The following is a 70645-nucleotide window of genomic DNA, read 5'->3' as shown; positions in this document are numbered from 1 at the left end:
CATGCAAGTTAGGATGTACTTAGTGGACTTGTGCGGATGTGCCGATTCAATATTGCATATCTGTGTACATATGAGTTTAAAATAAACCTATGTTTAACCACTTGCTTGCCGTAAATTGTGCCACTAATGTCGTTACTAGGACCAATTTGAAGTCACGGGTTTGTACAGAAAACTCAAAAAAACTCAAAAGCCATTTTCTAGCATTGTCTTGGTATTGGAAAAATCTCACATTTTGGTAGAAAAGTTCCAAATTTTGCCATATAAAATTCCAGATTGTAATATTGCTTGATATGAGAGAAATATCGGAATAATTTTATTTTTCAAAATGAAGTTGCTAATGACATTTTTGCAACTATATGACTGTCACGTACCCGGACATTGTTTTGGTAACTACGTGACGTAATTTGTAGGCAAGTGGTTAATGCTGACTTTGGTCAAGCACTGTAATAAAATAGGTAGGATAAGTATTTACAAGTTTATTTATAGTCTTGTGTTGCGCGATGACGGTGAGATTGTCAAGATTTTAGTGAGAGGATGGATGCGTTGTTTAACGATCCCTTTCTAATTTGTAGGCGATACATACATAAACTACAACACAGTGGAATATTGCAATTTTGACAATTCGTGGGAGAAGTCCGAAATATATAGAGGTTTTACAGGATGTGGAAACTTTACTTAAATTGGGCTCAGGCATTATTTCTGACGAGATCTTTTCAATTGTGGCAACTCGTGTTGACAAAGGGGGGATTAGAAGGTGGGTATGAGGCAGTGAGATAATTATTTGTCATGATTTTCTTATCATACAATTATGATAGGTTATCACTATACTCTCCTTCCTACTCAGTATTCGCCCTAGCAAAAATGCGCTTTTTTTGAAAAGCATGCTTTTTTGCTTATCAGAATCTGATGCTTTTTTGCTGTTTTGCTATATTGAAACTTATAACATGGGTAGTTGTGTAGTATGCCGCTAGATGGCGACTGCTAAAACAACTAAACAGCTAAAAAGCATGAGCAAAAAAGCAAAACAGCAAAAAAACTATGTAAAAAGCAATTATGTATTACAGCCTTCCATGCTTTTTGGCTTTTTGGCGAACACTGTTCATACTCTTACTTCTGTCGGACGAGAAGCCAAAATGCAGATTCATGATGGATGGACAGTGAAAAACGAGCATCCATGCATGCTGTTGTAAACTACGCTTTAATACGCAACTTGAAATTTCATCCTAGACATCTGAAATTTGGCATGCATATTCCCTTTCTATGCTGCATCAGAAAATACCCCCCTTTCCCGTTCCACCCACTGGAAATTTGGCACGAAAAATTAAAAACCAAATCATTTTCTCCTTTATTTCAGTAAAAAGTGTACTTTTGAAAAAATCACTACGCAGTACTGAGACACATTTTTAAAATTCCGTTTCCCTACATAATTTCTACATCAGTTGGGGGAGTTTTTAAAACTTATGACCCCCACCACCCCTCTAATACAACTTGAAGGTTGTGTGGTCAAATACATTGGAAAATATTTTGCTATATTTTCACATATTTAGTACCCTATTATATTTATTAGGTGGGCGTAACTATTCGACAATATAAATGGCCCCGTTCCGGTGGGTTGGGTTAGAAATTTTGGGGCACATTGAGATTCATGCGGAATTCATAACATGGCCAACTGCAAATCTTTTCGTCATGCATATTGACTCAATTTTATATGTACATACGTAGAAGAATATTTTTGCGAATGTGGAGTTCTCGCAAATATTATTTATTTATTTTTAATGAATGCATTGAGTGGAAATCTATAAATTATGTCATAAAATTGCATTGGAATTACTTCGCAGGATATATACTCTCTTCCTAATGTGCTGCTGGAAAATCTAAATTTTATTATTAAAATTAAAACTATATACAAGTAAATGATACTAATTTATTATGGTATCAATTAATATGTGGAGTCAAAGAAATTAATTTGCTAATTCAATGTGATCATTGGAACTTGAGTCACCTCCTACTGAACTCGAACCACCCCCTGCTGAACTCGAAACTTCTCCTGTTTTAAAGTAGCATTGAATATTGAAAATTTGACATAACTCATAAATTCCTAAACCAACAAAACATAAAGTTAACTCAAATTCAGCATGTGTTACAACTCTCGAGATGTTGAAAGGCGTATATACAGCGGATAATATTTATTGCTTGTTGCGGTAAAGTAAATAATTTATATTTTATAAATTTAACAAAATAATTCAGCTAGTGTGACACACGTCATTTAAGCTCAAAGTAATTCATGTTTGTGAATCTTAAAAAAACTCGGCGGTTCGGCTTCGTAATTTTTCAACTTGTCCAATTTTGCAGCCGCAAACTCCTTAACACTTTCATCTTTATTTACCCCGTGGTCCTGATTCAATGTAAAATACACTTTCCAAGCCTCCTTAAAGTGTCCAAGTCTCTCCAGTAGCGCGCCCACTTCGGTTAGCAGCTTATTCGAAATTGCATAAATTGATGGCCAAATCATACTATTCCGATTATACCTACTATCTCCTGTCTTTTGCCTAGCAACTGAATCTGCAAGTAAGTTGCACTGCTCAAGAATTAATCCTTCTGAATGTAATGAAAATTCCTTCAACTGCCGTTCCCTCATTTCTAACAAGGCTTGCTCATTCTCATTATACTTGCAATATGACCTTGCCAATTCTGAAGAAAGTGCTAACGTTCCAGAATGCAATTCCCCAAACTTGTCTCTAAACAGCCCGTATGCAGCTTCCTGCTCATCTAAGTCATGCAGATTTGTAGAAAACAAAGCAAGTTCGTTCGGGTAGTCAGAAATTAATGCACTCGCAAAAGGCCACATATTCTTTACCCACTTTCTTTTAAGCTTCGAAGTTAAATTGTCCAACTTTTTGTTTATGGGATGAACAAATCGTTTAAAGCTGAATAAAAGCTTGCGGAAAACACCAAAATTTAGTGGATCTACTTTCTCTATCTGTAGCAAAGAGTGGAGTAAATAACGGATTACTGGATGGGTTAGCGCTTGCATGAATAAAGGACCACATAACGAGCCACAAGATTCTCTTATACCCTCACCTTGTTCCATTTGATGACTAGTATTAATTAGAACACCTGTCTTTTGAAAGCAATTAAAAATGTCCTCCATCCAGGACAAATTCCTATCTAAAAGGTCAGCTCGAGTATCAAGAAAAGCGGCCCACAAGTCGAAAAACTCTGATTTCAAGAACGAGTCAACCGGACTTGGTTCCGTAGCGTATGCCATAAGAATCATGAAACTTAGGGATAATCGTAATTTATCGGAGAGTTTGTACTCAACCATGACGGCTCTGGATAACAGATTGAAAGATTCACAAACCATTTGGACTCTGGTAATTTCCTCGGAGGAAACGACGTCTCCGTGAGATACCCCGATCACCCTTAGTATTAGACGGGGCAGTAATTCGACGTGTTCGGCAGCAATTAGCTCCCACAGCCAAGCATTATAGTCTAGCGTGAATTTTCTACTGGATACCTTTTCCACGCTAATGGATCCTATCAAGTCTTCATCCAAATGTAAATATGACGTCGACACAATAACTGCGCGTGGGAGGAAGGGTTGATCTAAATTTTGGATGGCATTTAAAATTATTTTGAAGCAGCCAAGTCCCTTCTTCTCTAATCCGTCAAAAACTATTATCCATGGATGTCGAAAAGGTTCTTCAATCCCGTTACAAAAAGCAGCATAATCCCCCACCAAGAAGTCACAGTCTAACCAGATTCTGCTAAAGCGTTGCAAATTGTGGACGATATTTTTCAGCAGTGTCGTTTTTCCTGTGACCGGTGATCCTTCCACTAGTATTAAGCTTAGCTTGTTTTCCTCCTGTTTTCGTAACCTTTCAACAATTTGGTGCTCTTCCGTCCTCGCAATAAAATTATGTTGGGTGTGGTCGGGTAGACGAAATGTTTGGCAGTTATCCCTCGCACGACCCGGCCACCAAATTTTAAGTCGCGAAGTTAGCTCGTTCAAATTTTTCGGGTCGTTGAACTCCGATATGGCCTTTGGTAAAGTAATCCTTTCGCTTGGAGTCCGTGCCACCATTTCAAACGTGGTGGACAGCTCGACCGAAAATTCTGGAGGAACGTCCTTCCCCGCTTCAACTAACGCTTTTCCAACTTCTGCGGTATTGCCGTCCCTTAAATCCGTAAATATCCCAACCCGATAGAATCGTTCCTTTTGCATGCTCTTATTTAAGATGAGAAGAAATATAAGCCCAAGACTGTAAACATCCGTCTCGAATCCATAGTGTTTTGAACCAGTATACATTTCCGGGCTTTGGTACAGAGGTGTTCCTCTCTGGGCAGATTTGCTGGATTCAACTTCTGTCCTTGACAATCCAAAATCACCAATCTTCCAAATATCTCCACGAACAAATATGTTTCCCGGTTGCAGGTCCCGATGAATTATTTGAGCATCGTGGATCGCGGATAGTCCGCAGCATAGCTGGGCGAAGATATGGGAGGGCTGTTCCATCATCTGGGTGATTGCGGTCGTGACCAATGTAGCTTCTTTGCAGATGTCGGGGTTTATTCTGGCAGCAATGTATTTATCCAAGCTCATGTCACAAAGTTCCATCCGAATGTGGAGGAAATTTAGTTTTGGAATTTCAGCGGACGAACTGATTTCAGGAGGTTCGTAGTTCCCGGCAAGAATTTCTCTTGAGTTCGGGCCAATTATGTTTGAACCAAAAGTGGCAATCACATTTTGGTGAGTGACAAGAATTGAGTGTTCGACTTCCTGAATAAATTAGCAAGGCTACTTTATTAGTTAAGCATGTGATCGCATATGGGCGTACCTGTAAGATTTTGGGGATATCCATCCATTGATGGTTAATGAGGACTTCTTCAAAACAAATTTCTTTCAGCGCACACATGTCACCGGATTTTGAATCTTTGTATTTGTATACCACACCGAACGCTCCTTTGCCTAATGTAAGAATTTGATGGTTATTTAATTAATTACATGAATGTAATTCATAACTCTCTACTGGATCTTACCAATCTGCTCCATTAACAATGGCACCAAAGATGAATCAAGTAGGGTTGTCATTCCCTTATTATTAAGTAATATTTAATATTGTGTTAAATAATTTCCAATCTGCGTTTGGCTCAAAATTGATCTCAGGTAGAAAAGTTTCAGCATTTGATATTTAATTTGAAGCAGATGATTATTTTTTGTAATTTATCTGGATCATTGTGAATTCCTCAATTTTCAACTTACAATCAACTGGGTGTGGCAGTGTTGATGTGAAGTGGTGTAAAAATGGTGGGCGCTCGTGGTGACGGAACCGACAAGTGGAATGACAAGTCTACTCTTTTCCTTATGGACTTGTTTGCTTATCATGCACACCTAGGAACATTAGTGTGATAAGGTATTGCGTCGTGGATAAATTTTATAACAGAAATAGAGACCACAAGTTTTTAAAATGGTCGAGCCGTGTGCAAAGTTGATGATAAGCATGTATATTTTTCATGCATTTGCGCCCCAAACCCTCACCCGACCGCATTCTCACCACTTTTACCTTGCCAAATTCATTTCTCGCACCTGAGTAGCATCCACCCAGGACTGGGGGATGACGTGAAAGTGTGGCAATTCCGTGGAAATGAAATTTTTCACCTAAATCAGTAATTTATAGTCAACCACTGATTGTATTTTTTGGTCACGCCTGACCTGGACAGTGTCTGAATCACGATACCCTACCTGGCAACAGTGTTGTCAGCATTTTTATCAGAGTTTAGTTTGCTTAATTAACAGATATACCGGCTTTATTTTATTATCAGATATTTTGGCCATTTGTTTCGTCTTCTGTTCTCATTTACTTGGAGAGAGTATATAAAAATCCAGTTAAAAAGAGTAATTCATTGCTCTAAGAAAATTGGAAATAGTAAATAATTACATTTTTGCCTTGTCCTAGCCATCCTTGTAATACGGGACCTTGTAATATGTGACATACTACTCTGTGACATGCTGCAGGTCACAAACTGATGTAGGAATGAATGATGCAACTGTGTGCTGGATGATAAGTTATGTGGCTTGTGGGATAAATGGCGATTTTTTTAGAGAGAACGAGTGGAATTGCGACAACTTGGCGAGATGTATTTTACAATGCCCAATTGTTTTAGTGTCGATTAAAATGCTTGTCATACAAAATATGACAAAACTGGCGAAAATTAAAATGGGCTTAAGCACTTGTTTGCCTTAACTTGTGCCACTAAAGTCGTTATTAGGACACATTTGAAGTCTCGAGTTTGGACAGAAAACTCAAAAAAAGTCAAAAGCCAATTTCTAACATTGTCCTGGAAAAATCTCACATTTTGCTAGAAAAATTCCAAATTTGGCCATATAAAATTCCAGATTGTAATATTGGTTGATATGGGAGAAACTTCAAAATACTTGAATTTTTCGAAATAAAGTTGCTAATGACATTTTTTCAACAACATGACTGTCACGTAGCATGTCGTTGTACCATGTTTTGGTGATTGCGTGAAGCGTGAATGTCACGTAGCTGGTAGGCAAGTGATGTGAGGACAAATTTGAAACGCTTAACCAGGCGAGAAGGTTTGACAGTACTTAAATAAACTCTGTAAGGTCACTTTTAGTCATGTATAAGATAATGAAGGAGGCGACCAACTTGGCTTAAGAATTGAATAGGCGACATATTGAGTATTTGAGAAACACCAGAGATACCATAAGACTGAATAACTACACATTTGTCCTTGATAAAAACAGAGTCGGGTGGACATTCCATGCGAATAAGGTTGCATGAATTTGGACAAGGTCTTGGTTATGAAACTTTGAATATTTATAGAAACCGAACCGTTCAATCTATCTTGTTAGTTATAAAGTTATGTTCACAAATATTTTGATGACCAGTTGTTTGTTATATCATTAAAGTACTCTTTAGAATATTTAAGTAGAAACCTGTCACATAAAAATATATTTGAATTAGACAAATTCTGTCATATTTATAACTGAAAGTTACCTATCTTCACGGACACCGTTCTGCACACTCCAATTTGAATAGTTGACACTTACAATGTCAAGGCATTACGTGTATTGTTTCTATGTAATGACTGCTCAATCGAATGGGAAGAAATCGTTCTGTTTCAAGGTCAGCTTAATTTTGTTTTGGAATTAAAAAATAGGCCACTGTGACAACTTGTGAAGTTGAAAGAATAATGATTATAACAATGCGAAGGCTTTACGTGTAACACTCGGATTCGAATGCGACCGCACTTGTTTGATAGAACATTTTGTCCTGAAAAACGTTTATTGAGCGATTTTCATGAATGGCGCCTATTTCGCCCGTACCGCGAATTTTAAGTATTTTTCCGGCAAAAAACCCTGTTTCTTAAATGGCCACAACTTTTTCAATTTTTGAGGGATTTCAAAACACTAAATACAATATTTGTTCATCAGAAGTAGCTTTATTTGCTAAAAATAAAAACGTGCTCATTTTGATTGCGCGGGAATATATTCTAAAGATCTAAAATTACCTTTCGCAAAATTTTGAATTATTCATTCCCGCGCGATGAATAGGTACACGTTTTTATTTTAAGAAAATTAAGCTACTTCTGATGAACAAAATTTAAAAAGTTGTAGCCATTTAAAAAACAGGGTTTTTTGCCGGAAAAATACTTAAAATTCCCGGCACTGGCGAAATAGGCGCCATTCATGAAAATCGCTCACTAAACGTTTTTCAGGGTAAAATGTTCTATCAAATGAGGGCAGTCGCATTCAAATCCGAGCGTTACACGTAAAGCCTTCGCATTGTTAGAATCATTATTCTTTCAACTTCACAAGTTGTCACTGTGGCTTAGTTTTTAGTTCCAAAACAAAATTAAGCTGACCTTGAAACAGAACGATTTCTTCCCATTCGATTGAGCAGTCATTACATAGAAACAATATGTTGCTTACATTTACACCGGTAATAATTTTTGTGACCGTTTTAAACCCTATTTTTGCATTTCCATTTCTAAAACAATGCTTAATACATTTAATTCACTCCGAAGCCTATAAAAACACAGCGTTGCCATGGAAACTTCTAAGCAATTCCAGACACACGATCGCCATCCAGCAAATCACATTCTACCCACAACACAATAGATCGCATGCTGACCAAATAAACGACATTTTATTGAAAATAGCCAACTCTGTCAGAAAACATACCACCCAATGTTACGCCCAGTTTCACGACCTGGTCAGTTACTTTGATGCCAATAATATCACACATGCCGAAAACAAAGTGTCCCAGCTTCAAAACACAATTCTTCCCATTGAACAGTCTTACAACTTGGAACTGTATCAGAGCCCGAGTCATATTTTCTTCTTCACAAAACCTGGCGATCAATATGTGCAGTTTTCTCAAAAAGTTTACAACAGTCTGAAGCACACTTTATTCCTGGGAACGCAATACTTTGAAATAAGTGGGGACACAATTTCAAACATTTGCCTTTTCTGCAACCTTATTTCACAGCATACACTAAATCACATTCAGTCCGAGGAAGATATCCAGCCTCACAATAACTTCCACTTGCTCCCCTGTGCGACTGGATTTCTCCCAAATTCCCTCTTCCCGGGGAGGACGAGTTGCGAATTTCCATCTAGTGATCAAAACGTTGCAATTGTTAAACATGATGTCTGTATTTCGCTATTTATATCGAGAAAGTACAACTTCACGTTCGCCCGTGAAGACGACTACCCTCGCAAGGTGGCACTCAAAAGCAAATTGGTTGCTAGTTTCAACACCATGTTTAACAGGGATCACAGCTTTATTAAAAAATTGGATAGGGATATGGCCCAGCCGAATTCGTACTGCAAGCAATGGTTGGGATACTCGTTGAGGTTATACATCCACAAAAATGTGACTGGCATTAATCTCCAGTTTGCTTTGACGTCAGCCTACAATGTAGCATCGTGGGGTGCTATAATTGGCTTGGGGGTGGGGTTTGCTCTACTAAGGTCAACATGGTGGTCATCTAGGCGGGGAAATGTTGTGATTCAAATTGTCACCGAAACCGTTCATATTGTCGGATTGTTTTTGAACCAGCCGCTACCCGTGGTTGTAAGTAGATACAAAAGGCATCACAATGCTTTCGCAATATTTGCATTTTCCGCCATTTTGACCCTCTATCTTTTCTCCGTGTTGTACTCGGCTGTTTTCATCTCGTACTTTTCCGCTAGACCGATGGTCACTTTGCCCCAGAATATTGACGACGTCGTGGTACAAGAAGACCAAAAAATGCTGCTGATAACTACATCGGATAGAATTACGGGAACTGATGAGGATCCGAGGGGCTACTTGAAAAACCAAATTCTTGGCCAATACTTGTTACTATGGCTTAAGAAGGAGGACGATGTTCAATGGGAGAAACGAATTACATCCTTATTCAATAGCATCCTCGAACCACGGTACTTTTCCCCTATGAGGAAAATTGTGGAATTGTTGTTCAATCTGACGTATAAAATTCCCGTCACCCTGATTCGCAGAAACGGCACAACAGCTTCCACTGATGTTGGAACGTATGAAAGTTCTGTAGTAAGGAACGGGGTTTTTGGGATGGTGGACACGGAAATTAATACAAAATTTGCAGAAATGATTACAAAAAGGTCTGGAAAGTACGTTGACATTATTGAGCCGAGAAGTTATTACGATCCCGAGCTAGAATTTGATAGTGGAAGCATCCACTTCAAGTACCAGAAGAAGTTCATGGGTAGCATGTTCCACAAGAGGTTGGCCTCCTTCGATAATATGGGACTGTGCAAGATGTGGATTGAGAAGAGAAGGGTGAGTCCCACTGAATACGAAGGGGTGTGGGATGAGACGTTGAATAAAGCGGGGATAGATGAAGCTGAAAGCCGGCCGGACGAAGAGACTGGTCTGGATTGGGATAAAGTAGTTGTGATTTTAAATCTAACTTTTGTCCTCTTCGGCCTCGCAGTTTTGGTCTTTATGTTGGAGTATTCATTTATGTTCATACTTAGGAGTGTGCGGTGAATAATGAAATTTGACGTGACTGATTTTGACCACTTAGCTGGTCGTTTAATCGTTCAACACCGAATTGGCTGGGTTATTAGATAATTGGGAGCATTCGAAATAAGGTAGTCTAGTCTAGTCGAGTGTAGTCTAAGCGAATATTTTGGGGGATACAGTTGGACACGAACCAAGCCACATTATGGCTACACTTAAGGGCATTGTTTATGTGGCCATTAGTCCTGCCTTGAGCATAGGCCACACTCAAAAATAATAAAAGAAAAACCATTAGTAAAATCTGTTACTACACATCGATAATTAAACCTCGATAAGGTCCACATCCGTCATCATTACTTTAGCAAATACGAGCAATCCAACTTAAATAGAGGAGACTTTATCGAAATGTAGGTCGGTGTGAACTACTAGCTATTTGGATTATGGAGTACACATATTATTTAGTTGCTAATTTCCAACAGATTTAAAATGTTATCTAAATAAAACATGGTTATAATAATATTTGCGAATCTGCAACGAATAAATTACTCTGATTTCGTCTTTCTTTTGATTTCCTGCATCATCGGATCACTGGTGACAATACAGCTAAATTATTCAAAGAAAACCATTTCCTTTCTGGGAAGTTATTTGCATCTTCCTTTTTCATGCTTCCGTTTGAAATGACCTTCGTTTTATTTTGCTTGGGTGAATCAAAGTACAATTAGTACATACTTACCAAAAAATGCACATCGTTATTGCGAAGCTAAGTATGCGTTTAGCCCCACCCCCGGAAACTTCCAATCGATCTAGCTCCAAAACGGCTCATCGTAGAGAAATAATGTTGAAATACAACTGGTAGATAATTTTGAGAGCTAGTGAGTTTTTTGATACCGGATCAAAAATTATCATTCCTTCGAGTACTAAATAAATAAATAAACTTTGAAGTGCATGTTTAACAGGTTGAAATGGATGTTTCATGCTTCTCATATTGAAATTGTGATGCACATCTTTAATACGCGCATTTTGATGCTAATTTGAACAAAATCCGTTAAGAATTGAATGAGTATTATGAATTTTCTTAATGCTTAAAGGAGAAATTTAAGTAATATGGACTACTTATTCTCATGAAACTATGGAATTATCTTTCATCTTAATAGCTCTATTCGAATACTAACAAACTGGAAAAAGATTTTGTACACATATACACAATTGTTACACAATTTCAAAATGAAGTCGACTGACGTAAGTTGGCGTGCCAAGATTGGTAATTTAGGTTCCAGTTCATCAAGTTCATGTTCACCAATTTACACTATTCATCAATTACTCGACACGCTCTACCTCTTTTCGGGAGTAATTATTGCCATATAGCTGTATAAATATATTTTAAAATTTAGAATAAAAATGTATTCCAATATATTACACGCACAAGTATTTTAGTATGTAATTATTTTCCAATTCTCAATTATGTACGCAACGTTGAATAAATCTAATCAGTTTTTGGTAATAACGTTACGCCCCTTCTTCCGGGGAGGATTGATGAAAACAATACCCCTAAATATTTACATAGGTATGTAGTAGCAGCCCAAATAGCCAAGTCATTCCAGTCTTGTATGGTATCTGTTAATACAGTCTGTACAAATATATCGCAGATTTGGCCATATTTTTTGCAGTATCTGTACACATATTCTGCAGATCTGTACCAGTCTATACAAAATCTGTATCTGAACAGATCTAATCTGCATTGAATCTACTTGGGCTAGCAACAGCCAAAAGGACAACATTGTTTAAATAACTACATATTTCCCACTTCTTCAAAATTATTGACTCAAAATGAATTTCCCGCTTTATCAATTCCGCCCTCCTACTTCGCACCACGCTGGCTAACCGTGCCATAAATTTGCATCCTTGGAGCCGCCTCAACCTCAAAAACTGGGGTGACTGTACCCTCAAAATTAAACGTTTCAGTGATCGCGATTTCTACAAAGATTTAATTCATCATTTAATTCACATGAACAAAAACTAACAACTTGGACCCTATTTGACGCGACGAATGACTCTGCCGCTGTGGTAAAAACGGCGAAAAACGATTTCCACTCTTTTGAACAATGCACAATCAATTTAATATTAAAATTTGGATTGCATGACAATCACCGAAGTCGAACTTTTTATCGCTGGAGAGAATATTACCGCTTGACTGTCAAGTTTAACACCGTCATAATACTGTCTAAACCACCACATAACCTCTTTTACAACATATACGACTTCCGCCTACCCGTCAGGCTTTTCCTTGTCGAAATTATATCGTTTCAAGAAAGGAATATAATAAATTTCGCGCTGCATGCAAATTGGTTATTTGTATGTCCCTACTGCCTCGACCCGACTGTGCACATCTCTCCCAGGATAACGAGCATGACGATGCATAACGATATGCACCGAACTCGTATCGATTTTACCCACAATACCTAACTTTCGTCGCCGAAATGGCACACACCTTTGCCGTTTCATGTCGGCACTTTTCAGGCGACGAAACCAAGTACCTGTTCGGTACTTGTGGTCGGGTAGTGAAATTTATCCCCCACAAGAGGGTTTGAGAATGGATGTGACTAACGACAAGACTGCGATTTTGACTGGTTAACGTTAACTTCATTTTATTTGTAATGCAGTCATTACTTTTAACAACTATGGGGGTTTACAAACGTCGACTTACAAGTGTTCGTCACTTATAAGTAATTTTTTATAATGACAATTAAAAGCGAGTTTTTGACCTTTTTTGACCTCTATTTACGTGGTCTAAAAATCTTCAGGATTGACTTATTTTTCCACCACTTATACTTTGCCGGGTTGGTCAGGCTACTCATCAGAAGAGATGGCGGCGGTAGCTCACTCAAGGCCAATTGCCATCTTTACACCACTTATACACAAGTCAAAAACAGGTATAAACTTAAATGACTTAAAACTGACGAACACGTATAAGTCGACCGATTTGTAAACCTCAAATATGATTGTATCAACACAAAACGTTTTTTTAATTTTGCAACAGATTATTGTCAATTTTTACTAACATGCAAGACATACCGGTATCTTAATTCTACCACTGAATCTAACACGTCTTAGTTTGACTTTCGTTCGAAAAATGCACTTAAAAGTTTATAAGTAGTTGACAGTTTTTCAGGAGCCGATCGGCTCTCTCATACTTTTATTTTCTACACATATCTGACCTCCATACTTAGCGAATTATAATTGAGAATAACATCTCGTATCTAATGTATGTAACCATGGTTACCTGCCTCACCGAATGAATACCTGGAGATAAATATGATTTTTTTAAATAGAGTTGCTACGTGGGTTTGAAATCTTCTGGATCTTGTAAAGAGTGCCACTGGGCTATTGGGCGTCGTGGCGTGTTGACCATATCCATCCAATGTTGGAGCCCTTTCCCTTCTTGGTTAGGGCCCACGGCGACCTGTACATAATTTTTTGAATAAATTTGAGATTTTGTGATTTTTTATATTATCCCAAGCAGCCAGCACGTCGTACTACGTCCTAAAGACGTCCTCATGATTTCCCAAAATCAGTGTTCCGATTCTGCCGGAAAAAATTCATTTTGACCACTACCCGGCTAAAAGTGGTTTTAACCAGTGGCCGGCTAAAAGGGGCCAAAAGTACGCCACCTAGAGGAACGCCATAAGAACCAAGTGTGTTTCATATTGAGCGCCAATAGGTAGCGTATTTTTGACCGGCCAAAATGGTCAGCCTATTCTTTCAGCCGGCCAAAATGGCAGGTTAAAACCGGTTTTAACCATAAGATTTAAATCCACCTGGAACACTGCTCAAAATACGTCTTCACGACATCTGCTATCTTATATAACATTGGAACATCATAATGACGTATTTTGGGCGGACATTAGGCAACCATGAGGATGTCTTTAGGACATGTTGGCTGCTTGGGATTTAGTTCACTTGTTACTTTTCCGATAGGGTCGCACGTCCCGATACGATCGTAATCTAAACAGGTGAGGACAATGTGAGCTTTTGGGACCTGTTCTGCAGTTAGTTCGAAGGTGAACGATTCATTGAAATAGGGATTCAGTGTGTTCTTCTTCACGGATGTCTTCTTCTTCTTAAACTTTTTCCCATTCAGGTATAAATTAATTTTAACAAAGGGATCCTGCAAGAGAAGAGGGAAGCTTTTAAAATTATGTGTTAGCAGTGTTTCTTTTTGGACGTCCAAAATCTTTTTCGGCCGGTTAAAACCACTGGTCAGGGCCCAAAAGTGATCAAAATGGTCAAATGTGGTAAAAATAGTCAAAATGGTCAAAATGGTAAAAAGTGATAAAAATGGTTAAAAGTGGTCAAAAATGGTCAATGTCCAAAAGTGGTTAATTGCACACTGATATTACCTACTGACCACTTTTTGCCATTTTGACCATTAAATGTTGATGTCCAAACCGTGGTTGAAACCACCTTTTGGACGCCGGCCCTTCCAATGTGGTTTTAACCACACGAAACACAACTTGTTACACAAAATTGGATGCATATTTTACCGACAATCCGCCAAAGTCCATCTTCTTTAAGTTCTATTGGATCGGAATTTAAGAAATGAAGAAATATCTCGTCTTTTAATGCACACAATTAAAATAAGTACCTTGCACTCCAAAATGCAAACAGTAAGTTTTCCTAAAATGAAATAAAATTTGTTATTTTTTTATTTCTTTTTGATTGAAAACTTATGAAACCTCTAACTTACCGGATGTTGGAACATATCGTAACGATACGCAAATGTCACCCAATGCATCCTGGATTTAGATACGAGAATCCATTACTATTTTAGTGATCTACATATTTAGATTTACCAAGAATTTCAATTACCGAGTCTTCGTCAAGCGGTGGGTCCAGGTCTTTCCATCCTTCCTGGAATGGAATGTGAATTTTGAGTTTAAACACGAAAAAGAAAATCTACATATCTATTAGGCAGGTTGGGCAGCTATCTTTTTAAAATTTCCGTAGCGCTCCGTATCTCGTAACAGTGGTCAAAAATTTCAAAATTGGAAATGTCAAGACTACAATTTACAAAATTGTTCCGGAAATTTTGACCACTCTTACGAGACACATGACCTTTACGGAAATTCTAAAAACCTATCTTCTCAACCTGCCTATTAAATGTTTACGTACGAAAGGAGCTGTCAAGTCAATTTGACACATTGCCAGCCTTATCTCCCCAATTTGATCGTGTTTGGAAAACCTGGGATAAAGTTGGATAGTTAGAATGAGAAGGTTATTATTTCCCTGCTCTGTGTTGCCTCTGACCTGTCGAAATCGAAGCATTGAATCATCAGCGTCTTGGCCATGATGTCCGCAAAGGGGAGGGTTTTATAGACGAAAGTTTCGTTGAAAACGGGGTTCAGGGTTTTTCGATGTACTTTAGTTTCGAATTTTTTTTTCTTATCTCCAGCGAAAAACACTTTGACATATGGGTCCGAAGTTCCGCCAGAGTCCATTGCGATAAGATCGGCGGCTTGCATAATGCTGACGGTGAGCTGGGGAGAATTATTACATTTTTAAGACAGGAATGGGAAAACTTTCTTCGAAAGCAGTGTTTTTGGACGTCCAACACCTTTTCTGGCCGGTTAAAACCACTTGTCAATAAATGGTCAATGTCCAAACGTGGTCAAAATGTCCAAAAGTGGTCAATGTTCAAAAGTGGTCGAAATGTCCAAAATTGGTCAATGTCCAAAGGTGGTCAAAATGTCCAAAAGTGGTCAATGTCCAAAAGTGGTCAATGTTCAAAAGTGGTCGAAATGTCCAAAAGTGGTCAATGTCCAAACGTGGCCAAAATGTCCAAAAGTGGTCAATGTTCAAAAGTGGTCAAAATGTCCAAAAGTGGTCAATGTTCAAAAGTGGTCGAAATGTCCAAAAGTGGTCAATGTTCAAAAGTGGTCAAAATGTCCAAAAGTGGTCAATGTTCAAAAGTGGTCGAAATGTCCAAAATTGGTCAATGTCCAAAGGTGGTCAAAATGTCCAAAAGTGGTCAATGTCCAAACGTGGTCAAAATGTCCAAAAGTGGTCAATGTTCAAAAGTGGTCAAAATGTCCAAAAGTGGTCAATGTCCAAAAGTGGTTAATTTGTATATTGACCACTTCTGACCATTAAATCTTGGTGTACAAAACGTGGTTAAAACAACCTTTTTACACGCCGTCCCCTCCCGTCCCCTACACGCCGTCTGGTTTTAACCACGCGAAACACTGTCCCTAACTAAATACTTACGTTCGTTGTGTTGAAATCATACTCCAGTTTGTAATTTAGTCTGCCAAGTTTTTCCACTGGTTTCACCTCCTCGACTTCCTCGTCGTCATTGACAGCCGTTTTGTCAGCATTGATCAACAAACTGGAAGTATCGGCCGCGTCGGGTTTAGCTTTATCCCCTTTCCCTGCCCGGAACTTGCGCCATTGTCGTCGCAATAGGAAAACGCAACCGAGGCAGATGAGCAGGATGATTGCAATAAGGATGAGGACTGCATGAGAAAAGAGAAGGATTTCATGCTCAATTATTAGACTGGATAAATTGAGTGGGAACTGACCTACACCCCAGATGGGAATGTGCGTCTTCTCCGCTGCTTTCTCCACAATCAGGGTGCCAACATCTTGAACCTCGGTGAGTACTTTGTGCACAGTTCCAGGGCCTAGGTAAATATGAATTACTCAATTGCTGTGTCCTTCACTGGAAGAAATTCTATCACGAGGCGGTCACTACTAGCCTAGTCACGAAGCCAATTTCGCCATGGGCACACCCCCTTGGCGTCGCTAACCATGATGTTCCTACGACGCCCAGCCATAATGCGAGCCTCATCATCCTGTCGAGCTTAATATAAAACCAACCCCACATCCACATCCCCCCCCCCCCGATCACCACACTATAGTGCTTGGATTTTAATGCAAACGGAAACGAAACGGATACCCTACCAAATTAAAGATTCCACAAATAAATGGAAAAATTTTAGTTTTTAAATTTTTTCTAAATTACATATAATAAAGAAAAACAATGGCCGTACTCACGTCACTGTTGGCAAATGTGGAAAATCTCGTAAATTCGGCATAGCAAAATAACTTGCCAAGTTTACCCAATTTGCTAGATTTTGCAAAACTTTTGGTTGAAAAGCCATGGGATTTCTCTTCGTAAATTTACCCAACTCCAGGGCATGGATTTATTTGGCAAACTTATTTCGCAAATTTGTCAAACAAGGTTGCTTTCCGACATAAGAACCTTTGTAAATATTTGTGGAGTGTTGTCTAAAGGACCCACTAATTGCAAAAAAAGGGAGTGAAAATAAATTTCCGGAATTTCGGAAACAATTCTATAACTTTAAATACATCCCGAAAAGATTGCATTTTTAAATCGTATAAAATGCCAGGTTTCGATGGTGGAATTAGAAACGGGGAAAATTTAATTATTTTGCAAAATTTTCTCTATTGATAATCCCATGGATATCTTGGCAATGTGTGTCAAAATTAATTTCAAATTAATGCATTCATTAATTCATTAATGCATATGTTCTTCTTTCTTGTCATCCCTGATAACTGGAGCAACTACTTTACAAGCTGACGTCATCTTCTTCTTTATCCACAGGGTGAATTCTTGCAGATTCGCCTGTCTGATACTGTCTGCTTCCACCCACTCTATCCACTGCATTTTGTAGGATGAGGGAAGTTTATCTTTAAGTTCCTTCATAAGAATTGGATTGTTTAAATGATCATCACACTTTAGCGCTTTTATGGTGGACATCAGATTCACCACTGCTGTTCCAAACTCAATAACGGTGTCGAGCTTGTCGTCGCGAATTGACGGTGACGAACGAACTTTCTTGATCCGAGAATCGATGATGTGCTCAGATTGACCAAATCGGATCCTCAACGTATCTACCACTTCGAAAAGATTTTGTGGGCTTATCATCAGTGACTGAACGGCTTTAGCTGCATCCCCTTTTAGGCACTTTCTTAATCTTTGCATATTTTCTGCATCGGAGAACTGGCACAATCTGGTAGTGTTCTCCAGCTCTGCTATAAACGCTGGCCATTCCTCAGGCTTTCCACTAAACCATGGCAGATCTTTACTTGTTGACTGACGAGCGAAAAACTTCTGGGTCATACCGTCTTGAGGGTGCTGCGCTGCACTTAGTTGTTGTTGCTGGAGTAACTGCAACGTTTGAGCTACTTGAGTCATAACGGGAAGTAGATTGTCTTGTGGGGGTGGACTACGACGATGATCAAATGACTTCACTTCCTCCGCTCCTTTAAGTCGATCGACTCGCCGCACCAAATCTTCAAATTCTTCACGCTTCTTCTCAACATCATCTTGTTCTTCGGTTTCTAAGCTTTCTACATGCTTATCAACCCACTCAACCGTATCGTTCTTTACGACCTCAGGCGCCCCAGTACTCCCTTCACTATCTGACAAAATTTGCTCATCCTCTTGACTCTCAATAATAGCTTGAGCAAGAATCTTCTTCTTCGGTAACCGGTCGATTTCACCCTTGACTTTACTTATCTTCCAGTTAACCATCTTCAACTTCTTATTCAATTCACGAATCTCCCTTCTCAGGTTCTTCTCTTGATCTTTCATGTCCTTGGTTGTTTCACTAACAGGATCCAGCGCGATCAACTCTTCTTCTATCGTTTTGCACTGGTCCTCTTTCTCAAAAATATCAGCCTCGATATTGATAACTTCCAATTCTAACTCTTGAAATACTTGGATCTTCTCTTCCATCAACTCTTCAAATTTGACTTCTGCCAGCAACTTTTGTGACGTTGACGACCTGCTGCTTGTTGTTGACTTGAATGAGGACGACGACGACTTCTCGACTTCGGTGGGACTGCCAACTAAGAATCCCATCCCCATCCGCTGCAGAATCGACTTATCCTGGTTCTCCTTTCCGGCTGCTCCTCTGGTGACCGGCATCTTGGGAACAACAAACCCAAACAGAACAAACAATAATGAGAAATCGGTTCACACAATCGTTTCCAGGAACTGTCTCCACTTTAATCCTCGTCAAATGGAATGCTACGATCATGGATTAATCTCACCGGAATTACCCCCGAATGCTCAGGGTGGGGCCCACAAAGTGGAAATACTTCTTCAACTCCGGCAGATTCTTGACTTCTTGGATGTAGTGTCCTCAGAACTGACTCATCCGGTTCGCGAGACCAATGTTAGGGGCGCGACCCTCGACTTGACCAACTTGACTTCTCGATGATAACTCAGACTTATCTTGATGGCCGCGCTGCTCCTAATAGTTACTTTTACTTGACTTAAAACTTGACTTATTTCGTGTGCTAATGAACAATGCTTTTACTTAGACTTAAAGATGGTGAATATAACTTTATTCCCAAATAAACTGACCAAAATTGAAAACTTTACTTAATTTTTGGAAATTTAATGAGAATTTTTATTCAGCACAACTTTTCAGCATGAACATTACACGACTACTTCTTCTTGCACACTTCTTCCTACTGCCACGCATTTACACTAGTACAATATTAATCAATAGAGGGCGCATCAATACCCAAAATCGTCATGTCGGTTAGCTATCCGTCATTTTTTATGCTAAACTGTGACCTTTTCTGGGGGAGTATTTTAGTTTGGGATTCTTAACCCTCTTAACACCATATAGTACAACTATCCAACTAACTATTAAAAATTACCTGGACTTTGGAAAATCGAGTTCCTTCTTATGTTTTTACATTTTAATAAAAAAGACCTCCAATGTTAACCTTATGGGTTTTAAAAACATAATTTTAAAAAGGAAATTTCACGAAAACTAAATTTTGGGGACATAATATTTTGGACTCAGTATGTAGCCAATACTTTGAACTAACAATGGTCCAAATATAAAAAATTACAAAAAATTACTTTTCGAGAAAAAGCCTAAAAACTACAATCTCGATACAACATACTCATTTCATGGGACTTCACAAATACACTTTGTTCTCTCACTTATCACTTTGATGCGATCCCACGACAACCTCATAATTTTGATAAACTAAAAAATTATGTTCTACTACTAACGTTGTAGCATAACATAATTATTTTAGTTTATCCAAATTATGGGCTTATCTTACAAAAATTTGCTGATCCCAGTCACCCCACCCGATCGCACTAACCGCTACTGATCCTATGTATGACTAATTTTATGATATGGGACAGGCTAACTGATTACATGTTTTAAAAAAACTTATTCTAGTTCGATAAAATGTAAATGTGGTCATCTTGATTAACCCTTCAATCAGCATAAACTTATAAAATAATTTTTAATTACATAACAAACAATACCACCTGGTAAAAAACAAATGCAGGTTTGGATGTTTCATCGCCTTTGGTGATTTTTTGCAAGGGTTTCAAGAAAGGTGGTGTACCGGAAACATGTCAAAAATTGCGGTTCCACATTATTTCCGTGTTATGTTCGGCAGAATCCGATCTGCCTCATTATTCCCCACTACGCTGCGACAACCAGCCATGACTTGGGTGTATGTCGGCGGCAGATCGAAGTTAGATCGAACATCCTTCAGAAATTGTATTGCTAGTATTGCCACAAAGTTGGCCGGGTTGTGGTTCAGGATTGGCGTATGGCGACTTCCCGAATGCCGTTGGTGTGAGGATGTATTGGTTTGAGTTGAAACTGTTCGGATCCAGAATCATAATCACGGCAGGTCCAGATTGTAATTGGCCATCTTTTTTAAATATTCAATACTTATGAAACAAGAGAAACAACATTCCGAGCTGCATATTCCTGGTAGCGAAAAGTTGCAGAAATACAAGGGCAAAAGTCGCCGAAACGGTGCCACTGTCATGACGAAGGGACCATTCTATGCCATCTCGGCGACTCAAATATCAGTACCATTTCCGTGCCGACGATATTAACCGAACTCGTGTTGAATTTACCCATAATGAAACAATAGTTAACTTTCGTGGCCGAAATGACAGAAAAATGGTACCTTCGTCACGATAATGGCAACGTGTCGGCGACTTTTGTCCTCGCATTTCGGCACCTTGCCGAGACCAAGTACCTCTTCGGTACATGCCGGGATTGGAAGTAAGAGGAAAATCAAAAAATTACCCAAAATTTGTTGAATTTGTCGCATCTTCTTGGCTCGAAGCCAAAGAATATATATGCAAAAGGAGAAGAATCCAAGCACCAAGAAGGTGGACAAGGGTGACGATGTTATCAGATGGTGGACTAAAAAGATAAAATGTAACCGTTCAGTTCTCACATGTCCGTCAGTGAAGGAGGTAAAATTGAATGTTTACGTCTTCTCAAGCCACGCCATTCCTCATTCTGGTCTCGTCTAGCTGCATCCTGCTTTTGCTGATAGTCCGGATTACTCGATTCCCACCCAGCCCCACCCCCAGTTGCATTGTGGACGCCGATCAAAGGCATTTTCACAAAATTGATGGAAGGCAGTGGAATGAAAGCGGACAAGTAAATGAATTCGATAGGATGGGGATGAAGCAATCAATAACTTGAATAATTAAAATGTTGTGATCACTTTATTTCTGCCAAACATTGTAGCCATGGTTACAAGAGGTAGGCAAAAGTGGAATTGTGTTATGTATTCGTATGGATTTTGGGAATATAATCCAATCAAGGGACGAAGAATTAAATATTTTAGGTGTGTCGAATAGCGTTGGCTAAATGCCGGGCGAATAAATGCCCGGCATTTTGGGCATAAACCTTTAACTTTGTTGTATTCCGGGATATTATAAAATACAAGTGAAGACGAGGACATGATGGGTTTGAAATTTAACGATTTCAAGCAAATGACATACAAGTAAACTGATGATGACTTGGAAGAAATAAATTTGAGTAATTTAGCTAAAATTTACGAAGCATAATTTCATGACTATTCCATAAATAATTTAATGTAAATATCTTGCCAGGACTTTTATTTAAGGCGGACCCAGTCATTTAAAATTTTCATAGCTGTAAAGGTTATGATAAAGTATATAAAGCATTTATTTAAAATACTAGGGCGTCAACGACTCGTTACCTTGACTGGACATTTTGGTGCTGCAACTTACTGGTTTAAATTTTTCATAGAATGATAGTGTATTACTCTTCGGTTCAAAAATTAAAACCGGACTGTAACCATAGCAACAAACAAGGTCATAGCAACAAACATGAATACGAAATATGCATATGAAATACGAATATGAAATATAAAATATGAATATGAAATATGAAGCCTGATAATATTTATGGATGCTATGGCTGTAGCTATGAATAAAAACGAAATATGAAATATAGTAAGTCGTATGACATAGCAGCCTTGGTAGCGATAACCTCCATAGCAACAATAACAGCCTTGGCAACAATTCCAGCCATAGCTAAGATCAGATTTCATATTTCAAATTCATATTTTAAATCCATATTAATATTGATATTAATATTTTATATGCTTATTCATATTCATATTTCATAGTCATATTCATACCCATAATCATATTCACATTCGCCTTCGTCACATGAATCCATAGCAACAATAAGATCCATAGCAACAATATCCCAAAAATGCCTTTCCGCTGGCCAACTTTCATTCATACCCAACTAAATCATGTTTTTTTGTTTCGTCAGAGCTAGTTACTATGTCCAACTTTTATACAATACTCGATTTTGGAACGGATACATTTAACACGATACTGAAGTGTGGAATGACAAATCACAAATAAATTCTTTTAAATTGTGCTGAGTGATTTAGTGAAATGCAACAATCAATTGCTCTTTCCTAGAAAGTGTCCTGCTTGTTCACCTCACCAATTAATCCACTACACAGTTCAATGACCCATTTGGAATTTAGATTTATCACAATATCATTAAAAGTGAAATTTTGGCTGGACAATAGTCTGCATTTATTATATATTCAACCGGACGTAGATAATGAGCAGTTCATTTAAACCAACAGGAAGTCCTGGATTCAGTGTGGGCAATGCATTGTGTCCAAAATTACAGAGCAGAATTCAATTTCCGACTTGACACTATTGCAATTAAAGAGTTTGCCTGACAACTTGATAAATTCCCCCAGTCGTAAAATGAACTCGTTTTGAAGAGTACAATTTATCCTCAATTTTTTCGTAAATATGGAAAAAGTTCTGAAAACATTTTTTGACGAGACTCTTAAAAATATTCATTCCAAGGACAAGAATACGGTCAGTATTTGCAAGGATGTCATGGAGCGTCTCAATCTTGTCCTTACAACTTCCGGTTTCCATTACAACTTTGTAATTCATAATCTGAGAGATGATTACGAAATCGGTGTTATTGGACACAAAGCATATGAATCGTATGCAATAACTACTTTTAGCTAGTTTATTTATTTGGAAATATGTACATTTATTAATTTCTTGTAGCTTTGACATTGGAGAAATGAAGTTTGGGATTTGGATCTTTGAATCTGGAACTTTTTCATACAATGGATCTGCAAAGCGGAATATTTGTGTGGGTGGATACAACCGAGGAAGTTTCATAGAAGTTTACAATCCTCCATTGAAGGGAGGACTCACATTCACAAAACCGGAAGTGGGGGTGGAAGAGAAGAAGCGAAAAGTTTTGAAATTCTGTCCGAACAAATAAAACCTCGTATGTAGATGAATAAGGGAACAAAATTCAGGCCTGGTTGGCCAACAAAATTGCGTCAACTCACTTATTCTTTCTTTAAGCGCGTAAAGTTTTAACAATTTACTTAATTAATCCGTCAGAAATTGAGTGACGATTGAAATTAACCATGTAAACATTCACCGGTAGATTTGAAAACACAAGAGAAGTAAATAACGGAAAAAAAGTTAAAGCGAAATACATGGGTGTGGGGCGGGTTAAGTCGTAATTCTGTGCTTAATTTTCTTAGCCAATCAGAAATGAGGAAAATGACGTCAGTGTTTAATAAAAATTACCCGTCTACTCACCTTTACGCGATTACGGGCTTAAAGAATGAATAAGTGAGTTGACCCATTATTTAAATTTACCGGGATTACTATTTGTCTAGTAGAGATGCCAGGATCCGAGTCTCATTAATCGGAATACTTTCATCTACCCAACTGTGCATTCAAACGCACCTTTCATTAATCCTATGTTAGGTAACAATTAGTATATGAACCATTGTGTAACCTAACCTGTTTCCAACTTATTCTAAATAAAAATATCACTGCGTGTCTTACAACAAATAACCAGTGCAAAATAAAATTTGAAAACAAACTACTTTTCTTCTTCGATAATTAATTTCACGATTTTCTCAGTTTTACCTAAAAAGACTGAAATTAAGCAAATTTGACATTTTATGACGCTTAACTATTGTCCCCTGTCATTTTGCTATCGGTAGGACATCATCATAAACCCATTTTTTATTATTTTTATGTGAGAAGTGTGAATGCATGAAGTTAGTTACATATACACGAATTTTACATTTTACTACAGATTAAGTTGCGTTAAGTTAAGTTGCCATGGAATTATGAAATTAAATGATAGCAATTTCAGAGATATTTTTTTGAAAATGAAAATTGTGTTACTACTGGATATTATCCCTTCATAATTATTTTTCTAGCCATAAAATTATCCCTTTATTATCATATTTCTTGACCACCCTGTACGTATTACTTATACATACACATAGCTCAAAATATTTATAAGATATGTGAGTCAATTTCCTATATTCGTTAGGTACAAGATTTTTATATGTGAAATACATTTCATGAATTTGATTTGTGAGGCGTTTTGTGAAATCCTTTTCTGAGACGCGATAATATTATTCCATTTCATAAATGTCTCAATTCTTCCAGACGTTACACTCAGCATCGGATTATGTATATAAATATATTATCCAAACCTTTTTATTAACTACACATTGACTGAGGCTAAAATTTCACACTGTGCAGCATACATACATCTGTATTTTGACTCGGATTGGACTCAACAAGGCTGGACATATTTATGTAATATAAGCGTGCAATATTTCAATCTCAACATGCCTTGGAAATTGACATTAATATATCTGCCAAAGTGTTAAGCAGATGATCTCACAATTAATACCTTGTCAATAGAGAGGTAGAGATTGGTGTATTCTAGTCGACTCCAATTTTTGAGGTGACTCGTCGCCTCTACAATAGAGTAAAGACCGACGAAATGAGTCTCTACTCGGAATTTATTTTGATGTAGATTAAAAATACGCACGTTGATAAATTGAGGCACAAATATGGGTCAGAGCTTCAACTGTAATGGCTCGTGTGCAAAAAGTTATTTGATAATTGTTGAAAATCTTGGCTAATTTGTATTTGTCTATGTTTGCAAAAGGTGTTACGCACGAAATTCCTAGAGTTCCCGTATTGTTAAAAGACCTTGTCACGTTTGATACCAGAATTTAAGATGAGGTGAGCGGAAGTCTAATTTGCCAGAAAAATGGAAAACGAAGTTTTCGGTAGCAGGTTTAAATTGTGTCTTAGTGCTTGACTGCTTAACATATGTTGTATTAATGCAATGCGATGGAGAATGCTTTGGGATTTCACTAATGTAAAAAAAAACTTCATTTACAAAAATTAATTGGCAAATAAGACAAATTGATCGAGACTAACTTCTACATCGTTATTAGATAATTGGAGAAATCTGTATTCCAACGTAGCTGGATTCTAGAGTTGTATTCTAGTGATGATATTTGTACTATCGGCGAGAGAGTTGATTTTACGATCCTAGATCTACACTCAATTTCATTTTGTACTTCAAGTGACTGAGAGTCTCAATTTACCAAGGCGCGAATTTTGAATTCAAGTTCCGAGTAGGGACTTGCTTCATCGGTCTGTACTCTATTGTAGAGGCGATGAGTCGCCTCTAAAACCGAAGTCGACTAGAATACACCAATCTCTACCTCTCTATTGACAAGGTATTAATTGTGAGATCATCTGCTTAGCACTTTGGCAGATATATTAACGTCACTTCCCAAGGCATGCTGAGATTGAAATATTGAACGCTTCAACTCTGTACCATTAAATGTCACACCTATCCTTGTTTAAAGCATACCAACTTATAACCAGTGGTTAGCCTTATTTATGCAGATTTTTGGATCAACTCTCGAAACCAGACATGTCAAAATGGATCAGTATTCTAATTAGATTGGCAGTTCTACTTAAGCATTTAGTTGGCTGCTGTGTGTACATTTCGCAGCCAATTTCATCTGTACATTGTGCAAAATAAAATTTACTTGATTCCATCATGTGGAAAGAAATCGTCTATTCCTGGTTTCTCGCACTCCAGGGATTTAACTTACTTGCAAATGTGACCCCTTATGAAGCGAAAAGTGTGGTCGGTTTTGGCGAAACCTGTAACAACACAGTTTCCTGCGATTTGGTCAAGTTTCTGACCTGCAATGAAACCATTGGGCGCTGTATGTGTGCCAAGGAGGACAAAATGGTATATTATTACAGGGTTGGATGCCAGTCAGTTGTTGGTGAGCGATGCTCCAGAAGCACAGACATTGTCAACCAAGACCCATTTCAACATAGTGGGGCCGCCCTGGTGGGGGTACGGACTACTACAGAGGCATCCCTAAGAAACGATGGTGATAACAGTGAGAGGGAAATAGATGCAGAAATTCTACGGGTCAAATGGTAAAATTTAAAAGTTGTACTAAATAAAAAGTTATAATCCGGTTTCTATTCGTAATTAATTTAGGCCCGAGATGGCCAGCTGTATTAAAGGGGCAATCTGCAACGAACTAGGAGTTTGTCAATGTCCCCTTGGCCAATTCCAGAATGGAAATCATACATGGATGTGATAATTTACAGTATGGCTACCCATTTCTTGTGGCAAGATTGGATTTGAGCAATGGTGAGCTTATCTTTATTAATTATTTCTTGCCTTCCCTTCCCTCTGAACTAGGAATAAAAAACGCCTTCCTATGCTACCGAACCTGAAAAACAATCTCCATCCCTTCTTTGTATACCGAATCATGTTTTCAAACTAGGAAAGCAAAATTTCAGTTTCTTCCTTCCCAGCGAAATTAAAAATGAAGAAAGTGAAATGTGAATTAACACAGTTTTATCAAATAATGAGATTAGTAAGAATATAAATCAGCACCAAAAAAGCACCGTTCGGACTGCATATACTAGGTAATTTGCCGGAGGTCATTTTCACCGGTATATAAATTAATTTAAGACAATAATTCAATTACTTGCTGTTTTCGCAGAAAAAATTCAAAGTCTCTGAGAATGGCTTGTGTTAATTTTTTTTTTGACTGGGCGGCTGAATATGGGTCGTCTCTACACACGGACACATTGAAAAGACTAAAGATTTGCTATTTAAAATTACCTTCCCTTCTTTCCTTCTACAACTTCCAAAAAATATCTCCCTTCCCTTCCTTCCTAAATTTCCCAATAATATCTGCCGTCCTTTCCCACCCAAATTCCCAAAAATATTGGCCTTCCCTCTTTGCTTTTCCTTGGAAGGGGAGGGCCCATCTCTGAATTATTTGGGATATTATGGGCGCATGGCATAATTGAACATTTAAATTCCTGTTACAAAATTGTTTTTAAGTGACATACGACTTGAAGGCGCAATTTCTCGGCTAGCTGTTTATAAATAGAATTCCAAAGAGAATAGAAAGATCAACGTGCAATGTGATGACATTATCGGTCTTATGACTATTTAAGAGATTGTCATTCGCAGGGGAGGTTTGTTATCATGATTTTATATGAAACTGATTCTGAATAAAGATGCAATTGCGTAAAAGACCTTTACCCAAATAATTACTAGGTACAATGCAAGGGGGTATTCTCACAGCGTACATAAATGCATATGGAAGCTCATTTATTTTATTACAAGATTAAAAAGGTGGATTTACTACCAATTAAGGATCACTCGATTTACTCTTCATTAATCATCATCATCCCAACTGTCTTTCACTTTCTCTGCACCAGTTTCCTCTAGGTCTTCACCATCCCACAAATCAGCTTTAGCACTGACCACTGGACCAATTTCAGAATCATTCCTTACTTGAAAAGTTAAATTGTCACAAATTTGTAAATATCATGCAAATTGCTTTACGATATGTACGCAATACCTTGACCTGTGTAAGTTTCTGGATCAATGTTAAAATCACAAACTATTCCATAGTGATCACTAATGCAATACTTGCCTCCTGCCACAATTTCTTTTCCAATTAGTTGAAAAGATCTAAAAAATTAAGTAATTTTCAACAAAGTTGAAACCACTATGTGCTTAGAATGAAATAACTTAAGATCATTTCTTAACGACCTTGGCGTAACTTTGAAGTTCTTCTTACTTTCTCGGAAATAAATTCTGTCAAACCGCTTAAATGGTTGTGCATGGGATGGACGAAAATGGGTTATTTTATCAGGGTTCAGATCAGGAAACTATGGAGTACACTACCAAAATTAATAATTCATCATAAATCGATAATTCAAATAAATAATGTCTCACACCTGAATGAGTTTGTTCACCCTCAAATCCCAAGTACATTCTGAATTTTTATCCCTACCGAATGCCACCCAGACATCGTAATCCTGAACGTTCTTAGGAACAGTGACGTATTTAAACTGGTGTGGACAAGTAAGTTTTATGATAAAGAACAAGAATGGGGTCGAATATAAATATCGTCATACCTCCCAGTCCCTGACGTTCAGACTCCCACTAAATATCACATTAGCGTCTCCTTCTCTAGCTTGAAATATTTTGAAGCACTTCTGCAACTGTTGAACCCTGACGCGACTATTATGAATCATGCTCTCCAAGTGTGTGTTCAAAATACATAATTTGGTGTGACCGATTTTAACCTCGGTTTTTAGGAGACTCCTTAGCTCACCTATTAATAAAATATAAATTTTACCATTCAAAGCGGAAGGAGGGCAATTGTCGTTCTCTTGGAAATAGCATTGCTGCGGGCGGAGGACAATAGTCATCCGAAAAATTATGCCCTCGTGTTGGAGGCAGACAATTGTCGTTTTTTCAATTTCTTTCAAATTTTTGAACTGCGTGACCTTGCCAACTGACAAAACACGTCGATATCCCAAATTTTACGTGGCCCGTAGCATTACAAAAGTCCAATTTTCTCGCTAGAAATATACGAATTTCATCATGGCGTTGGTATGGGGAAGAGTCCCTGTATATTTTTTTTTAAACTCTAATTCAGATGAAAAACTCGCGATCGGCGCGATGGCATCAATTTTTAAGACGCCTTCCGCAGCAATGCAATTTCCGAGACGTAATTTCACGAACTAAATGGTTAATATAATAAGCACTACAATTTGTTCCACTGAAAATACCTGTCCTCTCAAAATAAACAATGTTGGACCCGACCAGTGACACGGTGGCTGTACGTATCAACGTAAACGTTCCCTCGTAAAAATGATCGTCCTCGAAGTTTCTACCAGCACTGAATTTATATAACCCGGCCAGCTTGCATTTAAGATATCTCGCAAAAAATACGTTCACTTCTTGTAACAATATAATGTCGAACATCTCCCTGTGGAAAGAAATATGTAAAACAATTTGTGGGAATAAATTAATTGTGGGGGTTACCTTTTTATCAGTTCTTCAAGAGCAAAGACCCTTGCGGCATTGTATCTAACTGTCAAACCGCCCAGATCCCAAGAAACGATGCGAAGCTTGTCTACCTTTATTTCCTCCTTTTTCACAGGTAACTCTTTTTTGTTTCCTTTTTCATTTAGTCGAAGATAGTTCAAGAGTTCGATTGAGCCTATTGTAGTTTCGTCTAGCTCTTTTTTAAATTCGTCGCGTAGTTCAGGAATTATTGTAAGCAATTGTGGATTTATCGGGTGAGGGCGAAACAAAGACCGGACTGATGGTGACTGAAGACTAAGTCTGAAATTGAGCATGTGAACAAAATCGTAGCATTCTTCGTCATTTAGTAACTCCTCCTTAAATAGGGCGACGACCTTTTCGTAGAGTGCCTGTACATTGAACGGGGTCGTAGTAGAAGCCTCCGAAATTAACTGTTATGTTAAGTGGAATAATGTCGATTAAAATTTTTAGGTTTATGATAAAGCAAATTTGTCACCTTTTCAGGATCGTCATATTTCTTGACTTGGATATCCACAGAACTTGCGGCGGCCTCGTCACCTTCTCCATTATCCTCTTCTTGTCCCATTGACTGAAAATCAATGTCTTTCATCGGCTCCATTAATTTTTCAAAGTTAGAGGCCATTGTTGTTTCTGGGCACAAACAAACTATATTTTAGAGCAATTACGTATGACCTACACAGCAAAAAATCCGATGGTGTTAATTTAGGTGTTAATTTGTCACCGTTTAATGTAAATTTTGTCCCCAATGGTGTCATAATTTTCACCACACTGTAAAATTTAACACCACCGCGAAAGGTGACTCCACCGCCTTGATGTCAATAATTTTTGAAACCACACTGTGACAAGTTAACACCGCATGGTGCCAAATTAACACCACATGGTGATAAATTAATACCACATGGTGACAAATTAACACCACACGTTGGGTGGATATGTGACTACCCCGGATTTTTTGCAGTTTACTTAAATTATTGTTGGTTTCAAAACTTTATACAACCTGCTGTACCTTGACAATTCGGACTTGAAGGGTGTCACGTAATTAAAAATCCACGCTGTGTTCTACTAGATCATTTACCAAAATAAGTAGTCTTATAATTAATATGGAGTTGTATATTCTTCTTTCAACATTTTCCAGCTGACAGACTGAACCACTACAGTGACGTGTGTATCTATTGCGCAGCCCAAAGTTTCACCATTTACTTTGTTCACCCAGAATGAAAGTCATATCATGTTTACACAAGCCAAAACAAATGCACATATCTATATTCAATTAGGATGGACGTGTATATTTGTGTATATGTGCATATCTACTTATATTCAGTCGTCAGATTACAAACTCACTGTGCCTTTATGCAAAGACTTAAATTTTAAAGTCGTTTAACACAAATTTTTATTATTGATAATTCTGAACTGTTTTTTTGTAAAATTAATCTTCAAAATTTGTTGTTAAAGTAAATAATCACTCCTAATCATATATTCGCTGAGTAAATTTTAATAAACTATTGAGCCATGTAAAGGGTAGATGGGGTGATAAATAATCAATAAATAATTAATAAATACTCTATGTCCAACGTCAGTACGGATTTTAAAAAGTTTATGAACAATCCACAAAACAAGGCTAAACAATTATTCTAATTGACATGATTCTGGTTAATGTATTTAGTCAAAATGCAATGTAGTTGGCAAAATAAAAAATACTTTGGCATATTTGACAAAATACGTTTAACACGACTAGGGTTCTACATTTGCACCATTTGTCATGTCAAAATGACATGACAATTAAGGCAATTAAGGCAAGGACAATTTATTTTATTTTTACATACTTCTTCAATTAGCAAAGATTTTATGACTGAACACTAAAGTGATTCAGCTCAAATCCCGGAAGAACTTAATTTGATCACTTCATTTGGTTTTTGCCAAGGTGACGTACAGGTCAAAGGTGGTAATGGAAGAAAAACTGCTTATGAATCCATTATTCACAATTACTTATCTCTATGTTTGTACACAGTAAGGGCTGGATTTATGTAAAGCATATGAATCGATTCAGGCTATTAATAATTTACTTACTCAGTTTTGATGTTATATGAATGCAATCTTCACATAGCACAGCATTTTAACCCCACAGCGGACGGTTGCCTATACCTGGTGCGCAGTAATACACAATGACAGAATTGATCATATTGCGCTGCACTACTTTAGTTTCTAAGTTTACTTGGATGTGGTCAATTTTGTTAAACAACTGCACACGTGTATTTGGTAACATTGAGCATGTTGAAACATATGCTGCTAACTATTTATATTTGCATATACCGTTACACATTATCAATTGTAAATTTTTCTATTCACTTCTTCGTAAGCACAGCATGATACTAAAACTGAACAGAACATTACTTGAACAACCAAACACACGCGTTACACTATTGACCTCACAAGTCCGATCTCTGTAAAATCAGTGGACCAAGAAAATCGTCGTTTACACAAGACGTATACTCCAAGAAGTGGGCGAATGAATGGATGGATGGAATTATGTGTATAATATCTAAACTCCTCCAGCATGAGGATTGTACAAAATAATAAGACAACTTTCATCATATTGGGATAAGCCAGCTTCATATAGTTATATTTATCGTAGTCAATGCTCTGTATTTGCATGATGGTGCAAATAGTATTTAATACCTATATTGGCGAGCAAATAGGCAGGAATTGGATGGATCGGGTATAAAAACATGCCAAAATTACGGATTTATAATACATTCTGAACAAGCCACTCAACCGTAAGGTTTTGGAACCAAAATATTTGCAAATCTCTCTCCATGTACATAACTAACAAACAAAGCATCACAAAATTATTAAGAAATGTGTACAGATGGAAATAGTAAGTGTGTAAAATATTAAAACCAGTTTTCGCTCCATGTCAGTCACACAACCACACCACGTGCAGAGTATTTATCCAAGTTTATCCAAGTGTAGTTGTATAATTCTGCAATAATTCAAGGCTTTCCCAACAAGGAAATCGGCTAAGGAAATTTAATAAAATCGTCCCATTTTATTTCACGACGGCATCTTCAGAACAACACTTGGCTTTAAATATGGGAAAAATCGGGGTCTTAAATTTGTGCCTTTCTCTATTTTTGCTTAACCTCCAATCGTTGGCACGAGGAGACAGTCATGTTGTTACAGAGTTCAATGCAACCGAGGATAGCAAACTATATCGTGGCCTCGTATTGCAGAATGACCTAGAAGTTGTGCTTATTTCTGATAGTAACAAACATCACAAAGCTGCAGCTTCCCTAATAGTTTCTGATGGTAAGTGGACCATTTATTTTAAAGTTTCTAGCGACGTCTTTAATTTTACGTTTGTCCAGGTTTCATGGAAGATCCTCCCCAACTTGAAGGTCTATCACATCTCCTCGAACATCTGTTGATTATCCAGAGCGTAAAATATCCCGAGATAAATTCACTGTACAAATTTATCCTTGAGAACGATGGCACAATGCAGGCGACAACTTACTGTGACAGGGTGGAGTATCACTTTAATGTCACTGCAGCAAAACTGTTTCCAGCTCTGGACATTTTTTCGCAACTCTTTATCGCACCTTTATTCACGGAAAGTGGGATCGAAAAAGAAGTCCGTGTGGTGAATATTGAAGCACAACATTACTCAGAAGCCAATTCCTTTGATCGGTTAAAAATTAGCAAAATACTCTATGCCGATGGTCATCCCGTGACAAGATTTTCGGGAGGTGTGCGAACACACGTGTCAATAAAGTTTAAGAAATGTTTGTATGTGCAGAATTTCATGAGATTGATATTTACAGGAATTTTATTTTCTTGCATTTCAGGAGACTTGACAACTTTATGGACGAATCCAAAACTGCATGGGATCAATTTAACGTCCGAATTGAAGAATCATTTTAAAACGTATTATTCCGCAAACCTGATGAAATTGGTTGTCTCGGGAAGTCAAGATTTGGACATTTTACAAAACAAGGTTGCAGAAATGTTTGGCCAAATAGCTAACCATAACGTGACACGTCCGTCATATCCAGATCCAATTAAACCCGAAAATGGTTCCATTTATAAGGCTGAAATCCTACCAAATTTTTTACGGAAGGTTGAGGACGACATGTTGCTAATGGATTTCAGTTTTTATACCGACGACTACATAAATGTTTCTTTGCTGGTGAGATTTATGAAATATTTAAGTGATAATACTTGAATTATGGATACTTACTTTGCAAATTCTTGCTCCACTTTAGAGGCAAGGCTATCTCAAACCGTTACTAGAATACGATAGGGAGGGAAGCCTGATAAATATTTTGCAAAATGAGGGTTTAATAATTGATTTAAAAATGGAGTCTGTTAATATTCCGTCATTTTCAAAATTTGCGGAATTATACATCTCGATCAGATTAACACGGGATGGACTCTTAAACTATGAGGATGTCATTTGTCGCATTTTTCAGGTAGTGCATAAATTAAATTCTTTGTCAAAATTATAAATTATAAAATCGACAATTTTTTCCCAAGTTCTTCAACAATTTGGAAATATTCGGTCTACAAGACTGGTATTGGAAGGATTCGATCAAAAATGTAAAAACTAAATTAAGTCAAGGAGTGGCCGATCAAGTTCAATTAGTTTCATCAATATCAGGCTGGATACATGTAAGCTGTGACGATTTTCAGAGTCACCATGATTTATTTTAGGAAAGTTTTTGACATTTCATTGAATGAAATTTTGTGTAGCACCTTCCAATTCAGAAAGCAATAAATTCTTGGTATCATACTAATTTTGATCCATACAATAACAATACTTGGAATTTAATATTGGCAAAATTGACTCCTAAGCATTTAAGGTAAAAGCCAATTATTTATTTATTGATTACCTGTAAACTAGGTCTTATAATTTTTTCTTAGGATAAAAGTGTCAGGAATTGCGGTAGTGCAAAACAAGACGATTTTGGTAGATCGTGTGAGCGGGGTTGAATATTATGTAGATACCGTTCATTCAGATATTGCAAATGTGAGGAATATGCACATAAGTTCGTATCCACCAAAGTGAGCAGTAATAATTCCTCGTATTAAATGTTTGAATAGAAATGGATGAAATGTCGGTTTTGCAACGAATCCCATAATTTTACACTTCCGGTTCAACCAACTGTTGAAGTTGACGAGGTACTTGACCTAGATAATATGGAAATCTTTACAAAATATGCCATAAATTGTAATAGTGTCTTCCGTATAAAACAGGAATTCCCCTTGTTCAAAGAACGCCAATTGAACTCTTCACTGTCCACGATATCATTTATCAGATATTCTTATTGTGACTCCTCCTGGGCCAAACTTGAAATATACAGGTCAGAAGGAGTGAAAAAATAGAAGGAAACCTTGTCTCCACTGAGTCTCTATTTTATCAGTGTTTTCTATCGCAGCCCCTTTTCCTACATTGATCCCCGGTCAGCCGCACTAAATTCAATTTTGTTCCACTCCTTGAAACGTGTGTTGAATCGAGTGTTGATTTCTGACCCGGAAATCACTTTAAATTCGATGGTGCAGAATAAAAATTGGATCGGGGTATCGTATTGAATTTACGTATTACACTAAAATACAATTTTATTTAATACTAACTAAACCTAGATGGAGTTTATGTGGCATTGTACAAAAATCGGAAGACTTATGTCCCTCATTGGGGATGTACTGCAAGCTGCAAATAATTTAACATTGTTTACCCCACGAGAATTTCAGCTTTCAAAAGCTATCTATCTGGCAGAATTAAATGCAAAGCTCGAATCAGCTCCATGTAGACAGGTCGACGTGCATGAACTGTTACAATCAAAGGTTTGGCTGACCCAAGATATTCTCCCATTTGTGGGTGGTAAGTGCCAAAGGAGGACAGTAATGAATGAAGTATTGACACTATAGTATTTTATTTTTGATAGAATTAACACTAAGTGATATGGAATTGTATACGAAGAAATTTTTTTCCCGCATCCGTTTTATGTGGTACATAGATGCCAGTTTATACGCAAAGGTATGGGGTGGGGTATGCTTTAACAATTTTGCAATTAGTGATTAGAGGTGGTTACACATTGGAGTTACAGTGAAGTTGTAACTTGTAACGCGTTGGTGACCAACTGTTACCAAATCGGTATAGTTGTGCTATTGTGATCGCGTACCTACATGCTAACATGAACCATGTTACATGTACATGCTAATCGAAGTATATGCAAAATTATAGCAAATTAGAAAATAGTTACAAATAATCGAAATGTTTCCCCAACTAGGATTTTATGCCCCTAGTGGTTGATTTTGAAAAGCCATTTCTCATTTCCGGATCAAAGGAACTGCTTTCTAAGGAAATCGTAAAACAAAGATTTGTCGATATACCTGCTGGTTCGTACACAGTACACTTGTTAAAACCAAACATTGGGTTTATGCAGTTGTTACAGAGTCCTTTAACAGGTTCTGCATGGCTTTACTCTCAAAACGGAGTCAACTTTCATAAAACGTCTTGTGCAAAGGTTTATCTTTTTCATATCTCAAAAAATGATTGGGACAACGATTTAATCCAATTAACCAAACTAATGATGAAAGCGGAAGCTCTTAACCGACTCAGGACAAATGAAACACTTGGATATCGTGTCTTCACGGAGACCTATTTCCTCAATAAAAGAACGTCGTGTGTATCGATAGCTGTGGATTCACTGAAAGATCCGTATTTCGTTGCAGAGCGGATTCATTCCTTTTTAAGAGATTTTGCCGTAAATTTTTTCACCTATAATATAATTATGAATAAACTTAAATGTAAATATTACCGTTTTTTAGGAAAGTCTAAAAAATATGACGGAAGAGCACTTGTCCACCACGATTTCGACACACCAGTCCTTAAATTATCTTAAAAACGAGACTGGAGCAAATGAGTTTATTCAATTTTACGAGGTTTCAAAATAGAAGAATACAAAATAACAATTTTCTACGTGGTGGAAACCATTCAATTTCTAATTATATTTACTTTAAGGAGCTTATCGGACTTCGAGAAGGTCAGACAAGGCGACTTACAATAATAACTCCGTCTGTGGAATACGCAACAAAAGAGTACAGTAAAGCTGACGAGCTGAGCTTGAACTCGGTAAATACTTTATTTTATATTTATAAATCAAAATATTTAGTTAATTATTAATTAACACTTATTTCTTACGTAGACCTACATCAAAAATTTTGACGATTGGAAAAAGACGTTAAAACTCCAGGAAGAGAAGTTTACTTGAAGTTAGTCACGTCATGCACATTTAGTTGTTAACCGGATAAAATTCAAATCTGGGTTGTTCATTATTTTAATCGATCGGCAATTAACTTTGTAATTGGTACTACCGATCAATAACTTAATCAAGAATTTATGCTGAATGACTTCTTCATATGTAGATCTCGGTTAAAAGTTGTATCGACTTTATCAAACTATTTAAAATTTCTCGAAAATAAATATAGGTTATTTGTGAGCTTTCAACAACCTTACGACATTGTTTCGACAAAGTTTCGACGTATTCGAAAAACGGTGTTAAAAAATTAAATGTATGCCCATTTCGGACTAAGTTATGCAGAAATAACCTTTTATCTTGATTTTAACGCCATCGACAACTATAGTGGCGTCAAATAACGCCATGACCGTTTTCGAAAATATTGGCCAAATTATATGAAATCGAAAATTTAAGTTGTTGTTAATATGTGTATGTATATTATGTTGTTAATTTGTGGATGGTCATGACCTGTGACCTTGTCTATTCGCCATGACTGTTTTTGTGCCATCGATGGCGAGGTGGAGGGATAAAAAGTGTGGTAGAATTACTACACGTGCAAAGTTGGTGCCGCTCGTGTGAGGAAATTTGAGACCGTGCTGTGATGCCATTTCTCTTCCTTTTCTCACTGCTCAAGTGGCCGAGTTGAGTAGATGTGGCAACATCTACTCTGCTCTGCCAAACTTATGACTTTGGATAAATCAGACCACTTGAAAAAATTTAGCCTTGAAGTTAAGGGAGGATGATAATCAATTAGATTGTCATCTAGAGTAATTAAACCCGATATTTGGTTTAATTACTCTGAATGAAACTATTACCTGATGAAACGACGGTAACAAAGCAAAATAAACAAAGGAAAATAAAAATTGCAATATTCCTATCAGGATAAGAAATACATGTGACGCCATTTTTTGCAATCTGTCCCGTATTACTAGTGGAATATTGTACGCAATTTAATGAAACGTGCAAATAACATATTAATTTCCAAAGTCCATTAATATCAATAATTATTCCCAAAATGTTGTTTATGCTCAAAGAAGTATTGGATTGTTTCTATTTCTCATGCTACTTCATCTCATGATAATACCATGATGGTATTAATAAAAATTATCAAGTGCGTATTTGACAAATTGCTACATATAATTAAAAAAAATTCCCGATATTTGACTGCCTTGCGAATAATGCTTGAATTTTACCTGTTTGCTCAATAATATTTACAACCCATGCTGAATGTATCAAGTTTGCAAAGTAATTTTAATTTCTACATCGTATTAATTTAGTATTACATAAAATAGTATAGTATAGTTTTGGTTTATTATTCGCAAAAATTCATAGCCATTACAATTCAAAAGAACAATCGAACCCCGTCATACAGGAAATACTCACAAATATGAAGTTAAAGTTATATATAAGAAATAAATTATTTGTTAGCATACACGTTGAGTAAATTTCAAAATTCTAGGAGCCAGCACAATCCAAAAAAAAAAGATTTGTAAGACAAAACAGCATTATTACACACTAAATAATAATATTTTGAATTATAATCGGTATTCATATTAATAATACATTTGTGTAACCTCTTTAAAACATTAAGGGATCCACATCTTGACCATTATTGGTATTACAGTCCACTACCTCGGCCTCGTCTTCGCATCCTCTTCCTCCTACCTTAGTCTCCGGGAGTCTTATAGTTCTTTTCAAACGGTGAACCTTCCTCAGATGATTTTTCATCATAGTCTCGTCCTGGAACTTTTCCTCACATTGGACACATTGCACGACCAACAATTCAGGATGAGCCTCCTTCCGATGCATCCCAAGGCTTGAAGAATGTTCAAATCCGACCGCACAGATACTGCATTTACACTTCCCTGACCCATGAGTGCGGTAGTGTGCCTCATATTGACCTAAGCTTGTACACTTTTTTCCACACGCTGTGCAATCCATCCCACCCGGGATCACTTTCCAGCTCTTCTTCTTTGCCAAAGCCTCGTCCTGGTTGGCCTGGAATTTTGCAGCGAGTCCAGTCTGCCTTGCAATAGTGCAACGCGACCGTACATGCGCCAACATGTTCCCCTTGACCGAAAACTTTGCACCGCACCCCGCCTCGCAAGAATGTGGTTTCACTCCGGTATGTTTGTTCAGATGATTTTTCAAATTATTTTCTGACTTCGCGACGTAGTTACACTGCGGACAGACAAATGTCTCCTTTTCGGACCTCTGTGGCCGAATCGCGTGCACAGTCCAGCGATGATTTTTCAGTCCTCGCTCCGATTTGAGTCTCGTGGTGCAAAGGTCACATGAGAATTGGCGTGTGAAAGTGGTCAGAATCACTTTGGTGCATTGATTGTTTTAAGTGTGTAGATAATGAGCTATTCACTCGAAAAGCAGAACTGCAATTGGGACAGACGAATGGTTTTTCTGAAAATAAATAAGTAGGAAATATCTATGAGAATTAAAAGTTAAACAATATTACTAATTTTTTGCACAATATTTAGTTACCGCTTTTATGCCATACTATATGTCTTCTCATTTGGGCCGGCCAGTTGCACGTCCGTGGACAGTGGGGACACTGTATAATTTTGGGCGGCTGGTACACCTCCCTTCGCCAATTTCTTCTCTGCCGCATGAATCCACGACTCAGCTCGGCCAATTTTTTAGAATCGTTCTCCAATTCTGGCCATTGGGGGGTGTGAGTGAGCTCGTGCATCTTAAGGAATGTCCAGAATGCAAAGCCTGCAGAACACGTGCCGCACTTGAAAGGTTTTTCCCCTTTGTGTTCTTGACGGTGGGCGTATAAGGCTTTTTTTGTGGGAATTTCCCCTCGCAGATATAACACGTTTGAAGCGGAGTGTCTGTAATCTGAAAATTATAAAAAGCACAAGAAATCTTTATTGTTAGCTAGCACTAATCACAATAATAAGTTTTCCAAATTATGTAAAATTATGTAAATACCGCTGTTGCGGTGCGGTCATCGGAATCGCCAATTAAGTCATCTTCATCATCCACTTGCTCTTCATCGTCATCCATGTGATCATAAACTTCAATTTTTTCGTCAACGTCGCCATTTTCATTTTCCTCGTCTATAGATAAGTCGTCAAACATTGGCACATTGGAACCAAAAAATTCCACTCTTTGCCAAAATTGAGATTTTTTTGATAAATTGAGTTTCCTAAAAAATGCAGTACATAAATTAATCAGACATTCAATAGTACGGCATAGCCAAAAATAAATAAAAATATTTACTCACAATAACCCCATCGTAACGTCGTCCTCAAGTATAAGAATATTTATCTCATGCTTTTCTAAAATGTGTAACGCAATTGCCGGCTCGTGAGGGAGATAATCTTCACAAATTTCACACATCCATCTCAAACGGTTAGAATTCGCCATTTCTTTTTACTTTTTACGCTTTACACTCGTTATATTATTATTATGCGACTTACTGAAGTTTTGACTTTCACAAATCTAGGTTTTACTTGATAGAAATTCAACTTATCAGGAAACGTAACGTAATACACGGTAATTAATTAATCAGTCAATTATTAAATTAAATTATGAAATTGAAAGAAAAACGATATTTTTATGGCAAGAGAGAAGAGAGGACGGAGAGGGAGCAGCTGCGAGACTGATATTTTTCTTTTCTCTCGTTGGAGCAGACGGCTAAGGTACAAGTGAATGCAAGGTTGCCATCATTTACTCAGCGAGTTTTTTCCGATCTTGTACGATCGGAAAAACCCGATGTAATCACATATCCACCCCACGTATGGTGTTAATTTATCACCATGCATTGTTAATTTGTCACCGTGTGGTGCCAAAAATTATTGACACCAAGGCGGTGGAGTCACATATCCATGTCACGCGGTGGTGTTAAATTTTAAACCGTATGGTGTAAATTATGACACCATTGGGGACAAAATTTACACTATGCGGAGACAAATTAACACTAAAAATAACCCCATTAAATTTATAGTAGCGGATTTTTTGCAGTGGAGAAAGTCACGTTGCATTGATGATCTCTTCCCTCATTAGTAATGAGTCATTACAGACGAGTGGTGACTAACCAATGGTGAGATTTAAAAAAATCCAAATTCGAATAGATATTTATTTACATATAATTATTATACACTACTTTTGACAAAGTGTTAATTAAGAAAATTAATTTTTTATTTCACCACATTCAGAAATCTTTATGTTGACACTAATGCACAAATAATGTGCTATATCTAAAATGCGCATGCAGTAAATTACTACTAAGATTGAAGATTAATGCAATCCACTCCCACTGGTGAGTAGTGGTAATTTGTCATAGGGAAGATTCCGTCTAGTAAATAATTAAAAGTGTCCATGTCACTAATCTGAAAACTTTGCAGTAGTTGTGGGTTTCATTAATAAACTACAAATTTATCTCTAAATATGACTTGAATTAATTTGGCAACCAACGAATTTGTTTACCGAACAAATGCATGTGAAATCATGCAAATATTTGAACGGCATGTAAACAAAACAAATTTATGAATTCAACTCTCTCTTTATTTCTCTTCCTTTCCATAACTTGTGCCACTAATGTCGTTACTAGGACCAATTTTAAGTCTCGAGTTTGTACAGAAAACTCAAAAAAAACTCAAAAGCCATTTTTTAACATTGTCTTGGTATTGGAAAAATCTCATATTTTGATAGAAAAATTCAAAATTTTATCATATAAAATTCCAGATTGCAATATTGGCTGATATGAGAGAAAGTTCAAAATAATTTTATTTTTTCAAAATATAGCTGCTAATTACATTTTTGCAACAACATGACTATCACGTAGCCGGTCGTTGGACCTTGTTTTGGTAACTGCGTGAATGTCACGTAGTAGGTAGGCATTGGGTTAAATTAAGTGATAATCTAAAGAATATATGTTAAACGTTTTATTCTGAAGCTTGTAACTGAAATAGATATACATACATACTGCACTACCCTATATAAAATTAATTCATCCCAAATTATAAAAAATCCAGAGACCAAGAAAATTTTTGAATACCCCAGTAAAAGTTAGAGCTTTGATGTAACATAAACAATGTATATGTACAATGGACAGCATATCCAGTCACTCTCGTCCAGCCGGCGTAAAGACGAATCCATATGAATTAATTATAAATTTAAGATTAGAGGATAGGAAACATGTCGAAAATGAAAATACGTGAAAATATGGATCCGATTTAACAGAGGTAAGTTTAAATTGTAAAATTTTGAAATTTACAAAGTCCCCTACCATTACCACGTTGAGATGAATATCCTAATTGTGTCTGGAATCGTTCACGTGAAAAAATATGGCCTAATGGCTGATAACACTAGTTCACGTTGTTAGAAAATAGGAGAGGATGTAAAATCATTCTTCACATTTTATTGCCTTGCTAAAAGGTCTAATTTAGCATGTATGTAAGAATGTATCAATAATTCGTTTTATGACAGCCTTGGTCACAAAAATATTCTAAATATATGAGTATCGGCATTCCTGCCTCTTCAATATCCGTGTCCCAGTTTCCAATCTAAATCAGGAATTGTTGTATGAAATTGGATGTCAATATAAGTGTGTCCATTCAATGAATAAATAATTATTCTGATTTCCGACAGCCTCTCGCTCGCATCTCTGTCATTCTTTCAGCAGTCACACACGTCTGGCTGGATAACATACCCATTCATTAATAACCAATTGAGAAATTCAGGGGTTACCAAATTAACACCCGGTGCATATGTATGCACCACAATTGGTGCATTATGTGATATTGTAATATTGGGTTTGCTCCCAATTTGTATGGCTGGTGGCTGCGTAGGAAGTTCTTCCTTTTTAGGTGGCAATTCCACTATGTTTGTAGAATTTTCTCTATTTTGCCTGGTGACATTTGGAACTGGGTTGGATAATCCGTTATCACCGGAATTTGGGGAAATGGTGGTCGATTCCTCGTCAAAATCTTGCCCGCTGTAATCTCGAGTGGTGGAAGATAACTGGTCCCCTCGAGCCGTTATTACAAAAGCCATCTAAAATTTGAATTATTTTAATTTGAGTTATCCACATATTTAATAAGATCAGCGAGTCATAGTTAAAACTATATTGCGAACCAACAAACGAGATCAAATTCTACTTTTATTTCCAGAGAGGCTAAAAATTGCGCGGACACCAATTGGCCAATGCTACTTTTGAACTAGGATATGACTTAATGTTGCTTAAATAAAGAGATTATACACCTGGGAAAATGTATGTATGTGAGGACAATTTTTATCACAGAAATTACACTTAAAATTGTCGTATCAAAAAACTGTTTTTATAAAATCGAAACGGTTGTAATTTGAGTAGAACATAATTATTTTTAAACGTTACTGTTTTTTTTGTAAGCTCTTAACCTCTTTTTGACCAAAGTCGATATATTGCGTATTTGAAATCAAGACCCTTAGAGACCAAATGCATCATATGATGTAGATAAATTTTCCATTGGCAACTAACATCGAAGTTGAAAATTGGTAAAAACTGAAAAACTTCATTATGAAAAGTGGAAAACTCCATGGTGGAAAGCCGGATTTTTTCAGCCTAATTTTTGAATAATGTCTATATCAACTCCATGTAAAAATATGGAATTTTCATTTTTTTCGAATTTGTATCAGTTTTGAAAATTGACAAAACTCAAATTCGCGGGTCAGTGGCAACAAGGGCTTTGAAGTTACGGTCAAAAAAAGGTTAACCAAGTAGATAGATTCTTTTGGTAACTAATTTCTAATTTCCCAGGGGATAACACCCAATATGTTTAGGAACTTGTAAAAATTACCAAAATTCTTTGATGAATTTTTTTTTACTTACCGAAGTGGTGGCAACTTTAAGAAAAAAAATTGTCACCAAGTATAACTTTAAAGATTTGGAAAACTCCATTGTGGAGAATGACTGTAACGTGGACTAGATGTGAAGATGTCAAAGATTTGTGACAAAGTGATCAGAACATGATGCCTCTTCTCGACTAAATGGAACAATTATGTACACACGGATGACAAAGGAACAACCGAACTTTCTAGGCTGTCCATTACAAACACTAACGGTAATCAAAAACCACCGTTAATAATTAACAACCTTTGTTGAGATAAGGTGTCAAGTGGTAAATGATAAATACACAATGTAAATGTGTTACCTATAATAATTACCCACTTAGAACTTTCCACGAAAAAATGTCGTGAACCTTCCTAATAATTTGCTGTAATTTACATATTAGGTAAACAAGTATGATTATGTACCACATAATTTCGGTACTGAGGGAGAAATTAGTGTTCAAAGTGACTACTATGAAAAAGCTTGGCAGGATTTTCATTAGTAACTTTACGGCAAAAAATATGTAAATAATTGTTTTGTACAAAAATCTCCAAAGTTGGCAAAATACAAAATTTTGTGGTGACCACAATTGCCAAATTAGGCATCATGATTCTGCCAGTGTGCAAGCCAGACGTGGACAAAAATGAAATGACTGTACCAATTAGTATTAAAATTAGATTTCCACGGAAACTACACTTTCACTTTACGCAACAGCACTGGGTGGATGCTACCTATCTGCGAACAATGAATATGGCACGGTTTTCCACAGTGAAGGTGGTGCGGGGTCGAGAATGGGGTCGGGTGATGTATAGTTTACATGCATGAAAATATGCGTATAAATAAATTTGACAAACATGACAAAATTTGACAAATATTTGATGCAATGAAAGTTTGTCACCATACATATTTTTTTTGTTAATTTGTCAAATGATTTGTTACTTTGTATTAGTCATTTGTTACCATGGCGATGATATGGTAATATATGGACCAGACACCGTGTTGAATTAACTCCACATTATATTGTCACAATGTGTCATCCCTGGGTAACAAATTGCTACCACTGCGGCGACCCTACAAACATATGCTACCCGTGCAAAAACTCGTGCAAAAATTATTTTGAGTAAATATATTAACCATTTCTAATTATATAAATAGCCAAAATGGACATGGACGCCTCTTCCTCCAATAAATACATCAATTTTTCCTTTCTATCAGCAGCAAGACTAGACACGACTTTAATCTGCGGTACAGGATGAGACATTTAATAGATAGGTCGTATCCTCACTATGTACATAATCAATAATCACACTCTCGCAAATATTTATTCCCCATCCGTTAATTTTCTGTTCCATGAAAAACTTGATATCAAAAATAAATATGTGTGTGTGTAGGCTCAAATAACTGCAATGAGTTGTTTATCTCTGACACATTTGTACAGCCTCATGTCGCATATTATTTCTCAGAATATGGTACATGACAGAATTCATTGTGGTCGACGTCCTTCTCCGAAACAATTGGACCGGATGCACCACACCGATCCAATTTAAATATGCTTGGAGAAATAACATATTGATAGTACTCAAACTATTTTTGAACTAATTCCTATTTCCCTATTTCAATTTAGTCTCAAAACAGACCGGACGTATCTTGGAGATAGTATATTTTTAAATGAATAAAAACAGGAAACTAAACTTAAATTGCCTTAAAATTATTTGAAAGTTCCAATTTATTGCATTAATTGTTACGAATAATAAATACAAATGTTATCGACTAGATTTACATAATACATTTAGACGATTGCAAATTAATTATGATGAAGTAAATTTAAGCAGAAATTGTAGAGGATATATACGGGTAGGTAAAAATTATGGAAAGAAAGCATAACTATGTAGAAATGCATATAGGATCGCAATTATAAGGTAAAAATACTCTTTTTTTAGCAATATCAAATACTTGTATAAACTGGTAAAGGAAAATTATGTACATGGTTAGATACCAGTGTTCGCCCTAGCAAAAATGCGCTTTTTTGAAAAGCATGCTTTTTTGCTTATAAAGCGACTTTTTGCTTATCAGAATCTGATGCTTTTTTTGCTGTTTTGCTATATTGAAACTTATAACATGGGTAGTTGTGTAGTATGCCGCTAGATGGCGACTGCTAAAACAGCAAAAAAGCAAAAAAGCATGAGCAAAAAAGCAAAACAGCAAAAAACTATGTAAAAAGCAATTATGCATTACAGCCTTCCATGCTTTTTTGCTTTTTGGCGAACACTGTTAGATACATACATACTCCAACAATATCAATATATATAAATCCGGGGGATATACATGTTAATATTCCGCTATGCAGAGTTGTGCTAATCCCCAATCTGGATTAGTGGATTACGGATTGGGATTAGGGATTACCAATCTCTAATCCCACAAAATTGGCTAGCAAAACTAATCCCTAATCCCCAATCCCGTATTCTAGGCTAATCCACAATCCAACTTGGGATTAGTTTTTCGACATCTGCCGGCAAATTCGACACTTTTTGTGACAAGATCTGGGTAAAATTTTTAACCGCAGTTGTCCAGTCCTACTCGGCCAACTAACCACTATTAAACTCATTTTTTTCTAAAATTGATCAAATAAAACGCTACAATGGACAGTGAAAATTAAATAAGTTATCATTTATTTTCCATGGAGAATTTTTAAAATTTGTTAAAGTGATTAGCTTTGAAAAAGATATGGGGACAGTGTGTGCACGCTATCAAGAAGGCTAAACATTGGAAAAGCCAATAATTATCAACGGCTTTATCCATCCAACGTCGAACTTTTCAAGTTATTTATCGGTAGTTGAGTCAGCAAATAATTTAAATCATGCATCTTTTTGCAATTAATCAATTTTCTTCATTGAAAAAAATAAGTTAAAACCAGTTCAACAACTATAAAACGGGATTTTGTATTAAAACTAATCCCTAATCCTAAATCCAATCCGGATTAGTTACTCCCTAATCCCCAATCCAGACGAATTTAATAAATAACTAATCCCGAAATAATCCAATCCCGAGGATTGAATTAATCCTAATCCCTAATCCCAATCCCGAAGTGGTCTAATCTCCCAACTCTGCCGCTATGCTGCTCATGATAAGTACTAGGCTGCTCATCTCCAGTATTTTAGTGTGGTCTTGGTTGGCAAACACCCACCAGATTAGATTAGCTTATCCAAACGTTAACATTTGCACATCATCCGTCTCGCCAGCCTCATACATAAGTTACTCATTCATCCGATCCAGCAGCTGCCCAGTTTTTTGTTCAAATATAAGTGTTATTTTCATAATTTTGTATTGTGAAAAATAGAAAAGTGTTACGCACAAAATTTTCTACATCGTGATTCCTCCATCTTTCTTTGGGATGTCGAGGTAAATTATTTTGTAATTTATCAATTTTTGAGTGTCTAACTTAACATAAAATCCATCAAGGTTAAACTGGAATGAGAATAATGATGTCTTTTTCCAACTTTAGAATGATTACACCGGCGGACTTTACTGACAAGAAGGAGAACATTGTTAACCTGTCATCTTCGCAAACTCATGTACAATTACTGGCTGGGATAATTCCAAACAAACTGAAGAGTCATGTCGGAAAGATTCTTGGAAAAACTAACAAGTTTAAGGACAAGTACCCTTGCACCATGTTCTACCTGATTTCAAGTAATTCCGGAAATCGACTTCTTCTCACAGGCTCTGGCTGTTGGGGTTGTGGGGTTGAGGGAGAATATGCAGAATTTGAAAAAAATTACAACGCCATTAAGACCCTCTCAGTGGACGGCTTCTCTGTCGAATTAATTCCGCGTTGCTATACAGTAAACAAGCATAACATGGATATTAACAGCGATGAGAGTAATACCCCGGTCAGATCTTCCACGAATGTAAACGATTTTAAAACTTTTGACCAAGTTCTCCTATATGTGACCGGCTTGGATCGAATTTTTGACGTTTTAAGGAGCAAATGGGGCAAACTTAGTAAAGAAATGCCTCAACTGCTTTCTCCAGAGTGGAACAACATTCATCCAAAACTCACCTGGTTGGGAAACATGATGGCCACTGTAGGCATGGTCACAGAAGATATTAAGTACGTGAAGATGTTTTTTTGGGGGGCTCAGTACACACAACTTTTGCTCGACTTGGGCAAGATTGACTGCTCAGATAACAAGTATAAGTACCTATGGAGTTTGGTCAACAAACTACCAACACTTTATTTTCTCGAGTTGGGCAAGGTCGACGCTACAGATACGGATTTTAAGAAATTAGGAAACCTCAACAAACTCCGGAAAGAATTGATGAAGTTCGACTTCCGGCAAAAATTGAAAAACTTTTATTCAAGTGTTGAATACACAAAACTTTTACACGACTTGGGCAAGATAGCAACAGATACAGATACATATAGCCATTTTAAGAGCCTAAACGAATCCGTCAAAAACTTAGATGTGTTTTTTTTGAGTTTTGTGACGCAACTCATCAGCCAAAAATTTGCTGACTCAGATGACAATTTTAAAAAACTAATCACATTAAAGGATGGCATGAACAGTATCCCTACAATAATAAAGCTTCTCGAACTTTGGCAGCTTTACCTAAATTTTGTGGACCCCATGCAAACCCCACGAACTTTCGATCTCGTTTTTGACTCTTATGCGGGTAATCCACCAGCCAATTTCCAACTCTTCCTTCAGGATATATGGGCCGACTTGCTAAAAATGGGTGTCCGGTATGTATTCTACGCTTTTTCGCGATGTGCGGAGGACAATTTGCTCGAATATTTGTACAACCATCCCGATACCCTTGACGATAAAGGGTGTCATATCATGTTCGCGATTAAGAATAGTAATATAACTGACTACACCAAGTCCATAAAGATCAAGGCCCCTTGTGATTTTTGCTACTGGACCTTTCCCCATCATTTCGACAAAATTGGGGAGAACCAACTGGGAAAGTGGGGAAAGACTTTGAATTTGCCAGCCTTTGAGAATCCTCAAGCTTACTTGTCGTCATTGCTACGGCGTAGGGAGTTTGATGATTTTAAGAATTTCTATCAAAGGATTCAGCGCAACAACGGATTCAGATTTATGCCTGCGCAAGACGGCAAAACAGTCCTACATGTGGCATCCATGTATCACAGTGAAACCGAATTTGTAAACTTTATATACCGTGAGGAACCTGACTTGTTGGAAAAAAGAGATAATGATGGCAGAACTGCACTGCATCACGCCGTTATCAACGGACACCCCAAAGTTGTCAAGTTCTTACTAGAAATCACAAAGGAGTATGACGATCCCGATTATTTTCCCTTTGGGAATACTGCATTCTCTTACGCTGTGGCAAATCCAAATCAAGCCATCCTGACTTTATTCTTCGAGAGGAAACCCAAGCTGCTGTCCTACCATCCAATGTTGAGATTTAAAAATATATTGACCACTGCAGCAGCCACATCGACTTTAAGTACGGTGGAGAAAATTTGCAGTTTTCAGGATGCCCCGGATGCCCTCAATTCTCCTGGCTACCAAGGAAAAACTCCACTCTATGCGGCATGGGAACGTGGTAATTACGATATATTCAAGTTTCTATTGAAGAAGGGGGCCGAACTAAACATAATTCCAGAACTAGCAACTTTGTGCGAAATATTTTTGGGATCCATTCCGAAAAGAAGATTCGACATTGTCCGGCTTTTGCTAGATGAGAAACCCGAGTTGCTTGAAGAGTTTCAAAATTGCACTTGCGGCAATCCTGATCTCTGTAATGCGCTCCATTTGGCAGCAATTCACGGGAGTTTGGACGACATCAAATTATTGACGAGAAATAATTTTGCAGTGACTAAAACTTCCACGGGGAGAACGCCTTTGGACATCGCGAGAGAAAGACGATTTCAAGAAAAGGATATTATTGACCACTTGGAAATCTACCAAAAAGTTAGGGTTGACGACCCTTTCTAAATTTAACAAGCTCTTAACTTCCGACTATGACTTATACCTTCGAGGAGATTGAACCTCAGTCCCAAATTCGTTTTATTGCCATGCCTGCCGGCACCAATATTATAATACGACCCTTTCCCTCTAAATTTAGTTGAATGCATAATCCCAGGAATTGGCTACTTATATTCTTCACGTATCCACCAACTCACTAAACCCTGAGCATCCATCCGGATTCAATTAATCTTTGAGAAATGCTGTCTTTATTGTCTCTTCTTTCGTGACAATTAACAAAAAACTAACTTTAACCCATCTCCACTAATCACCCGCACTGGAATACGATAGCTAATTGTTCTTGCCACAGCAATTTATTTTAAATGGGTAACCTCCATTATTTCCCACTCACAATAATAGTCAGCCTGGGGGCAGTTTTAGGGATTAGACTCGCTCAGGAACCCTTCCAGAAGGACGAGTGGTCCGACGTTTTTCTCCGTTTGGACAAAACTGGAGAAATCCTGGAATCTTCACAGTACTTTCGTTCCAGACTGATTGTGCAGAGGGGTCGTGTCGCTTGTCAATCCGCCACCCTCCTTCGTGACGGGTTCGAATTGGAACGCTACAAAATTGGAGACCATGACTGGGAAATAGTTTCGAACATCGAGCTAAACTTGAATCAACACTCGATCGCCATGCTTCGGGTCGTGGATGGCCCAATTTCCTATCACTATTTAGGAATCTTGTTCAACATTAGTGGCACCATGGCAGCCATCTTTAAAGAAAGTGAACTACAAGATGTTCAAGTGACGAGGTATGAACATAAAGGACAACAAAACACACAATTTGCCTTCCTGGGTGACGACATCAATTGGAATTCGACAAGTGTCGCAAAAGTGGAAATGGTGGAGACTTTTAAGGGAGGGGAGAATTTCACAATCATTTACGTAATAACCATTATTTTAGACAACCAGTACGGATGTAATTTCTAACAATAGATGACATGACCCCCATCCAAGTAGGATTTACATATTATACTTATTATTTTATAGAGTGACCATCCCGTTCCGCCTGGTTTATGGAGGGCATCATCACTTCCCGCGAGCTCAATCCCACCGCCAGATACGCGCTGTATTTTGATTAATGTGGCAAAATTTGACTCGCTATATTTTGACATTGAATCAATCGATCTGGTAAAAATTGATGCCTTTGTCGTGATTTGTGATGAGGGTTGGTTCTCTAAATCCAATCGTAACGCAAGCCACAATTTTTGTCTGGAAATTAATCCTCTTCACGAGCAGAAACGTCGCACGGGGCAAACACCATATCACAAAAGGAAACCTGACACCGTAGTATCATTTAAGTATCTCAACCTGCGTCCAGTCGCGTCCCATAATTTAGGACATGTGGCGAGTTGGCCGGTTTTTTGCAATGATTGGATCCGTTTATGGAAATATGATGGGAAAAAGAAGTTTCTCGGATTTTCTAGCGAGGTGAAGATCCTTGAAGGAAGATCAGTCGTGTTGGTGTCATACTTTGGTATGTTATTTAAAAGTGGTGATCAATATTTTCACAAAATCGCGTATTCGCGCATGATTATTTAAATGTTTTTTGTCATTTAGAAAAATTCCCTACGGCGGGCAGCGGATCGGTGGTTACCCAAGCAAAAATTCAGCCACCTCATGTAGTCTGGGTGAGCATAATTTTGACTCTGAAAAAATAAAACGCTTATCCACTTTAAAAAACATATTTTCAGGAAACCTGCTCAATGCTACATGAATGGGCGTACGTCCCGGAAAACATGCCATGGTATAACTATTTCATCGCGGCAAAGAGTCCACTTCCATACATCGGAGCGTCCTGCATCGCCAACGACGTTGTAATTGTGAACTATGCCGATCACGGGGTCTGCATCGACGCGACTGTTGTGGATTGCGCGGATTTGTTTGGAAGTTCGTTTCAAAACTTAACCTTCGACCCGGAGGAACCGCGTCGGTCATATTTTTGCGCTGAACTACAAGCACCCAATAAAACTATTGCAGCCAAGGAAATACTTCGATTTGGAAATCCACACGAGATCAAGGGCAACTGGATGTCATGGACTATGCCTGGACTGTACGATTTGTACTGTCCGGCGACCTGGATTAGTGATCATCAGGCGGGCGGGAAAAAACCAAGGATGAATTTAGTCGGGGAGTCCAGATACCGCAAAATAGTGGGCGGGATGCCCATAGTTGTTTTTGCATATCTTTTTGGTGACGAGACCCACCGGTGTATGGGGGACTGTCTGGAACTTGCGACTAAACGAATCAATCATTAAAATATGGGACTATGTAGTAGAGCCGGAGTAGATGTTATACGGTGTTAGCAATATAATGGAAAGTTATGAAGTATGTACGTAATGAAATTTACGGATGTGTAAAGTAATTAATTTGATAGTGATTACAAACCTAAATATACCGAATATTAAGTAACAAGTATTCCTAAGAATCAATATATCGGATGGGGTTTTATATAATTTGGAAAAAAATAAATTAATGTGATTCTAAATAGAATGATTGGGCATGTTGATTACTTATTTATGAATAGATAGAGCACTTTTGTACAAGTATTTTATAGAAAGTGAGAAAAAATCAGTGAAAATTTGAGATTTATTTTCGTTGGTGGGTCATATCTCCTCTAACATTTTATCACTTATTCATGCATTTTAATCAGAACTTTATCAATAATTTACAAGATGTTTTAATATTAAAGAAAGTCAAAATTTTCACTATTATGGATTGTGGTACAATATCCACTCACATTGTAGTTTTGGTCCAGATTTCCAGACCACATGAACTGATCGCCCGATTTCCTTAGTTTCAACGGTGTACAACCCGGGTGTGCACGCTTTCGGCAATGAAATAAAAAACGATACAAAGCGAATCGAACAAAAATTGGCATGGTTGTTTGGATTTACCTTTGTTGCGAAACCCATTTCAACAGGTACAGGTGGGCAGACACAGTCCATAGAGTTTTTATAGTCAGTGGGCAGCACGTTTCCTTTGCAAATTTTTGCATCAAATTTAGGTTGATGGAAGAGCTGGCTTATACGTGTCGGTACAGATTCATAAAATAACTCATGGGCTCAGGTGTGGTCGCACGCAACACCAGTTGGATTTTCTTAAATTAGAGTTTACTTTATAATTTAGGGTTATGTCAGAGACGTAGTTAGTAACCAACAAAGGTGAGTCGATGTTATGTAAAACTGAAAAATTACTTAATTGAAAGTGGCCCGGGACGGAGGAATGGAGGAAGCCAGCTCGCTATTTTCGTTAGTAGTAAGTTGAGGTTGGGAATACGAGAAAATATGAGACAATTCACTTTGCAACAAAATGATACGTACATGTATGTATACGTAATAAATGTGAAAGTGAAATTGTATGGATGATTTACATTTGATCATCATTTATTTACGAGCAAGGGGGAATGGAGGAGAAGGGGAATGACATATTTTTTTGACCATTTCTCACTTTCAGTCTCATCTAGTACTATAAATCTACGGGCTGAAGCAAAGAAAGCTGATATCTCAAATAGTTCAAAAATTGTCCCTTACACCTTCAAACACGGCTCAGCCTACGGGGTACACCCAAACTTTTTGAGTACCATTCACGTTTTTGACCATTTCTCACTTTCAGTCTCATCTAGTACTATAAATCTACGGGCTGAAGCAAAAGAAAGCTGATATCTCAAATAGTTATATTGCGGTATTTACCTTGGTTAACTTTTACTTAGCATAGTTACATCATATTACCGCCGAAAATTACAAGAATAAGAAATATGAACATCTCCAGGACAGGTTCCTTTTTGTCCCCGTAGCCATTGAAACGACAGGAGTATGGGGCAAGGAGGGTCTGTCCCTTATCAAGGAAATAGGCACCAGGATTACAAGCGTCACGGATGAGAAGAGGGCTACATCTTTTCTTTTACAACGAATGAGCATTTCCGTGCAGATAGGAAATGTCGCCGCTATTTTAGGATCTCTATCCTAAAGACAAGACAAGAGCTTGACGAGATTTTTCTTTTTTAATTCACGACATATATGTAGGTTAGGATTTTTTAAATGTAAGGTTAGGAATAATATTGTACAACGCTGGTCGTTTAGCTTTTCCGAATAATTATGTCATTCTACGTTTACTCTGCGAATACAAACATTTACTCATTGCAATAAATCATATTACCATTTTAACAAATGGAAACGTCGCCATTCTTAATCTTTTCTATCTTGCCAGGGTGTTTTTATGTAAATAAAAGGTGAACAGCACTCGTCAAAATCTTTAAATTACGCAGGCCCACTTTCATACTTGGCATATGGTATATAATCAATGCTATAGTTTGGCTACACATTGCAATAAATGGAGTGTAAAAGGACCCAGTGCCAACTTTGACCACACTGTTGTCTGAACTTAAAATGCACTTCGCCCAACTTATCAAAATGCAGATAACCCTATGTTTATGGTTAATCTATTAATGTCACTTTTCTTTCAATTTATTTCGATGGCAAGTCTCCACTAGTTTTTCATTTTATGAAAAATTAATTACTGGTTTTGTTTACTTTTTCAAATCATTAAATTATTGTAGAATTAGTGCACATTTCTTTCAGTTGAATTTATTTTTTACGTATTCAACTTTATGACGCTAAAATGAGGTTAAAATGACATGATGTGAAAATAATAGAAATATGAAATTCCCAGAGGTCGGTAAATACTTTGACAAAATACAAGATAGAATATTTATTTTATATATTTTTACTAAATGAAATCTAGGGAATTTTACTTAGTATTTTGTATCTTGACTGACGAAATATTTTGTAACTTGTAGTTTTATTTTGTCAATTTTCGTCGTGAGTAAAATTATTTCAAATAAAAAGTGCAGTAAATAAAATATTTTTGTTAATAATCGCATCATTTCAACTTTTTCTTCTGTATTTTATACTTGTTTCATATTTCCTGTCACTCTATCCGACGTAAATGTTCAAAGTTGTCAAATTTGTAGTAACTTTACGAAAAAAGTGAAATTTCAGGGAAATTTTTCTTATAAAAACAGCATAATTTTTGAAAATATTTTATATTTTGAGAATTTATTTGTAATAAATATTTTGTATAAATATCTTTTATTTTGACTAAAGTTGGCAGACAAAAGTTTATTGTATAAACACAATGTTTGTCAAATGTTAGGATAATAATGTTTGGAAACTAACTGTGTTGTTGTATTACTTAGTAAGTGCAAATGATTCTGGTGATGTTGACTGCTGAGTGCCAGTAAAAGTTAATTACAGATAATCAATCAGTTTTAAATTTAGTTAATAAGTAGGTTAGTAATGCTTCATATCTATATTGCTTTTTGTGTCATGGTTTTCAAACCAGTTTCCCCAACTGATATCCATTTACACTTGAATAAAGGATGACTTGACTTGATTGCTGAGCAGAAAATGTGTATAGCAATTACTGTAAACCCTACTTAACCCAGAATGGGGTGGCACAAGCGAATCTGTTTTTACAGTGGAGTGAGGGTAACATTACCATCACCTCACCAGAATAAAATGGAGTGCATACAAGAATACAGGCGCAAATGCAAAAACTGAGACAGACATTGTAACTGCGCAGGAATGCACTTGAATAGACAAATCCTTGCATTATGTACATTATTATTATTCCTATCATTACATTGCACAATTATTAATTAAAACATGTGTTCATCGTTAATTTCTTCTAGCAAAATACCTTGTTCAATCACATTTCTTTCACAAATGTAATTACACAATCACCACACAATTCATACAAGAACTTAACGTTGTGCAAACAAGGATTCCTGCACTCGATCATGAATCCCAAAAATGCGGCGGCCAGAATCAACGTACCCAAGATAAACAATGATTGCACATATTTAAATAAAACAGGTTCATCCTCATATCCCAAAGAGGTATCTTGCACCCCAGCCATAGCCTTCCTGAATTCAACCTGGACAAGTTCACCATAAACGCTACGAACATACACCAAAATAGAATCCCATTCGTCCAATCTAGTCCACAATTTCGCAATACCAAAGCTTGCCAATTGAGCAAGGCGACCTCTAAATACTTCCGACATAAAGTTATTGTCCACATAAGTCACCATAACTATGTGGAAGGGCGTATCCTCTCTAACATTTAGCACATGTTGTCTCCCACTAATTTTTAACACCCTTTCCCAAAATACCTCCACATACGCAGGGTCCATAATGGCGAAGGGCTTCACCGTGTCCACCCAACCTTTCGCATGACGCAGTGCCCGGGATTCTGTAATGTTTTCAAAAACTTCCACATTCCTCTGAAATGATGTCGTGTTAACGAGTATCATTCTCCTCTCCATTTCCCTTAACTGGTTCATCCGGCCTGAAATATTCTTAAAGATTGCTTTATACACGGGAATTATCTTACCCTGTAGCATTGAGGACTGTGTACCAACACCCGTAGCATACCAGCTAGATGTAACGAAGTGCAGGTCAGAGTCAATCAATCCACTAAATGTCGTCGGTACCGGTGGCTGTGTCATGGCCGTTAAACAGGAGAAAATCTCCCCTGTGTATAATTGATCCATGATCAAGTTGCAGCCAAAGAGCATCCAAACTGTGACAATTGGAACTCCGACCCAATTGTTGTTGAATATTTTCAGGCCTTCGCCATTAATTTGTCGCATCAGCATGCAAATTACTTCAAGAAATTCACTCATTGTTCTTACCACAAATGCTGTAAAGTTTCGGTTTTTCTGAGGGTTACTGAGGTGTGTTATAATGCAAATTACTACACAAAAACCCAACCAAACCATCCATATAATTGCACTGAACGGGGATAAAAATGCAGGCAATCCCTCCAGTGCAGGCCGGCGTTTTGCAATGGTTGAAAGTTTGACGATATTATACTGAATCTCAACCAGAATCGTATCCTTCTTAACAAAATCTCGAAGTGTCAATGAACTATGGATCACATGAAAATAAAATGTGGTAACAGGATCCCTGGAGCCCTTGGAATAAACAATGCTGCAATTAAAACTTTGAGACAAATATTTCATTATACACATGAAGGAATTGACATATTGTTTCGTATTCGCGAAAGAAATCAAGTCACATTTAAAATGATTTGGTGAAGCTGGTAGTTGCACGAAAACAGCGACATCTCTCTCGTGGAGATTATGATTGAGGGAATACCACACGGATCTAATCGTGTCAAGGGTTAAGCTGTCAGAAATGATCAATTTCACTGGTTTCGAAACACCCAGAATATAATGGACAAATAAGAATTGAGGGGAATGGAAATTATACAGGACTAGGATAGAGCATCCACGGTGATTAGTATAGCCCTTCTTGTTCACCGGATTCCAAGGGTCATCCGCATTCTGGAAAATGAAGGAGGGCGCCAGACGCAAAATGAGTTAGGCAATAATTATTTTTGCAATTTTGTTGACTTTGGGCGGCTTCAGTTTGGAGTTCAGATGGAGGAATGCCACTGATCTTCTTCTCGACCCAAGATGTCGTTTTAGATTGGCATGATTAGATTTTTGAGCCACAAAGAAACCAAATGTAGTATTGACCAGGACGTAGTGAAGTGTTATTGGTGTGAATGGATTGGTTGTTCGAATATTTTCCAAATGTGACGGAATTTCGTGTTGTGGTGGGTTTGCACGGTCCACTGTCACGAAATACACATTTGTTTCGTTAAACAGATTTGGAACGTTCCATAAGCTGGTGGCAGCAGAATTTTTCAAAAGTGAGAATACCAAGACAAGGATTACCTTCATGATATGACTACTAATATGATATTATCACTAAGACAATACAACTAAATAAATGCACTGGAGTTTCCGTACGAAAACTGCTCCTGCCTATTTTGTCAAAAGAAGTATTAAACATACAAGGTTTTAGATTGGATTACATGTTTGCTGGCAGAATGGACTTTCTAACAACAGGAATCGATCAATATCGTCATTCTAGCGAAAACCAAATGTATTGCCACGAAGCCGGAAATTAAATTTTGATAGTATACATTTACATTGTGATTAATATCCTACGGTGGTGCGAGTACAATAAAAAAAGCAAATTAATGGGCGGTGGGACTCATTACATAAATATATAGACGTACCACTAACATAAGTATAAACCCCTAGTCCAGCTTGATTTAGCCAGAGTTGGGGTACATAATAAACAAAAAATTCTAACGTTGGGGGTGTGGTTTCCGGTGGGTGTGGCTGGGGATCATTGGACTATCAGCGGGGCTGGTTGGCCTATCATAGGAGCTTTGAGACGACACCCCACTCGATGCGGTTAAGCTCCCAGACGCGAACTTAGATTTTGAGGGGGTGTGGTTCCCAGTCGGTGTGGCGTATCTCATTGGGTTGTGGAGGGGTGTACGTCAAAAATCCTAGGCTTTCCAATGAGCCCTCAACCGTGTGACCTCCGGTTCAAAAGTTATGTGGAAAAGTTCACAAGACGCAGGTTTTTCCTACTCTAAAGAGGGGAGGTCTCCAGGTGTAAATGACCGATCGCCTTGAAATTTTCTGTGATGAAGGTCTATGCCAAGGGTAGTTCGGAATGGGGTATCATTAGTGTCGATGGGCCCCACCCCCTGAGTACACACCCCCTCAAAACTCGAAAATCACCAAACTTACCGTCTTTAAACCTTCGCCAAAAATCCAATTTTGCTTGGATTTTCAAAATGTTTGCTGGTAATTGGTCCCAGAAAGTTGTTCTATCATATCCAATTTCAAACTCATGAATTTTGAAATTTTTTATATTTTTAAGACAGCCCCAAGTTCAGACAAGTTAAGGCAATTTTGAAAAATACAAAAAATTTCCATTTTGATGAGTTTGAAATTGGATAGAACCTTCATTTCAAACTTTTTCAAAGAGTATTCATAACCCTTCCAATTATTCCATATCAGTCCCACGTCAGATGTTGCCACAATGCTCGAATTCTGATAGATGGAGTTCAGAGAGCCCTAAGGAAAGTAAATACAAATTAGTTTGGAAGCATCGAAAATTGGGTTAGGAAAATATTAGCTTACGATATGACAATTACTGTATCACCAAGCTCCTTTAAAATTGCTTGCACAATTCCCATAACTGGCACCGTCATTGTCTTTATCATACGTACTGAACTTCATACCTAAGTGCCAGGATAATGCGTCCCCTGACAGAGGCTGACAAAGACAGAGACCCGAAATTAAAACTGTTGCCCTCATTTATAAACTCTCTTAACTTGCTCAACTATTACGTATTCATGCAAACATAGGGCCTCGCAAAAATATGTCGTCGATGCAATGGAAGAAATTTGCACAGAGAAGTTTAGGTCATATTCACATAACTGATTTTTAGACTTTACAAATCCTTATAAAAAATAGACGAGGATGAATTGGGTTTTCTTTTTTTTCGAACGTCACAGAAGTTTACTTCCTGAAAGTGATTTGTTTATATGTAATAAGCATCAACTTACCTGCCGTTCCTGTGTACACATCCACCGTGAGTTTATACTGTTCTCCTGACCCGGCCACTTTAAACACGTCGTACATCGCATACCCTTTCTCACCTTCCCAATCCTCGAGATCAATTCGCAGCTGAGTATTTCCATCCACCGTTAAGTTATGAATGGTCTTTCAACCAGAGACATTCATTGTTGTGGACGAATGTGCATATTTGAGAATTTCTATTATTTATTAGTTGATTTAAGAAATAAGTATAAGAATTGAATTTCAGTGGAATGTTTGTTGTATTCAGTAAAATAAGTCAACGGCATTATCAGATATTTAAGTGTATGTAGTAGTAGTTAAGAGTTGCATTTCAACGGAATTGTAATACTCAATGGTATTTATAAGTATTCAACATTATGATCCGACGGAATAGTAATTCGGTTGAAAGTTGTAGGATTCCGTTGGATGCCGTTTAATTCCGTTGAGGACGGTGGTGGCGGTTGTTCCATCCCGTCCGACCTTTATTAGTATTTAAGTCGATGCGCGACGCGCCTCGTGGTCAGTCGTAGTTCAGTCGTTAGTTCGTCACGGTGTGAGTAGTATCTCTCCCAAAACCTTGTAAATAACTGTTAACGTGTGTTTGCCTTTAGTATTTGAATAAAGCTCCTCATTATTAGTAAATTAAGCCCGTTTTTGCAGTACACAGCATTCATGTTGAATCATTAAGTAGGCATTATAGGGAATTACTAATAGTCTGATAGACCGGATAATCCATAAGGGACCTTCCGTTGAAGAGACTAGGGCATTCCGTTGAACAGTTAGATTGAACGTGCCACTGATCCGTAGCCTTACAACCTACGTTACACCACTGAGTTATCAACACGAGTTTTGTGATACAGTGACGGGTTGCTGTTTAGCATAGAAGCAGTATTCGCCGTAACATTCATATACCGATACGCCACCTAATTAGCGGATAAGAATATTTTACTCTAAACTCACCAAGCCAGAAATCTCCTTGCGAGGTGCTATTAGAACCGTGCTAAATCCATTCTCATATTTCTATCCAGCACCGTACAGCATCATAATAAATAATTCGGCAAGGTAACAATACGTTACAAACTTACAATGCGAAGGCATGAAGTGTAACACTCGGATTTGAATGAGACCGCCCTCATTTGATAGAACTGTGAGATCGCGGCGCTTCTCCCACTGGGGTCCACCAATGCAAACTACCCGGATGCAAGAGACCTCCTAATTTGACTGTGAAGTGAAGCAGATCACGGATGAGGCGAAGGTTATTTTGTGTAGTCCACGCGAACTATTAACTTTAAATAAAGTCCTCGTGCTCTCGAGACTAAGGCTCCTTTACTTTAGTAATACAAGACTAATTCACACAAGTTTCAATCTTAATTTCTAGGGGAGCGAGTGGTTAGAAATCACTGATTTTACCCCTATCTTATAGCTTAGACCCTAGGGAGTGTTATTAACTTTAAATCTTTTACGACGTTTCAATCTAACCAATTTTATGACAATTTTACTAATTGAGCTCAGAGGGAGAGAATATACAGCTCTACTTGATATTGGGAAAATTCCAAAATTTAGCAGGAAAAAGTTCTAAAAAATCCACATTTTACCATTGAATTTTCCAAAAAATACAACAGAAAAACTCTAGAATTGAGATTTTGTGAGTTTTGATGCCAAGGTAATTTTTTGCAGTACACAAATGTGTGTATCTCGTCCCCAAGGGAAAACAAAATAGTACACAAATGTGTGTACTTAGTCCTTATTAGGTTAACCAACTAAAAAATGACTTTAATAATGCATCGACTTACATTTAAGTTAAAGTATACTGCAAAAAAACAGGTGTAAGCACACATCCATCCCGCGGGTGGTGTTAATTTATCACCATGTGGTATTAAAAATCTGGACACCTTGCAGTAGATTCTTTAATCTTTACAGTAAAATTTGATCACCTCGCAGCAAAATCTTTAATCTTTACAGTAAAATTTGGATACCTTTTTAGTAAATTATTTAATCTTTACAGTAAAATTTGCATACTTTACAATAAATTGTAAAGATTAAAGAATTTATTTCAAGGTATCCAAATTTTACTGTAAAGATTAAATAATTTATTGCAAGGGATCCAAATTTTACTGTAAAGATAAATAATTTAAAAATTTGGATACCTTGAAGTAGATTATTGCATATGCAATTCAATTGAGAATGTATTGAGGGATAGAGTCCGGGTACGCCCCTTGACTTTGAAATTGATTTAGTTGATTAAAACTTTATAAAATGTTCTCCTTTGTATGGTGAAGACGCCCCTTTACTCAACTCGAGATTTGATTGGTTTGCGGGATCACAAGCTCCGCCTCCCTGCTACCCGGATACGCCTTCCCTAACTTACCCGGGTATTTAGGCTCCACCTTTTTCCCGGAGTGTCCGCTACTCTGATGGCCATTTGCACTTCGACTTTTGATTATTCAACTATGAGGATATGGTTTGTATTTTAAAACCGCGGCCAATTCTTGCTGCAACTTGGTGGCCGATCCGCTAATGCTTAAATACATTGGGATTTCAAACTTGAATTACTTTATCAATTCTTAACCGATTTTCAAAATTAAACATGTTTTGGAAACATTGACCCTTGTACTATAATATATATTTTCACATTTTGAAATTTTGACCTTGTTGACCTGCAATCAGGGTCCCAAGGTCAAAAAATGAGAAAATTAATTTTATATAAATAAATGAAATATTATTGCCAAACTTTATCGAAAGCATTTCATAGCTCGTTTTTGAACTATATCGACAACGTACATCAGGTCACGACTATTTTGAAACATGACCACGCCCATTGGGGGTGTGCCAACTGTCGACAAGATTGAGTTTAACTTAAAACATGGCATGCGACATATCATTTTCTTCGGGCTGAAGAGGGCGTTACATTGGTATATACATTTTCGAAAACAACCACACCCCCTGTGGGTGTGCCCCCAAAATAATTGGATTTTAGCGAAACCATATCATGTGATGTATCATTTTGTTCAGGGAGATGGGGGCTTTCTCCATATGTACAAAATTTTGAAAACAACCACACCCCCTGTGGGAGTGCAAGTTGTACGCTGCTATCGCTTTTAAATTTTACTACACTGAACATTGCACACTAATTTTAGTTTTTGAGAATTTGTAAGAAATTATGAGAGCTGGAGAGATGATGCGAGCGCATGGATGAGTGAGGCACAACTGAAAAAAAAACGCCGGCAGGTGACTCTTCCATTCACAAACTCGACAAGACTACCCGTTTACTTTAATAATAGATTATGAGGAAATCCACGCCCAATGCACGTCATAAAACGACATTATTATGATAAGTGAATATCTTGTGATTAACATTGAACGAAAATGTCTTAATATTATTACATGTTTATGAAGTGTATTTACCAGTCTGCAAAATTGTAGAGGCAATCCGCTCGCCAATTGCCTCTATCAGGCGTAGTCCCTCCCGTGCCCATACTCCTGTCGTTTCCATGGCAACGGGGATAAAAATGAAGCGGTCATGGAGGAAAACGTACTTCTTCTTCTTCCCCTCTTCGGCGGCATGAGCGGCGGCTCCCGGTCGAGTGGATGTTGAGACGAGGTGGGTGGGGGCAAAGGAATCGCTGCAGGTAAAATCCCATGCCATGGCGCGCCCTCGTGTCCATGGGATTAGGGTCATACCGTCAGGGTGTTTCCCGTCCGCCCGCGAGCATCCCAACGGCGCCCTGACGCATGGGACTTCGGCGGAGCGCAGGGCGCGCGCGATGATGTCATTTTCCGCGATGTGGCGGGAGTGGCGTCCTGCGCTCTTCTTACAATGCAGGCCGTGGTAGCCTCTTTCCGTAAATTGCGCACCGCACGGACACTTGTGTGGTTCGCAGATGTTGCACCCTAGGCGCAGGGCGGTAGCGATCCTGAAGGCCTCATTTGGAAGGTGGGTGCCCAATTGGGGAGAAGGAAGGGTGTGAAGCCACGCGTGAGGTTGAGTGACCGCGAGGAGACGTGCCATATCTTCGGGCCCCGTTGCCCTGTCTCGCAAGTTCTTGAAGGTGATGGAATGAAGTGGACCCTCCCACGCCGATTGCATCCCCCCGAGGACGTCCGATGGCTTCTCCACGCCGGTTGCCAACATCTCCCACGCTTTCTCCGCCTCATCCAGGGTGTGGCGATGACATCTTCCGGAATGAGAGAGGTGACAAGGGGCAAGGCGCTGTGGACTGACGCGATAAAACACGGCATCGCCATATCCACAGCGTGTCTTACCCCGAGGCCTCCCATTTTCACCGGAAGTGAGGACTGGAGCCAGGCATCAGGAGAAAGGTCGCAATTGAGGGTTTTTCCTAACTTGTCGCCATGGTATTTAATCAACCAAAATTCCAAATGAATTGTTGGGTTAGGTTAGGTTAGGATTTTTTATAAAATTTGCGAAATGTGTTTTTTTGCGGAACGGATTCACACCAATATTTGGGAATCTTCATAAGTTGTATTGAGAGTACTCACGCCAGCCTTCGCTAATTTCGCAACTTCGCATAACTTAAGTTTGCCATATTTTGCAAACTTCGTAAACTTTAGAAACCTAGTGATTTTTCTTGACAAATTTACCCTGCTCAAGGGTATGCTTTTATTTCGCAAAATAATATTGCAAAGTTTGTTGCGATGCGAAATAAAATATTGCTGTGCGTCCCCGCATTGAGAAGCTGCCTGCGCAAGCCGAGAAAACGTCACCCATTACTTCACACAGTCCTAATTCTAACATGCAGTATCTGAAATACTAAAAACGTCTTTACTGGCTTCCTCCTGCCATGACAATTTATTCAAAATTTGTAAACTTGTAAATCTAATTTCACATTTAAAGTAATAAAAAATATTAATTTCGCAAATTATTTTGGTGGGCAGGCCAAATACTCGCATAGAAATCGGTTCCTCTCAGCGCAGCTTAATGTCACCCAAGCCCCGTCTTCCGCCGGGTGGGCGATGTGTGCTTTACGAAACGCAACACAAGTGTTGGGACCACTAAACTGCCATTTTGCAGCATGGTCGCTATCGCTGACAGTTGCATTCGTTGAAGTCCAAAATAAGTTATCCGTGCTTCGAACTGCGTCAGTAGCACCAATCCAAAAATCTGTATAACCGGGATTTAATTGTTTTATTAACTTCTTTATTAATTTCTTTATGAATGATTATGAATGATATTTTGAGTGATTTCTCAATATCTATCGTCACGCCGCCATTGCGTCACCAATCACAATACTCTGACACACATATTTTATCCACTTACGTGTCCAATCTACGTTTCCAACATTCACAACGTTCGCCTTCAAGTACGCTTGTTCTGTGGGAGTAAGAATTTCTGGCAGCTTCATCCCACCCGAGGTACAATATGTCTTGGCTTGTCCCCATGTCTGCAGTGGCAGGATGTGCGGTAGATTAAGATCAAGCTCAGTCCAAAATATGTAATTTTCAGGGCTTACCAGTTCATTCATCGCCATAAAGTACAATTTCCCATTTACTCCCCCAATAGGAATCAAATCAGGAGTTTGAAAATTCCCTATGTATAATATTTTTAGTGCGTATTAGTGATTTGATGGATTAAAATGGTAACAATTTGCTACCGGCGCTCTGCTACCGTCTTTGGTAATAATTTGTTTACAAGAAAGCACCAAAACCAGTAATGCTTTACCACAAGTATGGCAACAACGGATTTAACTTCTCGAGATTTGTTACAATAAAATAACGAATTATCACAATGCTGCAGTTACACAGTGACACCGCGATTGTTACCAGTTTAAATCAGAGTGTATTTTATGTTAATTCTGACCTGAATGTACTAAGGAACTGAGGCAGATCAGGACGAGTGTCCAGGATATTTTTGCCATAATTTTATTGTGTTGGGGATTGAAGTGCAGTTGGATTATGAGAGGTGTTGGACCATCGTGGCGTTTTTATACCGTGATTCTAAACGGCGGCGACATTCTGATGTCGGTTGCGTCACTAATTGAAAAAATGTAAGTCGGCGTCTTTCTAGATTAAGCTCGACTGTATTTTAAATAGTACTTACATAAAACTGACTCGGCACCGCACTTTCAAAAACATCAATGTGATTAGAATAAATCAGTCGAGCTTAATCTAGAAAGAAGCCGACTTATATGTTTTCGGTTACCTGTCATATTGAGCCCACGGTATAAAATCCAAATTACAAATAATCTCCTGCTCTCCACACGTAAATAATAGTCAAGTTCAGTATGATTTATTTCACACTCAAAGTCAATCATTCAAATACAAAAATATAAATTGACATATAAATTGAGTTGACATTGTTCCACCACGTTCGACGGAATGCTTCAATTTTTCTGTTATTTTTGCACTAAATGATGACAGGTTACCGAAAACATGTAAGTCGGCTTCTTTCTAGATTAAGCTCGACTGATTTCACTAATACGCACTAAAAATATTATATACAGGGAATTTTCAAACTCCTGATTTGATTCCTATTGGGGGAGTAAATGGGAAATTGTACTTTATGGCGATGAATGAACTGGTAAGCCCTGAAAATTACTTATTTTGGACTGACTAGGTATACATACTCCTGAAGTGCAACTTGAGTCGGAGGTCGCCATTATACGCATTTGACCGACTAATACTAGTGACCCAATCTACAAAAATTTCCATGTAAAACTTACATCCGGCCGCGATATGACGACTTTTGTGACGAGAAAAGGCGCGTTTTTCCAATGGTGGAGTGAATGACCTTTCCGTCGCTCCCCTTCTCCGCTGCTCCTCTCCAACCACTCGATCACTCAAGAAAAGGTTCGAATTTCAAAACGTCTTTGTTTTAAGTAAATGCACAAAAAAATATGGTGGTAATAGATTAATACCATCCGGTCACCATACATGACTACCGCCTTGTAAGAAATTGTTACCAACCGGAAATATATAGTTGCCGTACGGTTATAAATTGATACCAACTGGTAAGAAATTGTTACCAAGCGGAAATAAATTGTTATGCCTAATACGGTAAAGATTTATTTCCATATGGTAACAACGATTATAACCACAGAGGTAACAAAGTGAAAGAGTTAATGTAGTCCAAATGGGTAATAATTTACTACCACTGTGGTAATATTAGTTGTTACCAGAATAACGGTAATTTGGTAAAGGGTGGTCAGTAATGAATGTTATCGATTTCAAATGCATATATATGGTAGTAAACATTTTGCCCCGAACTTCAAGTACCACCAACTTTGTACGAAATGTAATTTGCTGCCTGAATCAGGAAACCGGATGAGAGATTTCAAACCGTTCCAAAATGAGGTCAAAAACTTCACAGCAGCTCGCAAACGAGGTCTGCCACTACTACGAAAAAGTGGTCGCCCGCTCCAAGACATTGGCCTACAGTCACTTCAAAAGTTTAGGAATTCATCCGGTGACAATTTGTCGCATACTACAGAGATATGAGGCTACTGGAACAGCAAATTACCAAAAATTAACTGGCCGTCCGGTGCGTGTAATGACCTCTGAAGTTATAACATCCGTAGACAAGCTGTACAAAAAGAATTCAGGGGTGTCAGGACGAAATTTGGCCGAAAAATTGAAGTTACCAAAAACAATTATACATATTATTAAAGCTCAGAAGTTGAACATTAAATCCTTGAAAGCCATAAATGCTCCAAAATATACTGAACAGCAGAAAAAACGAGCTAAAACCATCTCCGCCAAATTGCAGAAAAACGCCTAGACCCCAAGTTATCCAAGATTCTGGTCATGGATGACGAGACCTACTGTCCCATTGATCCAAACGACGTTCCTGGAACAAAGTACTACTCTTCCTGTGATAAAAAAACTGTTTCCTAAAAATATAAATATGAATCGAAAGCAAAATTTCCTAAGCGGTACTTAATTTGGCAAACCATTGACTCACTGGGAACCGTCTCGAAACCATACGTGGCCACCGCCACAATGAACTCCGAGAGATATTTGACCGAATACATAAAAAAGAGATTGATCCCCTTCATCAAATAAAATATTTTAAATAAAAAACCTTCTTTGTTGAGGTAAGCTGCAAATGAGAATCCGGCAGGAATGCATAATCAATAAAATTACCAAAAACCTTATGTTTTGATTCCTTAGCTCACCGTGGGGCTATTTATGAAGTATTTTCTGTATTTATTTAACGAGCCAAAAATAAGAATTGAAGCGAGTACTATGCACACGATTGCACAAACTTTAAAACCTACAGTGCAGACTTGATTTAGCCCGAGCCAGGTTTGGAGAGTACTAACGTGATTTCAAATTTGATATTTCATGTCCACTTGTCATTTTTTATCAGCATACCAAATTTCAGCCAAATACGACAAGATTTAGAATTCGGTATGGGTCACCCCCTGGGGCCCCGACACTTCAAATTTTTTCCAATGTGACTTCACCATAGTTGCATATAAATCGTTAGCAACCCCAAGACTAAAATTCAGCTCGATTGGAGGATTTTGAAAAATCAGTATGGGTAACCCCCTAGGGTCCCTCAAGATCAAAATTTTTTCAATGTGACCTGACAATCTTTCACTAGAAACTATCCGGGACCTCCATACCAAATTTGAGCTTTCTAGGATAATTTTGAAATTTTGATGCATAATACCCCTACTACCTATGTTACCCCCACAAGTCTGATTTTTTAAAAATTTTAAGTTTAGCTTCATGGTACGTGTATATACCTCCATTGGTACTAGTTTTCCGAATTTCAGCCCTTTACGAGTATTTCAAATATTCTGATCCAAAAACCAAAGGGTCCCCCCTTTGGTTTTAAAAATCAACACCACTAATCAGACCCCCACCGGTCCAAATCTTTTTTGATCAAACCCATCTTCGAACTTAACCTCGGCCTGGCCGAGATACGCATTTTAAGACCAAGTTGGTCCAAATCGGTCCAGTGGTTCGTCCGCTATCGTGTATCAGACAGACGGACGGACGGACCGACATGACGGTTCCATAAGCCCTGGCTTGGGCTAAAAATATAACATTATTTGCGAAAGTAGGAAAAGAGACTTGTAATTAAACCATAAAATTGAGATGAATCAGTTAAACGATAAGACGACAACAAACATTTATTCATCTCAATTTTAGATGAAATGTCGGAACGATACGACAGTACTGGAAGTACAGAGACAACTGTAGCAGGAGTCAAATTATTGATAATCGGGAATAGTAGCGAAACATAAGCATGATTGTAAACCAGTTTGTATTTGTATTGATATTTCACTTGAATAAAGGATTTTACTGGATTGACAAAACTACAATTGTTATGTTGAATTGAACCTAACCTAATAAATAGCCCCACGGTGAGCCAAGGAATCAAAACATAGGGTTTTTGGTAATTTTGTTGATTATGCATTCCTGCCTGATTCTCATTTGCAGCTTGCCTCAACAAAGAAGGTTTTTTATTTAAAATATTTTATTTACAGGTTTGTAAGTGAAGTTGAATGAATACATATATGTACATCACATAAATGTGATATATATTCTAAGTAGCAAGTTGCTACTGGCAACTAATGGAAGAAATATTTATTATATAACCTGTACTAAGAAATGACTAAAATTATCATAACTTAATGATTTCTCAACCGATTTCATCCATCTTGGTCTCAAAATTTGCAGAATGAATAACCCCATAATAAAATGAATATGCGGGTATATGTTACTATGACCAAAGTTGCTTAAAATCCCATTTGAAAGTGTAAAAGTCGATTTACACATGGATAAGTACAACTTTTCGCATTCTCCATATGAAAAACCCGTGCTCCACATAGTTGTCTGCATCTTTTGTTTCAACATTTTTCCCGTACGACCCACCGTTTAGGCTGTAGGTTAGTGGACATATTTGAAGTAGGGTTTGGAAAGCATACTTTGGCTTTGCCGTAACTATGAGTAATTTTTGTGTAACTACGTAATTGTGCGGAGCAATTTATATAGCGCTTGCCTCACCAAAGAAAAACGTGATGTTCTTTTCTGGCCGGACATGGCAAGTTGTCATTATTCTCGTTTTAGGTTAGTTTAGGAGTACTTGGCGTCCAAAAAAATAGATTTTGTGAGGAAAAATGACAATGCACCTAACGTCCCAAAGGCAAGACCGATTGAAAAGTTTTGGGCGTTGTGTAAGGCAGAATATCGTAGGCGAAAAAAGGTAGCCAAGAATTTGAATTCGTTCCGTCAGATATGGGCAGTCGCCTGCATTTTGACGACTTGAGAAGGTATAAAAGGACGACCGTCAGCCTGAATCTGGATCATTCACTCTGCAGCCGTGACGGCCGCAACAATGCTAACTTATGAATGATACTTACTAATCTCCCTTTACCTTGAGCATGAGATTTGCTCCCGTCACCTGGGTCTGTGTGTACGGTTTCCTTACTAAATTGGTTACTAATATTATGACATTTCGGTTAGTTTGTGAGCAATATGGACGTAATGCTTAGATTTCGTTAAATTTGATTAAAACTTTTCTATTATTAACAAAACTCCCACTGGTATTCACATTCACACTTCTTTCGAAAGGATTTATACAAAAAATCCTTTACCGCAGTGTGGTACAAAAAAAGATCAAAAAGAGCAGAATCAGAAAAATCGTTTTATTTACAAAGTTGGGACACCCTATTATTAACTTTATTTCCACCTCACACGAATTGTTCCAGTCCTAAGTTAATTTCTTTGATGCTCTACAGTGCTGGTTAGAAATTGTCACAGAATGGTGAGAAGAATTTTTAGGAAATTTAAACTTGTCACCGCTCGGTATAAATTATCTCACCGGAGAGTAATAAATTTAAATTTGGTGGAAATAGTTGTCACCATTCTGCAAAACTTTCTAACCAGCACGGGCGAGCATCATAGTAAAGAATCGCGCGGGTGTAAATTGATTTGTATTAGTTTGTCATCGTCTCGGTTTAAGTGTGTTACCGTGGTATAAATTCGGACCGGGATGGTTACAATGATTGATACCACGCACGGTGTTGAATTGTTGAGCACCAGAGTATGTACAGTGCAGATTTGTTGGGAAATATTAGGATTTTACAACGTCCACTTTCTCCTCTGGAACGTGGACCCCAAAACTGATGGTTAATAAATACGATCATAATTAGCCACTTTTTGCAATCGTTTCTTCTCTACTTCCGTCGGTCTGTGTTGAAAGAAAGAACACAATTTTATTGCATGCTAGCTAAGGTAATGTGGTGTGCAGGTCGAAAACCTGAGAAGGGGTGTGGCCTTAACGGTAAGAGTGTTAAATGGTGGCAACCCCATGAAATAGGGTGCCATTGTGTAGCACAACAAAATAACTTGGTTTTCCTCTTCGTACAAGACTCGTTAAGTGAAGAAAGGAGCAATTTATTGGAAATGCATCCCAAATTCTGATTAGGCACAAATTAAAATTAAACATGATGTAAATATGGTGTTGGTAGTTGTAGGTGTTATGGGGGCGGGAG

General features: G+C 37.7%; 10 protein-coding genes across 15 annotated transcripts; 5 read left to right on the top strand and 5 right to left on the bottom strand.

The window, feature by feature from the left end:
- Nucleotides 1-22910: 22910 nt before the first annotated feature.
- On the top strand, nt 22911-24250 carry LOC110850232. The gene is made up of 2 exons (XM_022097697.2): nt 22911-23339; nt 23407-24250. The coding sequence occupies exons 1-2, from the start codon at nt 23137-23139 to the stop codon at nt 23627-23629; spliced, it is 426 nt and encodes a 141-aa protein (XP_021953389.2). The 5' UTR covers nt 22911-23136; the 3' UTR covers nt 23630-24250.
- Nucleotides 24251-27806: 3556 nt separating this feature from the next.
- LOC110849979 (tyrosyl-DNA phosphodiesterase 2) lies at nt 27807-31126 on the bottom strand. Of its 6 annotated transcripts, none has more exons than XM_035852359.1 (9): nt 30606-31126; nt 30075-30229; nt 29576-30009; nt 29320-29519; nt 28660-28859; nt 28480-28593; nt 28292-28410; nt 28098-28210; nt 27807-28002 (listed from the first exon to the last, which is right to left on the bottom strand). In XM_035852359.1, exons 2-9 carry the CDS (start codon nt 30219-30221, stop codon nt 27911-27913), a joined length of 1419 nt encoding a protein of 472 aa, XP_035708252.1. In that variant the 5' UTR covers nt 30222-30229; nt 30606-31126; the 3' UTR covers nt 27807-27910. The 6 variants fall into 6 exon arrangements, with proteins under 6 accessions (XP_035708252.1, XP_035708253.1, XP_021953158.1 ...); XM_035852360.1 differs by having other exon boundaries at nt 27807-28025; nt 30606-31125; XM_022097466.2 differs by having other exon boundaries at nt 27807-28029; nt 28480-28569; nt 30606-31122.
- Nucleotides 31127-32655: 1529 nt separating this feature from the next.
- On the top strand, nt 32656-33818 carry LOC118435916 (insulin-degrading enzyme-like). Its single transcript, XM_035852438.1, has 2 exons — nt 32656-32905; nt 32965-33818. The coding sequence occupies exons 1-2, from the start codon at nt 32689-32691 to the stop codon at nt 33816-33818; spliced, it is 1071 nt and encodes a 356-aa protein (XP_035708331.1). The 5' UTR covers nt 32656-32688.
- A 709-nt stretch (nt 33819-34527) lies between these two features.
- On the top strand, nt 34528-37100 carry LOC110850482 (insulin-degrading enzyme). Its single transcript, XM_035852188.1, has 10 exons — nt 34528-34622; nt 34697-34774; nt 34850-34956; nt 35032-35474; nt 35539-35630; nt 35884-35992; nt 36062-36360; nt 36425-36538; nt 36618-36728; nt 36802-37100. The coding sequence occupies exons 4-10, from the start codon at nt 35237-35239 to the stop codon at nt 36865-36867; spliced, it is 1029 nt and encodes a 342-aa protein (XP_035708081.1). The 5' UTR covers nt 34528-34622; nt 34697-34774; nt 34850-34956; nt 35032-35236; the 3' UTR covers nt 36868-37100.
- A 1026-nt stretch (nt 37101-38126) lies between these two features.
- Nucleotides 38127-40524, bottom strand: LOC110850481. The gene is made up of 4 exons (XM_035851997.1): nt 40139-40524; nt 39844-40060; nt 39391-39750; nt 38127-39309 (listed from the first exon to the last, which is right to left on the bottom strand). Exons 1-3 carry the CDS (start codon nt 40279-40281, stop codon nt 39529-39531), a joined length of 582 nt encoding a protein of 193 aa, XP_035707890.1. The 5' UTR covers nt 40282-40524; the 3' UTR covers nt 38127-39309; nt 39391-39528.
- LOC118432881 (zinc finger protein 774-like) lies at nt 38473-38958 on the bottom strand. Its single transcript, XM_022097916.1, has one exon. It carries the CDS (start codon nt 38956-38958, stop codon nt 38473-38475), a length of 486 nt encoding a protein of 161 aa, XP_021953608.1.
- A 1094-nt stretch (nt 40525-41618) lies between the features above and the next one.
- On the bottom strand, nt 41619-43951 carry LOC110849826. The gene is made up of 2 exons (XM_022097280.2): nt 43727-43951; nt 41619-42912 (listed from the first exon to the last, which is right to left on the bottom strand). Exons 1-2 carry the CDS (start codon nt 43793-43795, stop codon nt 42535-42537), a joined length of 447 nt encoding a protein of 148 aa, XP_021952972.1. The 5' UTR covers nt 43796-43951; the 3' UTR covers nt 41619-42534.
- A 3006-nt stretch (nt 43952-46957) lies between these two features.
- LOC118435874 lies at nt 46958-49714 on the top strand. Its single transcript, XM_035852367.1, has 2 exons — nt 46958-47125; nt 47229-49714. Exons 1-2 carry the CDS (start codon nt 47118-47120, stop codon nt 49690-49692), a joined length of 2472 nt encoding a protein of 823 aa, XP_035708260.1. The 5' UTR covers nt 46958-47117; the 3' UTR covers nt 49693-49714.
- Nucleotides 49715-49734: 20 nt separating this feature from the next.
- LOC118435875 lies at nt 49735-52217 on the top strand. Its single transcript, XM_035852368.1, has 4 exons — nt 49735-50609; nt 50715-51201; nt 51285-51355; nt 51419-52217. The coding sequence occupies exons 1-4, from the start codon at nt 50046-50048 to the stop codon at nt 51980-51982; spliced, it is 1686 nt and encodes a 561-aa protein (XP_035708261.1). The 5' UTR covers nt 49735-50045; the 3' UTR covers nt 51983-52217.
- An 11729-nt stretch (nt 52218-63946) lies between these two features.
- LOC110850160 (snaclec salmorin subunit A) lies at nt 63947-65089 on the bottom strand. Its single transcript, XM_022097638.2, has 4 exons — nt 64999-65089; nt 64652-64728; nt 64459-64582; nt 63947-64302 (listed from the first exon to the last, which is right to left on the bottom strand). Exons 1-4 carry the CDS (start codon nt 65054-65056, stop codon nt 64061-64063), a joined length of 501 nt encoding a protein of 166 aa, XP_021953330.1. The 5' UTR covers nt 65057-65089; the 3' UTR covers nt 63947-64060.
- Nucleotides 65090-70645: the final 5556 nt, after the last annotated feature.

This window comes from Folsomia candida, unplaced genomic scaffold, assembly GCF_002217175.1.
Source record: "Folsomia candida strain VU population unplaced genomic scaffold, ASM221717v1 Fcan01_Sc005, whole genome shotgun sequence".
Classification (NCBI taxonomy): Eukaryota; Metazoa; Arthropoda; class Collembola; order Entomobryomorpha; family Isotomidae; genus Folsomia; species Folsomia candida.
This window is presented reverse-complemented; position numbering and strand designations above follow the sequence as displayed.

Coding starts and splice junctions, on each gene's coding strand:
- LOC110850232 (XM_022097697.2), top strand. CDS start 23,137: ATGGAAAAAGTTCTGAAAACATTTTTTGACGAGACTCTTAAAAATATT. Junction 23,340..23,406: donor GGACACAAAGCATATGAATC/GTATGCAATAAC, acceptor AATTTCTTGTAG/CTTTGACATTGGAGAAATGA.
- LOC110849979 (XM_035852358.1), bottom strand. CDS start 30,221: ATGGCCTCTAACTTTGAAAAATTAATGGAGCCGATGAAAGACATTGAT. Junction 28,860..29,319: donor TGTTTATTTTGAGAGGACAG/GTATTTTCAGTG, acceptor TTTTATTAATAG/GTGAGCTAAGGAGTCTCCTA. Junction 28,211..28,291: donor AACTTCAAAGTTACGCCAAG/GTCGTTAAGAAA, acceptor TTAATTTTTTAG/ATCTTTTCAACTAATTGGAA.
- LOC118435916 (XM_035852438.1), top strand. CDS start 32,689: ATGGGAAAAATCGGGGTCTTAAATTTGTGCCTTTCTCTATTTTTGCTT. Junction 32,906..32,964: donor TTCCCTAATAGTTTCTGATG/GTAAGTGGACCA, acceptor ACGTTTGTCCAG/GTTTCATGGAAGATCCTCCC.
- LOC110850482 (XM_035852188.1), top strand. CDS start 35,237: ATGGAGTTTATGTGGCATTGTACAAAAATCGGAAGACTTATGTCCCTC. Junction 35,993..36,061: donor ATTTGTCGATATACCTGCTG/GTTCGTACACAG, acceptor GTCCTTTAACAG/GTTCTGCATGGCTTTACTCT. Junction 36,361..36,424: donor CCTTTTTAAGAGATTTTGCC/GTAAATTTTTTC, acceptor ACCGTTTTTTAG/GAAAGTCTAAAAAATATGAC.
- LOC118432881 (XM_022097916.1), bottom strand. CDS start 38,958: ATGTTGGCGCATGTACGGTCGCGTTGCACTATTGCAAGGCAGACTGGA.
- LOC110850481 (XM_035851997.1), bottom strand. CDS start 40,281: ATGGCGAATTCTAACCGTTTGAGATGGATGTGTGAAATTTGTGAAGAT. Junction 40,061..40,138: donor GACGTTACGATGGGGTTATT/GTGAGTAAATAT, acceptor TGCATTTTTTAG/GAAACTCAATTTATCAAAAA. Junction 39,751..39,843: donor ATGACCGCACCGCAACAGCG/GTATTTACATAA, acceptor TATAATTTTCAG/ATTACAGACACTCCGCTTCA.
- LOC110849826 (XM_022097280.2), bottom strand. CDS start 43,795: ATGGAGTTTTCCAAATCTTTAAAGTTATACTTGGTGACAATTTTTTTT. Junction 42,913..43,726: donor TTAAAGTTGCCACCACTTCG/GTAAGTAAAAAA, acceptor TTCAAATTTTAG/ATGGCTTTTGTAATAACGGC.
- LOC118435875 (XM_035852368.1), top strand. CDS start 50,046: ATGGGTAACCTCCATTATTTCCCACTCACAATAATAGTCAGCCTGGGG. Junction 50,610..50,714: donor AGAATTTCACAATCATTTAC/GTAATAACCATT, acceptor ATTATTTTATAG/AGTGACCATCCCGTTCCGCC. Junction 51,356..51,418: donor AGCCACCTCATGTAGTCTGG/GTGAGCATAATT, acceptor ACATATTTTCAG/GAAACCTGCTCAATGCTACA.
- LOC110850160 (XM_022097638.2), bottom strand. CDS start 65,056: ATGGCAAAAATATCCTGGACACTCGTCCTGATCTGCCTCAGTTCCTTA. Junction 64,729..64,998: donor CAGTTCCTTAGTACATTCAG/GTCAGAATTAAC, acceptor TATTATACATAG/GGAATTTTCAAACTCCTGAT. Junction 64,303..64,458: donor TGGAAACGTAGATTGGACAC/GTAAGTGGATAA, acceptor CCGGTTATACAG/ATTTTTGGATTGGTGCTACT.